Here is a 60,948-nt window from a genome sequence, read left to right as displayed (position 1 = left end):
CAGACCCAAGAAGGTGAAATTCAGCTCTTCGTTTTACCCTGGTAACATTCTCAGCCATAGTCAGTCTATTGGAGTCTACTCCCGAGCCTCGGGACTCTGCTTAACATTCACATTGTTCTTTCACAAATAGACATTGGCAAATGCAAACCATTCCGACCGTCTCTGAAGACCTCAGACTCTGCAGTGTTCTGTGCAAAGGTCACTCTCCAAGCTTTTGCCTTGATTGGCTTTTTAAGCCATCCCCTCCCACCACCTGAAGCTGCTTTGAACCCACTGAGATGAAGTAAACACCCCAGGGTCCCCCAGAGGAAAGTGTAGAAGTGAGGAAGGGGTGCAGTGTCTGGAAGCAGAGGAAAGGAAATCCAGTGTGTCTCAGTGGTGAGTACCTAAGTCGCAGCCTCCCTGTTCTGTCCCCTGGAGTGACCCTGGCACTTCCCCCAGGGTTATTCAGTGTTGGACACAGCATCAGACCATCTTGAGCTGATTGCTCCAGCTGAGCGGGCATGTGGGCTCTTGAATTCAGTGAATGGAAGGATCTAAACAGTGTAAGGCCAAGCTCTGAAATGCTTGTGTAGGATGAGAAGGGGCAGCTGGATCCTCTTCAGCTCTGTTCCCTGAGTGTGTTGGCAAGACCCAGGATATGAGCCACAGCAGGTGGCATAACATGCCCATTTTGAATTTCGCCCAAATCCCGGAGAACATAATTCACACAAGGGCATTTGAGCGTAGGCTGAAGTTTTGCCTCCCTGCCACCCAGCTTTCTGCAAATCCTGTCCCTTGATCCTGACCACTCCCCTCAGAGGCAGGACAGCACAGAGTTTCTGTTTTGCTTCTAAAGAAACCAAGGCACAGGGACTTACAGGCGACTTAAGAGAGCAGGTGTGGATAAGCTGACCCTGCTATCAAGAGCTTCTATACCTCATCATGGCATTTTATGAGTATTGTTCATAAATATCTCAAATAATAGGGAATGTCATCTGGTCTCAGAAGAATGCAGACCAGAGACCCCGCAAAAGTCAAAGTCATGCCTGGGGTGTAAGTCATGCACATGGGCAGTGTCTGGGTGGCACATAGCTGTGGTCGTGGCTGCATTGCTAGCTTCTCACTCAGCCATGCCTCACAGCAGTCATTCTTTGGGAAATGGGAGTTGGATCATTGCCTGTTCTGAAACCCAAAATGTCACAAATGATGCTCTTCTTTATACAGTCCATTCTCATGGCTTCTGAGTTCTTACCAGAGTCCTAGATGACACTGAAACTGGAAATCACAGGCGCTTTCTCGTGAAACACAGACAAGACAATATGCAGTACTCATGTTCTTTCTGATTCTGAGCCTGAGTAAGTATGAAACATATTACTTGAGTTCTTTTAAGAACTTGGCAGTGAAATGGCTGAGCTGAGCGGGGAGACCCAAGCAGTACTTCGGTCTTGGCCCTTGCAATCTCTTGATCTTGGCTTCATGAATGAAGCAGCTCATTATCTGAATTCTTAAGAGTGTTCTATGATAGCAGGTAATAACAAGTAAAATGTGAGTTTCCTTAAAATAAGATACTATTTGATAATGGTGGCTTTCACTTTATCTGTGGATTTTCACTTTACCGTCTCAAGAATGCCACCATGAATCATTTCACTCATGAAGAAATGGATGTGTTCTAGAGTCAGCAGTGACACCCAGCACCATCCTGCTGTCTGGAAAAGTGAACTTGAGCCTAGATCCCTGATCTGCAAATGGCTATTGGAGAACCTATTGCATGGTGATCTCATTGAGGACTTTGTGGTGTTTGACTATGGGGGCAGGGTCTTCTAGACTCTCATGAGGACATCCTATTCCTTTCATTTTTTGTGCTCACTGGTCCTAGTCTGGAACACTGTCTAATTGCCAGTGGAGCAGTATTTCTATTATACCCTCCTGCTTTCTCTATAAAATGCATGAAGTATGTGCAGCTATTGATACTTGGTAGTGGAATATAGGGGTTACGATTATTATACTACTCCAGATGGTTACCAAAAATATGTTTCAAATGATCATGGAAAAGTTCAGGCTTTTATGTGACCATATTCTCTCCTGTAGTTGGGCTCCTCTAACTGAATTGTCTCTTAAAGAAGGCATCTCATGTTTGTGGTTGATTATAGCAGGCGTCAGAATCTTTAGTTCTGGCCTGGCTTTAGCCAATAATTTGCAGTGATCTTGGCAAATTTACTGATCTAGAGTTTCAGTTTCTTCATCTCTATTGTAAGGAATTTTTTGTTAATACATACATTAATATAGTTGCCAACTTACTACTATTATTTTGCTGAAAAGCATAATGTTAAAGAAACCACAATGACATATTGCTATACCTACAGAGCTGTGCCTCACTCAACCCACAACAGTGAAGCTTCTTCTTGCAGTAGATAGAAACGAATAGAGAAACCCACACTTGACCGTGTGCACAGCGTGAGAGATGTTGGAATACTCAGTCCTACATGGGATGTCTTCACCAAACCCTTTTCCCCAAGGCTCAGTGATCTAAATGGAAGAGGAGGTAGAAAGATTGTACGAGCCAGAGGTTGGTGGATGACTCCAAGGAAACCACAGCTTAAAGCAGGTCCCAAGCCCAGGAGTAGTTGGCTGATACAAAACAAACTCCACTGTGCGTATTTATGCCACATTTTGTTTAATTTTTTCTTGTTTGGGCATTTTTTTTTGTATTATGGGGCTTTTTGTTTTGATCTTCATTTTTTTTTTTTTTGGTTTGAAAGAGAGAGAGGAAGAACATAAAGGTGTTCAGGTAGGGAGGCAGGAAGGCTCTGGGAGGATTTGGGGAGGCAGAGAAAAATACCATCAAAATATATTGTATGAGAAAGCCGTTTAAATAATGCTTTCATTTTATTTTCTGTGTGTGGATTCTTTGCCTGCATGTGTGTCTGTTCACCATACACAGGCAGTGGTCACAAAAGCCAGAGGAGGATGTCAGATCCCTGGGACTGCAGTGACAGACAGTTGTGAGCTTGCTTCCATCTGGGTGCTGGGGCCTCTGGAAAAGCAGTTGGTGCTCTTAACCACTGAGCCATCAGTAATATTTTTATTTATTATTGGAGAATTTCATACACGTGTATAATGTATGTCAATCATATTTAACCCTTCCTAGATTCCCGTATCCTTCCATGTCCCCCCTCTCTACTTCATGTCTTCTTTTTAAAACAAAATAGTCCAGGGTCCAATTACTGTTGTCCACATTCCCATGGGTATGGGTGTTCAGCCATGCTCTGCGGCATGTTTAACAAGGGACCACACACCTAAAGAAAACTGACTCCTCTTCCCCAGCAGCCATCAATTGCCAATACCTCCTCAGCTAGAAGGAGGAGCTCATATGCCCCTCCCAATTTATGCTAAAATGTTGATTGGCTTGATCTTGTGTAGGTCTTGTGCAGAGAACCACAGTCATATGAATTCATGAGTATGATGGTCCTTTCATACACATAAAACACTATTTTGCCCCAGTCCTCCCTAAACCACTGGCTCTTACAATCCTGCTCCCTTTCAATTATAACATAAGGTTTCTTACTTTAGACCTTCTGGGTATAACACTCTTCTTCAGTCTAACTCCCTGAAAGCTACTGGGAATGCTAGAGTTCTACCTCAGGTCCAGCCTGTGCATAGAAAGACTGAGTCTTGGTGGTTCTCCAGAAGTATAGAAAAGCAGAAGGCTCATAGCTTGGGAAAAACATGAGAATAGGGGGTCCATTTACATTTTCTTGCCCACTAGGCTTGTGTCCATTGCTTCTACTTATTGTGTGACCACAATAGATGATCCATAGTCCGTAAGGTCAAGATATCTTTATTGAGATAAATACCAGCCAACCACAAGCCAGAGCTCGCTAGGGGCAGCAGAGCAGCGAGGCCAGAGAGAGAAGGCTTCCCATGTGCTCACCGTTCCTTAAGAACCTATCCTGCTAGAAGATTCAGTGTGGCTGGATTTATGCTGAGATCTTTGATCCATTTGCACTTAAGTTTTGTGCATGGTGACAGGTATGGATCTATCTAGAAGAGAAAGTGGGAATTACCCTTGAACAAATTGGCACAGGAGACTGCTTCCTGAACATTACGCCAGTAGCACAGACATTGAAGTCTGCAATTAATAAATGGGACCTCCTGAAACTGAAAAGCTTCTGCAAGGCAAAGGAAACAGTCAGTAGGACAAAACGACCACCCACAGAATGGGAAAAGATCTTCACCAATCCCACATCTTACAGAGGACTGATTTCCAAAATATATAAGGAGCTCAAGAAGCTAGCCACCAAAACAACAAACAATGAAATTAAAAAGTGGGGTGCAGAACTAAATAGAGAATTCTCAACAGAGGAATCTGAAATGGCTGAAAGACACTTAAGAAAGTGCTCAAAATCATTGGCCATCAGAGAAATGCAACTCAAAACAACTCTGAGATACCACCTCACACCTGTCAGAATGGCTAAAATCAAAAATGCCAATGACAATCTATGCTGGAGAGGATGTGGAGAAAAAGGAACACTCCTCCATTGCTGGTGGGAGTGAGAACTTGTAAGACCACTCTGGAAATCAGTATGGCGGCTGCTCAGAAAAATGGGAATCAGTCTACCTCAAGATCCAGCCATTCTTCTCTTGGGTATATACCCAAATAGTGCATGTTCATACAACAAGGACATATGTTCAACCATGTTCATAGCAGCATTGTTTGTAATAGCCAGAACCTGGAAGCAACCTAGATGCCCCTCAACTGAAGAATGGATAGAGAAAATGTGGTACATTTATACAATGGAGTACTACTCAGCAGAAAAAAGCAATGGAATCTTGAAATTCGCAGGCAAATGGATGGAACTAGAAGAAACCATCCTGAGTGAGGTAACCCAGTCACAAAAAGACAAACATGGTATGTACTCACTCATATATGAATTTTAGACATAGAGCAAAGGATTACCAGCCTATAATCCTCTTCACCAAAGAAACTAGGAAACATGAAGGACTCTAAGGGATAAATGGTCCCCAGGAATGGAAGTGGCATGAACTCCTGAACTAATTGGGAGCATGAGGGTAGGGGGGAGGGAGCTGCTACAATAAGAGCAAGAGAAGAGGAGTAGAGGAGAGGAAATGGAGGGGCAGAAATAGCGAGTTGGGGCAAGAATAGAGGAGAGAGAGCAGGATGAGAGACACCATATCAGAGGGAGCCACTATAGGTCCGAGAAGAGATCTGGAACCAGGGAGATCTCCAGAGACCTACAAGGATGACACGATCTGACAATCCAGGCAATGGTGGAGAGGATAACCTAAAAGCCCTTCCCCTAAAATGAGATTGATGACTTCTCTTTATGCCATCCTAGAGCCCTCATCCAGTGGCTGATGGAAGCAGAGACAGACATCCACAGATATACACTGAGCTGAAATCGGGAATTTAGTTGAAGAGAGGGAGGAATGAAGAGCGAAGGGGTCTGTACCAGGTTGGAGAAACCCACAGGAACAATTGGCCTGAACAAGGGAGAGCACATCCACCCCAGATGCTGTCCGGGAGGCCAGTACAAGACTGATCCAGACCCCTGAACATGGATGTCAATAAGGAGGCCTCTGCACTCCAGGGAGCCTCTGGTGGTGGATTAGTATTTTTCCCTGGTGCAAGAAGGGACTTTGAGAGCCCATGTGAAGGGTTACACTCTGGCCCTGGACACATGGGGAAGGGCCCAGGACCAGCACAGGAAGATTTGGTGGACTTTGCAGAGCCCCCGTTGAGGGCCCTACCCTGCCTGGGGAGTGGTGGGTGGATGGGGTGGGGGTAGGCTGGGGGTGGGGGAGGAGGGATGGGGGTGAGGGGAGGAGAGGGAGAAGGGACTTACATGTGAAACAAGCTTGTTCCCTAACTAGAACTAATAAATAAATTAAAAAAAAAAAAAAAAACCTATCCTGCGACATTCTGACCTCACCTTGACCATGCCTTAACAGTTGTGGTCAGGCACACCTGTAGCCAGCCTCTAACAGTGTGGCTTACTGTCTCCTACATCTACCTTCTGTTTCTTCAGTGCTACTTGAGAGAGGGAGAGAGGGTGCAGAACCTTTTGCAATCAGAGCAGAGCATGGTAAGTAGGAGGTGGCTACAGGCAGACCATGGGGCTCCCCTATAATTGTCTCATCTTATGGGTATTGCCATTAGTTAGTGAGCCTCAGAGAGGGTGGATCTTGTTAGGCAACTGTTCGTCTTCCACAAATGTTGGTAGTAGACTCACTAGGACCTGGAGTCTAGTCAGTGTGTTTTCAGAGCCTTAGCCCTAGGCATTGAAAAACTACCTTCTGACTGTGTGGCATTCTGAATGAGTGAGCATTACTGAAGAGTCAGTTAATAAAAACCAGAGAGGAGGAAACTATTTTCCCTCAGTGTAGTTCCCAAGTCTGGGCCATGGACTGGCAATAGGTCTCCTCTCAATGTCTCATTCCTTGTTTATCTTCTGTTGGTGCCAGCTTCCTCCTCTGAAGAAGGGTCATTGAGGGCAGTTCCTGTTTTCTTAGAAATGTATTCGTTCAACTTTTTTGTTAAGATAAAGTCATAATAAAATTCACCATCTTAACCACTTTTAAGTATATAAACTAATTAATATTGACTATAATCATTATGGTTTCTAGAGATGACGTTCAGGTCCTCATGCTTGTAAAGCTTTACTGACTAGGTAGCTTCTTGACCATTTCTGTTTAAGATAATTCCTGACACCTGAAAAAATACATGAATTTTCAGCAATTAAATTTTATGTAAGAAACAACTGTAGGGCTGGAGAGATAGCTCAGTGGTTAAGAGCACTAGCCGCTCTTCAGAAGGTTCTGAGTTCAATTCCCAGCATCCACATGGTGACTCACAACCATGTGTAATGAAATCTGGTGCCCTCTTCTGGCTTGCAGGCATACATGCGGCCAGAACACTGTATACATAATAAATAAATAAATCTTTAAAAAAAGAAACAAATAACTGTAGACCTGCTCTGAAAAAAAAAAACATTTTTTCTAAAAACATTACTAAGTAATTGGAGCTATTTGCTTATGCTTAATAAAATATTCAATATTTCTAGTAGAAAAAAGAAGTCAGTACAAAGGCCATGTATTGCCTGAAATTTTCTGTTTGGGACTTTTATGACATGAAATATTTACAGAGTATACTCATGTTTATTGAAATTCTGTTCGGAGCCAATAAAGTTTGGTTGCAGGACCACATGATGCCATTAGTTGCTGCTGTTCAATATGATAGAAGAATATTTTCCTCCCTTCACTGTCATTTTGTGTCCTCTGGATGGCAAGCCTTGCTAGGCTCTGCAGATACAACAATAAATAATAAAACAACATCTCAGAGTGAGATAAGTCACTGCAATTGGAGGTGGCCATGTCTTCAGAAAAGACCACCAGTTCACAAACCTTGTGATCAGATAGGCGAGGCATCAGGTGATCCAAAGTAGGACACAAGCCATGGAGTGGAGAGAAAAGGGGGCAGGACTTTGTGAATGAACTGATGGGTTTTGTTTCCAGGTTTGTTGTGGGTCCAGGTGGTCTTGTCTCCATTTGTCACTGGTGTCATAGTATTCCTCGGAGTTAATAAAATGGTCTCCTGCAAACTTATTTGATCTGGCCTACATGACATTTTTGCACATGGGTTATTTGCTAAATTGAAGTGCAGACTTTTTAGCTTCTCATGGGAGAACTACAAGCTCTTCTCAGTGGCAGGCAGGAGTTGAGTCATGTCTGCCTCCTCATTTCTGTTCTTGCCTGGTCGTTTTGGGCAGGGCTGGTAATGTACTGGCACCAGTGTGTAAGCTGTGAGGCTGGTGAACTGTTTCTGCTCTGGTTGGTAAATAGCTTTCAGAGCTCCTAGGGTGTCTCACATACCCCAGGCCATTCTTCAAAGGCACCCCTCTACCTATTTCTCCACAATCTGGGTGTAATAAGGATCCATCTGGACATACAGGGGCCCCAGGTCCCGGCTGCAGTGCGAAGTCCAACATCCAGTTTATGATTTCCTCACACCTCCCCCTGACCACCCTCACTTTTCTAGCCAGGGTGTACTCATTATGTAGTCCGGTCTGGTTTCAAATCTGTGACAAATTTCCTGACTGCTCTGGTGACAGCCACAAGCCACCATACCTTGATTAGTCTTGGCCCTGCTTCATAATGGTTGTTAAATATTTGGAATATCACCTTTACCTTTAGGGTATAGATCTGTGTGTGACCCCAGGGATTAGACCATTCCTGGCTCATGGAGCAGTGATGTAGAGGGGACCATGAGCAAGGGTTGGGTTCAACCTCAGCTTTGGGTTCAGGTTGATTTTTTTCACCCCAATATTTAGCTTATAAAAACTTTTATTTTCAAAGTCTTGCCTTTTCAATAGCATGGTTCTGAATATGGTCAATGTAGAGAGGATTATGTAAAAACTTATAGCCTAAGGGAGACAGGAAATTATTTTTTATTTTTACAGCTCCAACCCATTAAAATAATGAGATTCCCCCCCCTATGGAATGCCACAAGGGACATATTCAAATACTTTGTAGTCAGAGTTAGGTAGTAGCCATACAGCTAAAATAATAATGGTAGCAATTCATAATAATTCCATGAAATCTACTTGGCCTTTCAAATCCCAGCCCCTTTGCCTTTTTTTTCACAGACATCATCAGTGTGGTTCATCAGTGTGTGTGTGTGACCCAAGGGTCAACCTGAGAGGCACCTGCTGTTTCTCCTCCAAGAAATTCTGTGTGCAGGGTAAGTCTTGTTCTGCTCTCAGGAGAAGCTAGCGGGTGCTGGGTTGGCAGCTAGCCATAAACTGGGAGGCCTGAGCGGAGGCCAGGGAGACTGAGCATGTCTTCAGGGTGAGATATTTGATTACACAAGGGAGGGGGGCTGAGAGCCAGTCCTCCCATCTGAAGAAAAATTTCTAGGTGGCAGGAGCTAAGGATAGGGTGAAAGAAAGTGATACACTGAGGAGAGTGGGGTGAGGTGAGGAGAAGAGGCCGGGCCTGGCCAGACTCCACAGGCTGTGGGAAGCCAGCTCTGCTGCTCCTGTGTTTATCTAAAGTGGAACTAAATGTGACTAAGTCACAGTGGAGCTCAGTGGGGCCTCTTTCCATGGCTTCACCATGCTCCCCTCCCACTCAGCAGGATGAACCCATGTCTTACCCATGGGGCGGGGGGAGGGTTAACTTTTTGTCTTCCTCATCTGTGGAACTGAGGAGAAGTCACACTCTACTGGAAGATTCCTGGCTCCTTGAAGCAGAGGCAGTGTTCCTTCCTTATTTTTCCCCTACAGGTGAGGCTTTCCTCGTGAATAGCTCTTGTTATGAAGAATCCCAGCTGAGGCTTGTAGGGTTCCAGCAACAATGTGAAATACAACACATGATGGTGATGACCAAGGTGTCTTCCATACTTATGGGGCCAGTTTCTAAAGCCTTATTGGTACAACAGCACTGATATCATTGCCATGTTACACAGTCTGCACAGTTTTTAAGCATCCAAAATGTAGCAAGATGTTGGAGGGCCTGAAGAATCACAAAGAATAAATCCTATAGGGAGATAAGAGTGAAACAAACACATCCAGTACAATTCCACTCTTGAATTTGCTCATTGAAGAACTTGGAAATTGTCTGTTGTTCAATGTTAAATGGTAGTTCAATCACGAGTGACCCTCCTAATACCAGTCTCTCCCATTCTGAAAACATTAGAATATGCTACTTACACAAGCCCCTGGGTTTCCCATGCAGTCTGTTGCACTGACCATGTGTTAGGTCCCTGCTTCAAATCAAGCCCTGTGTCAAGGTGCTGCGGTGCTCGGAGAGACAGTGTCCTGGGGCTGGTGGAGAACCCGAGGACTCACTGGCTGTAAAGAAACATAAAGCTGTGAAAAAGTCTGGCTCCTGCTGGGAGAGATTCAGTTTCAATATCTGGCATCAGATTTGGGGGTGGAGAGAGCTAAGCCATCATTTTAGTTACTAAAATCAGAACATTTGGAAAGAAATTGATATTTATCCTGCCCAAATCAGTGAACCAGAGGAGCCATGGGCATGTGGGTGTCTTCCTGCATACCAGATGAACACATATTTATTTCCATGAACTCTTTGCTCTCTTTCTTTGAGAGATGGGGAGAGAAATCTGTAGGTCAGCTGTACTTTTAATCATACTAGTTTGTCTGGTCTTACAAAGGCGTGGTTCAATGAATTGAGCGGGTTGGGCGCCCACCACCCAGATAAAAGACTGATAACCTATTCAGCAAAAAGCCCCACTGCAAGTGCCTCATTGAGCTTGTTACCCGTTATCTTCCAAATATCAATTTGGGTTAAAAGGATTGCCTGGCCCCCTGACAAGTATTCCCTGGCCTCTGTACAGCATGTTATTGTACGGCACTTCCTCAGGAACTATAATTAGGTGATCATGTAAGGAGTTCACAGTGCACGTTTGAATAGCGACTCTATTTGGCTCATGATGTCACTCGCTCTCTCTGGTGCCTTCTCATTATATGGCTTTTGCCATGGTGTGCTGGCATTTAAAACATGTGAAGTCAGGCCATGGGTTTTCTGTGAGGTAATGACAGCCTTCGGATGAGTCACTTGGTATGTACCTGAAATAATGACGGCTTAAGTATCAGAAGGGTTGGGAACCTCACATTTTAACTACTTGGTCACTTAGCTTTCCAAAGGTTTGTTTGTCTGGAAATTGGAGGTTCTGGTACTAGTAGCCTCAGCTGGATTAGTGTGTATTCAGTTGCCATAACAGAATTTCTCAAACTTGGTAAGTTTTTAAGAAAAGAAATCCATTCCCTATAGTCATGGAAGCCTGGAAGTCCCATATTAAAATGTTGGCAACTGGCAAGGGCATTTCTACTATATCTTTCTATGACACAGAGCGAGCATGTGAGACAGGCCAGTGGCAGGGGGAGCCCACTCTGTGATCTTCAGCTCACTTTGGCAATAATTCATGCATCCATTTGTGAGTACAAAACTCACATGACCCCACAACTTCCAGCACCATTGCTCTGGGAATTAATGTTCTAACTTGTAACTTTGGGGGACACAGCTAGATATCACAGTTAAGACTCGGTGTATTGATTTCCTCCTCTCATGTCCATTCATTATCACATTGACATTGCCTTTCTTGAGCATCACTAAGCTCTTCCCACAGTCACCACTTTAGGCTGAGCCTTAGATGACTACTAGTGACCTAGTCCTTGAACCAGTCTCACAAAAGCCACTCTACATTTCTGAAAAACCAGACAATTCCATGGAGACATTCAGGGATAACCGAAACATTCTATTGATGTCTCTGCACCTTTACATGTCAGATTCTTGTGATCCGGAAATATAGCTTGATTTGCACTAGGTTCTATCTCAGCCTTGTTAAGCCACTTCTCTCCTCACTGCCTACTCTCCAGCCATATAGTCATCTCTTTGGCAACTCAAGAGCACCCAGAGCATCAAAGAGCATCAAGAGCATCAAAGAGCATCAAAGAGCATCAAGAACATTAGAGAACACCAAAGAACATAAAAGAGCATCAAAGAGTATCAAGAGCATCAAGAACATCAGAGAACATCAAAACATCAAAGAGCAGCAAGAACATCAAAGAGTATCAAGAGCATCAAAAGCATCAAAGAGTAGAGTATCAAAAGCACCAAAGAGTATCAAGAGCATCAAAGAACATCAAAGAGCATCAAAAGCACCAAAGAGTATCAAGAGCATCAAAGAGCATCAAAGAGTATCAAGAGCATCAAAGAATATCAAAAACATCAAAGAGTACCAAGAACATCAGAGAACATCAAAACATCAAAGAGCAGCAAGAACATCAAAGAGTATCAAGAGCATCAAGAATCCTCCTCCAGCCAAACCCTGTTAATTGGATCATACCTTCATAACTTCCTTGGGAAACCCTCATTTCCTAGTCACTCCTCAAGCAATACTTCTTCCCAAGTGCATTACAGCTGCGCTGAGGCAATTACCCAGGTGGAAAATTCTTCAAAACTTGTCTCCTCTCTAGCATTGTTTCCTTTTTTCCTCCCCTGAAACAAGGTTTGACTTTAAACTTGCAGTAACTTCCTGCCTCGGCTTCCTGAGTGTTGGGATTACAGGGCTGGTCAACCATCCCTGGCTTGGGACTCTTTTTGATTTTTAGAAGCATTGCTATGGTGGTGACTCTGTTTCCTAGGGACTTGATAGTCTTATGCTCATCTTTCTCATCATGTCTAGTGGGCCTTTAAAATGTACCTCATCCAGCAGAGAATGCAAGAAAAAGCAATATGACCTGCTGTGCCCACAGGAGGCAGTCATTCCATCCATTCCTTCATCTCAGGCTGATCCCAGGTCATAAGATTTTCACAAGCATTAGTGCTTCTGCTTGTTGACTCATCTCTCTGTTCCTGAGAGACTGTGGGCTTCATCCACAGCTAATGGCATATACTCACATAGTATTCAAGACTTAATTCAGGGTCCTCTTCTATTATTTTTTTAAACTCTTTGCTCTTTAGGGGCCTAGCTCCCAAATAATCACATGGAGACTTACTCTTACTTATGAATGCTCAGCCTTAGCTTGACTTGTTTTAGCCAGCTTGTCTTAAATTATCCTGTCTACCTTGTGCCTCCAGACTTTTATCTTTTTCTATTCTATATATCTTTCTTTATTTCTTACTCCATAGCTGGCTGTGTGGCTGGGTGACTGGCCCCTGGTATCCTTCTCTCCTTCTCCTTTTTTCACTCCTCTTCTCTTTTCGCCTTCTATTTATTTGCTCTGCCTGGCAGCCCTACTATCCTTCTCTTGCCCAGCTATTGGCTGTTAATCTCTTTAATAGACCTATTAGGTATTTTAGGCAGGCAAAGTAACACAGCTTCACAGAGTTAAACAAATGAAACATGAAAGAATGCAACACATCTTTACATGATTAAACAAATATTCTACAGCATAAACAATTGTAACACATCTTAAACTAAATTCCACAACACACCCCTAAACAGAGATGTCCTACACATCTTCTGCCTTTACCTCTACTCTTCTACCTGCACACAGACTTCATTTCCTGCCAGGATGATTCTGGACAAGTTACTGTGATGTGAGGTTTTCTTCTTTGAAGTGAGGACAATGATGACATCAATTTCATAATGTTGATTTGAAACATAGTGCTTGGCCTATTGTAAATATCACCTGATGTAATCATAACATTGATGGAAATATTGGAGAGTTGAGTGCTAAAATTGCTGTGGGAAAAGTCAAGAGCTCCCATACAACCACCCAGCAATTCTATTCCAAGGAATAGACTCAAGAGAAAAGAAAGCATATGTCCAAACAGAAGCTTGCATGGAAATGTTTTCAACAGGATCATTCATTATAATGAAGAGTAGACACAGCCCAACTGTCCATCAATGGATTTACAGTTAAGCAAAGGAATGTCACTCAGCCCCACCCCCCCCAAGTCCTGATGCATACTGCAACATGGATGAACCTCCAAAATATGCCCTGTGAAAGAAGCACTCTTTATCTATTGAAATATCCAGGATAGGCAAATCAATAGGATAAGAAAACAGATTCATGGTTAAGCAGGGGTGGACAGAAGAGCTAAAGAGGGACTGGGGAATAATTCCTTAATGGATAAGACTGTTTGTTGAGGTAATAAAAATATTTTGAAACTATAGAGTAATGTTAATTATACAACTAAATAATACCGTATTACATACTTTAATGGTTATTTTTATATTGTGGTATGTTTTACATCAACTAAAAAGAAAAAAATGATGAGAGGAAAAATTTAGGGAGGTGACAAGAGCCCAGGTTTCACCTACTTACAACTTGGTTGGATTCTGCTATTGTCCTGTTTTTCCAAGAGTGTGATATTGAATTGACTCAAAAGATAATGATTCATTTATTTAGCCTAAAATATGTATAATATGTATGTGGTGAGCCTGTGGTGGGCACTGGAAGCACAGAGTTTCTGCTATTAAAGAGTCATCTAGGTCCTGCTCCCAAACAAAGAATTACTGAAGCCAGGACCATAGGGTTTGGTCTCCTATGGGCTCCTGTATGTTTGCACTCAGCCTCAGTTTTATGCTGTATTGTGAACAATCAGTCTTTGTACTTTCCCAGGATACTGAGTGATCTTGAGGGTAGAGGTCATGTCTTAGTTACCACATGCTACAGGAAGCAGGATTTCACTGGCTTTAGTCCTTCGAGGGATATCTTCTGATATGACACAGGGATAGCACTGGCCTTCCAGATACTGACAGGAAATGCAAACACTTCTCAATGGATGGCTAGAAGTGGGAGAAATGGGGAGCAGAACTCAGCTATCCCTTAGAGAAAGGGTGGCTAGCTCTAGAAGAGATGAAAGCATCAACTCTCCCTCCAAGTTCTTGCTTCTTTGCATAAATTTTGTTATTGTGAGGCTTGGTAATGGGGATGTTCAGGTCATTAGTGACAAAGAGCTGATGTGTGATGACACATTTCTGTAAGAAATTTAAGAACTCAGCTTGTCAGATCTTACAGTACAAACAGGCCAGGCCAGAGGCATTAATGCGGTGCTACCACGGTCAGGACGCCTCCCGGTGGCTGGACCTCTCTGCTGCTCCTGGGAGGATTCTGGATGTCAGACTATTGGGTTTCTGAGAGCTGAGTTTGGTGGTCCAGAGATCTGCCTTGCTGCTGCTATCAGTTGAGGACACAGCGAAGAGACACCATTCTGTTCTGTGGGCTATCAAGCAGGCCCTCACTGACAGGGCCTTGGTCTTAGACTTCCAAGTTTGTATAACTGTAGGGCATAAATTCTGTTGTTTATAAGCTACCGTAGTTTATGGTAATATTGACAGGAGAGTGCAAGGATTAAAATGTAATTTTTCATTATTGCAGAATTCAATCCAAGACATCATACTGATTTAGCTGCCACGTCCCCTTCCAACTTGGGAACAATTCTCCAGGACTGGCTAGCTATTTTGCAGACTGCTTTCCAATTTGAGTTTTTCGGATGCATTTTCCAAGTCAAGTGAGGTTTTTCATTGTTTGGAAAAACAATCCGGAAATGGTGTATCCATCTCAGGATAGTACTATATTAGGAAGAATGACGTCAACAGATCGCACTACTGTCAGCCTTAGTCATGATCCTCTGAATAAAATGATGCCAGCTGGGATGTTTTCCTCTATGTAATTAATGAAATCTTCTGGGAGATAGAGATTTTAGATTATCCCGATAAGCCATTCTGTTACAACATTTGATCACTAATTTTAACAACCAATGATAGACTTGCCTGTCAAAGTTATTACTGTAGCACACACCATGAGTATGTTCACAAATACATATGAGATGGGTAAACAGAGTTTTCTATTAATTGAAACTACTTTGAATTGTCTTTATCACTGGATCCATTAGGACAGGATTTTAATATGACAAATGGGCATAACCAAATAAGTAAATTCCTTTTCACTCATTTATCTCTTCCATCCATTCATCATTCATGAATTTCTCTTCCTCATCCTCTTCCTCCTCTTCCCTCTTCCTACCCCTTTCTCTGTCTCTTTCTCCTTATAAAAGAAACTAATTAAGGTGCCAATATTCATGTTTATCTCCGATGTGCCCTACCCAAATGCCCTACTCCCTGACGATCGGATTGAATTGTTATGTAAACTCAATCTTACAGCCAAATCAGTCAGCCAAGATGAGAACATTCATTTCTTTGAGCAGATGGTTGTCAAAACTGGTATGAATAAAGAAGAGTTAATTTGTTTTATTGGAATATGTGATCACCCAAACCCGACTCTGTTATGGACATCTGTCATTCTTTCATTCTTGGTATTTCTCAACCTTCTTCAGGTCATAGCAGCCAAATTTCCTCCACAGAGTCTCACCTCCTTTGTTTTGTGTGTATGTGTGTGTGTGTGTGTGTAGGTGTGTGTGTGTGTATACATGTGTGTACAATGTTACATGTCTTCCTCTTTCATGCCACATGACTTTTTGAGACTGGTCTTTTACTGAACTTGGAACTTCATTGAGTTGTGAAAACAAGCTGGCACTAAGCTCCAAGGATACTCCTGTCACTGCATCCCCACCAATAGGGTTGCAGGTACATACTATAACACCTGGCTTTTTACATGGATGCTGAGGATTCAAACTTGGGTGTATATGTTTGAGCAATAAGTACTTTACCAGTGGTGTGATCTAGTTCATATTAATTACTTTTCTGTCGCTATAATAAAATACCATAACAAAAAGTAACTTAGAGGAAAAAGGTTTATTTTGGCTTACAGTTTAGGGGGATAGAAGTCATCATGGCAGGAAGACATGACAACAGGTGGACATGGCAGCAGGAGCAGGAAGCTGGATGATCACACTTCATCCATATGTAATGTGCTGGTTAGTTTTTTTTTTTTTTTTTTTTTTTTTTCTACTTGACACTAGAATCATCTGGGAAGGAAGGATTTCAGTTGAGAAAATGCCTCCAGCAGACTGGCCTATAGGCAAGTCTGTTAGGGTGTTGTCTTGATTAATGATTGATATAGAATAGCCTCTGCTTCAGTTCCTGCCTTCAAGTACTTGCCTTTAGTTCCTATCTTGACTTCTCTCAATGATGGACTGTGATACAGAAGAGCAAGCCAAATAAACTCTTTCCTCCTCAAGATGCTTTTGCTCATGAAATTTATCACAGCAATAGAAAGCAGACCAGGAAAAACAGGAAGAAGGAGGAGGAGGGAGGGAGGGAGGAAGGGAGGGAGAGAGGGAGAGAGAGAGAGAGAGAGAGAGAGAGAGAGAGAGAGAGAGAGAGAGCAGGAAATTTTCTTCAGTGATATAATTCCTCCAGCAAGTCTCCACCTTCTAAAAGTTTTGTAACTTTTCCCCAAAAGACCACCAACTTGGGACCAAAGTGTTTAAATGTATGAGCCTATGGGAGACATTTCTCATCCAGACCATCACATGTTCTTAGTTCATGTGATTTAGGTAGAGTAAGCTCCACTTGCACACACAAGAATCAGCCACATGCTCTCAACCAGAATAGAAAAATCTATCCCTTACATCATAGCAATTGGTCGAGAAATTAATGCTTGGTTTTAGTTGGTCAATCATCGTCTCACCAGGATTCCTGCAGGAATTATTAAGTGGGAAATTCATTCTTTCTACTGAAGAAGTACAGAGTCTGACTTAAGCCTGTAAGCTTCTACCAACACATGTTTGCTCCCATGTGGGGAAAGACAGCTTGAGAATGAAGCTAACAGAGAAAAATACTGAGCTGGGAGAGCACAAGAGGGGCTATGCCCCACGGCATCATGTGATCACTTTTTCTGAAGCTGGATATCCCCCTGGGATTCTTCAGTTGTCTGAGCTCATCCACTCTCTTTCATTGTTTAAACATGTTGGGCTGTGTGTATGTCACTTTAACATAAGTCCTGACAAATATGGGTGAATTTTGAGCATGTGACACACATGAGGTATGTACTCAGGACCCTACAGACCTGACCCCTCCTCTAAAGGGGCCCTGGACTTATCAGAGAACACAAGACCAGTGTGCATCTTATCTATATGTGCCAAAAAACAACTGTAAGAATGTTATGGAATAATCTTCTTGTACACTGTGAAGATGCCTTTGCCAAGGCACCTTCTGATTCATTTAATAAAAATCTAAATGGCCATTAACTAGGCAGGAAGTAGAGGTGGGAGAGACAAATTGAGAAGACACTGTGAAGAGGAGGGAAGGAACTCAGGAGTCGCCAGCAAGATGTGGAAAAAACTAAGATGAACTTGCTGCGCTGGAAGAAGGTACTGCCATGTGGCAGAGGGTAGATAAAAAAAATATGGGTTAATTTAAGTTGTAAGAGCTAGTTAGTAACAAGCCTAAACTGTTGGCCAAGCATTTATAATTAACATTAAGTCTCTGTGCTGTTATTTGGGGGCTAGCCAGTGGTCCTGATGAAAAACTACACTTACATAAGGAGTCCAGTCATCAGATGGACTGGCACACACAAAGAGCTCTGAGGATGGGATCCCAGTAAAGAGTCCTAACTACCAGCTGAAGAGGTTGGAGTATGGAAATAGAGGGTCAGTTCTTCCTAGAAGAAAACATGACTTGGACAACGATGCCACAGTGACAAAGGGCCAAGAGCTAAGCATGTGTTTGTTCTGAAGTTCCATGGAGCATTCACAGTAAATAAAGGCAGAGCTCAGGTTCAAGGGGAAGAGTTGGGGGCGAAAACAACAACAGCCTCCAGCTGAAGAAAATATTCCTTTGAATATCTTGTGGGGGCTCTGATTGATGGTTTGGATAGTCTGATTGGCAGGAGAATCTGACCACTTGAGGCAATCAGTTGTCCAGCAGAACCATAGTGCTGGGCTTGGAAAAACCAAATAGAAAAATAGGTCTAGTCATGTTTGGTATCTAGCTACTGAGAATGCTCTGCAGACAGGCTTTGGCCATATTTGCTCAAGGCTCTTTCCTGTGGCAATGTTTGAAAGCCATACTTTTTATTTCATGCTAAACATTGTCAGAGGGAGCAGTGGTAGATTCATCCCAGAACCCTAGCCAACCCGCCTGGCATGCACGATTTTAATGGCATTCCAGAGCTCTGGCCTGGCAGGCTCCCTCAGATCCTTACCCCTGCACTGGCCCCTGCTCTACCTGAAGTTAGAATGCTAGAAAGAAAACATTGATCTTCTTACCTTCCCAACATGACAGGTCTGAGAAGCTAGCCCACAGCACATTAAAGCATTGATGCACTGGTGTCAGATCCACGCGGTTTAGATCACACCTTGACCCCTCTCACCCTGGCTCTCCTCACACCCGCCCTTGAGCAAGCCTGTCAGCAGCGGCATTGCTAGGCTCTAGGCCAAGCCATTATCACCACTGGCATGGATTCTCTCAGTGGCCTTTCAGCTAGCCTCCTTGCTTCTACTTTCGTCATCTCTACAATCTAACCTCAACAAAGCAGCTGCAACAATTCTCTAGTTATGTCTTACTTTCTCAAAGTCATCTTCCTACCAAACTTAAAATCAAATCCTCAGTCCCTACTGTGGCCCAGAAGACTCTACAGTCTACAGAATGTTGGCCTTGGCTACATTTTCAATGAGATTTTTCACTACTTCTCCGCCCTGTTGAGTCCCTGGACTAGCTATCTTTTCTATCTCTGCTTGAGAGATTTGCTTCTCTTTGTGGTCCTGTGGTGCCTCATTATCATATATGTGTGCACCTGCCAGCCTAAGCCAAGGTACACTGAAGTAACAAACAACCTCCAAATATCAGTGGCTTACAACAACCAGGGTTTCTTTCTCACTTACATCACCATGTTGGTTATGGATTGGCTTCCTCATAGTCACTGAAAATGGATAATAGTGCCCCCTCTTGAATGTTGCTAGCTCAGAGGGAAAAATGCCCTGGAGGGTCTCATAATGGCAATGAAATGCTTGACTTGGAAGAAGTGCATTCCACTTCTGCCCATACTTTTTTGCTCAACTATGGTTGGCTTCTGGGAAGAATCCCCACCCCCCCACACACACCCAGAAGTAACCTGCTGTCTGATGTCTGCAGTTCTTCTTCGAGAGAGGCATTCTTTTGATTCTAGAATAGTATTTCCTATATTGCAAACATCAGACCCCTTCTATTAGAAGCCAGAGACTCTCCTTGGTCAAATAGGATTGTGAAATGCTGGGGTTGAATGAGATTAAATGGATCTTTCTTCCAAAGGCCTCCTTAGAACCGTATTTAATACTCTAGTGGAGATGTTTCTCCTTGAGAGGGGACTGGCATGACAGCATTTCCCTACTGTGAGTATCAAAGAAGCCCAACCTCTGTGGAAATCTCCTACAGCTCAAGGGTCCGTCCAGCTTAGACAATGCTCATCTGGAAGGCCTGGCAGTCTCTTAACTGAAGAGACCATGTGGGTGAATGAAAATCATACAGATGAGGCCTTGGGAGGGTAAGTAAGGGAAAAGGCTGGTGTCTTAGTCACTGTTCTATTGCTGTGAAGAAACACCATGACCAGAGCAACTCTTACAAAAGAAATCATTTAACTGGGGGCTTGCTTACAGATTAAGAGATTTAGTCCGTTTTAGTATGGCAGGAAGCATGGTGACACGAACGGCACTGGGACAGTTGTTCAGAGCTACATCCTCATCTGCAGGCAGAGAGAGACACTGGGCCTGGTGTGGGTGTTTGCATCCTCAAAGCCCATCCCCCAGTAACACGTTTCCTCTAACCAGGCCATACGGTGGTAAGCTTTCTTGTCGGACTTTCTTGGACCACCAGCCCACAAATTATGACATGAAGTTTACTATTAATTATGAAATCTTGGCATTTAGCTTAGACTTTTTCCCAACCAGCTCTTACAACCTGCTTCTATTAATCTACATTCTGCATTCTGCCATGTGTTTTTCCTCTCCTTCATTCTGTAAGGATGTTGCTTACATCCCTCCCTGCCCCATAACATCCACAGTTTGATACTTATGCCCGTACCCAGCCAACACTATTTATAGAATTCATGGTTGTCCTCTGCAGTTGTTCTGGAACATCTCTATAAATCTTTTGATACTCACCTAGGCTGTCACCTCTAAGAAGCCATTCCTGATTCCCTTCACTATCCCATATGACCAGATGACTCCCACCCTTCCCTCATACTCCCATGATCCTTTGTGTGTTCCCAGTGTTTTCATGCTGCTTCTTCATCCAATCTGGCAGCTCCTGGATGGCTATGTCTTCATATCCCTTTATCTTCCCTTTGCAGGTATAGACACTCAACAATGACTTGAGTAACAGAGTCAGGAATAGAGCAGGGACTGACTGGGTTAAAATTTCTTACACATATTGCTTTAAGGAATCTCTCAAGTTCAGAGAACTTATTCTGCACATCCAAAAAATCTAATGTTATATGATTCCATGGTGATCTGATATCCTGTGAGCGTACCACCTCTCTCAGCTTTCCTCACTGCCCACATTCCTGTCCATTTTCCCTCTCACCTGCCCCTTTGCTTCTGTTCCCTTAGTGGCTGGTGTGTTCTAGAACATTTGTTCTGGCTTTCCAAAACAAAAACAAAAACAAAAAAAAAAACAAACTTATTAATGAACCCTGGTATTAATAACCTGTCCTTATATAAAAGCAAATATCTTGAGATGACAATCCCACCCTGAGGATGGGAGGAATCCTTGTCAAGGTTGAGGTTGGTTTTACAATTAGCAAGAAGTAGGAACTTGAAGGGAAGGCAGCTGGGGATGGGAGTGTATGTTGCCAGTGGCCCATTCAGGACTTCCGTGGCTCCAGGCACTTCCACCTTTGTGAGCATCTCCATAAAACAAAACAAAACAAAAACCAGAAATTTTCCTGTCTTGTCATAGATACTGATTAAATACAGGTTGCTTTATGATCATATATATTTTTATTGTGTCAAAAATAAAATAATTTAAAATATGTCCTTAAATGAAATATTTCCTGGATTTCTGAAAAGACTTGTGTTCCCTTAGCATTGTTTTAGCTATACCTAACAGCAGTCTGTCCTGAGCCCACCTTCCTACACACTGTGACTTAAATGTATACTACTCTTCTGTCCTTATGGGTCACACCATTTCTTCTGCCTGAAATGTCTGTCACCCAACCTGGCCCAGCCTCTTCCTCACTCTTTGCCCTGTCCTATCCACACACCCTAGGTCAAGTTACAATGTCACTTTGTCTTACCAGATTCAGCAAGTTAATCTACAGGACACCTAATTAAATTTGAATTTCGGGTAAATATCCCATGATTTTAGTATGAGTATGTTTTACATATCAGACACCCCAGATATTGGAGGAGACATGCTTATACTAAGAAATTACGTGCTTATCTGAATTTAACTTTAGCAGGACAGCCTGTATTTTATCTGATGGTCCTATTCTGTGGTATTCATTCTGCCCTTCGTCTTATCTGTTGCTCCTGTCAAGGCACTTTCTACAAACTTTTGTCACCATGTACTTCCCCTGGTGAGTGTCGCTGGCTGCCCCCACACCCCCAGTCTCCAGTCCCATACCCATTACAACCACCTGCTGTGGCCTGGGGATGTGGCAGGGCATGAGTAGTCATGTGTGACTAAATGCGTGTTTTCCCTTCTTTCCCCAACTCTGTTTATTTTCAGGGATGACTTGGCAGCATTTGGTTTTAATTTCATTCAGGATGTCGTGTGGCTAGGGCTGAAGATGAGTTAACTATTGCGTGGGATTACAGTAGCAATCCTGCTAACGTGTCTCAACAAGACACTCAGGATTCAATATGTCATCGCCCAGTGAAAAAAAAGCCAAAGGCCCCTAGCTGAGACCTGAGTCCCTCACTGCCTTTTGCAAGGGTGGACCATGTGGTGATGGTAGCAATGTCTCAGGTTTCCTCTTCTCCAGAATTCTGTTTCCAGAGTGAATTGGTTGCAGCTCAAACAGAAATCTGTGTAGGAGATGCTCTTCTTGTTTTAGAAGTGATGAGATTAAGGGCACATGCCACCCTGACCTACAAGAGTGGACCCATTGTTTTAAAAGTGATTTTAAACCTGCTTCACTTGGCACACACCCTAGATTGCTTGCTTAATATAGGAAAAAACCCTCCTCGGATATCATGAGTGCAAGCCATGTGAACTTGAAGAGCTGGTGCTCTTGAGAGCAGCTTCTGTCTGAGGACGCACATCTGTGAGACGCTCAGCTGCTAGACTGAGGCAGCATGAGCCTGGGGAGAGTGTTACAAGGTATGGTGAAAGTTCCCTTGTTTGTTTTCAAGGATTTCCCAGCTTTCAACACACTCACTCTTCTTGGTTGAATGAAATTTCCAAAGTTGGCCACTGGTTGTTGTATTTTTCTTGGTGAGCCAGAAACCACAATGCCCAAATATATCAAATATAGAGGTGTGTGTGTGTGTGTGTGTGTGTGTGTGTGTGTGTGTTACACTGCCATGTAGAATCAGGGCCTCTGTCTAGGCTCTTGCTTGCCTCAGGGTCTTCCATAAGTTGCTGTTTCTGCTGGGATGCTTCTGATTGGTTGATACTACTTCTTATATTTAGTCCCAAGGTCACTTCTAAGAGGGTTTTACTGTTATTATTTTTTTAATTACAGTATCCTGCTTGTATTCTTGGTAATACCCATCATATTGGCCACTACAATATTGAATACTGTGTCTTCCTCCAAACAATCTCAGTTCTCCCAGGCAAGGATTTATTTATTTATTTATTTATTTATTTATTTATCTATTTATTTATTGCTTGCTACTTTTGGGTCTCCAGTGCTCTGAATGGTGCCTAGCACAATGTGGGGACACCATAAATACTCCTTGAACTAATAAATGAGGAACAACTTTACAAGCTTTTCCCCATCTGAGTAGTGATTGGTTATGAGGAGTTGATTAGTATGGTCATTGACCAACCACTGCCCTGTTTGGTGGTGAAGGGCACAGGTCTCTATCAATAACTGATGCCTGCCTGGACCAGTCAGAGTTCACTGGCACTTGAGGAAATAAATACAAAGGTACAGGTAGCAATAGAAATGAGCTTTTATTTGTAAAAAGTTACAAAATGATATTGTACAAAAATAAAGTCTGTAGAGAACTTTGGTTGTATAACACAAACGACCGAGACAGATCAGGGAGATCAGAACTTCCAAAGAAGTGTGCTCCTTACTGTGTCAGATGGTGGATCACAACAATAAAGAAAAAAATCACGAACTTTACCCTTCTGTGGACTTGGCGGAGCAGCTTGCTCCCATTAGAACCTGCTTGCAGTGTGTAGATGATGCTGAGCAGGGGACTCCCCTGAGAGCTGGAGCCTGTGTCTGGACCAGGGAACATCAGCTACCACATCTGCCAGGATTCTCTGAATTGAATAGAGGATGCTGAACTACATCTGAGTCATGCCAGACAACTGGGGGTGTCACCATTTTGAGCAGGAGAGGCTGAGAGAGCAGCCCTTGCCTCCACTTGTCCTGAAGAGGGCGTGAAGCCATACACAACTTGGGTCTTTAGGGCCATGGGAGGGGGAGGAGATGCCCAGCAACTTTTACCTCTTGGTTACTTTGAAATTTTGACATGATTGTTTGAGATAAGCCAATTGGTCCTACTTTGGGGGATAGCAGCCATGAAGGAAGTGATACATTAATTTCTGCATCAAATTCCATTTATGAAATGTGTAACAAGATCTAACATAGGACTCAAGGCATGACTTGTATGCCAGCTGCTAGACAGGTACACTATGGGGACAGTGAGAGGTACCATTCCCACCATCTACTTCCTCCCATCTAAACAATGGGAGTGGGCTGCATTTGTCCTGTGGCCAGTCGGATACCTCTTCTTCCTGTCAATCTTTCTTCCTAGAACCCATTGGGTTAGAAGGGATAGCAAATGTTGAACCCAGATGACAACTGAGCCCCAGCAAAGGACAAGGCAGATTGCTGTTCCCTACAAGGTTCCTTATGTGCTCCTGCCTATGTGCCCTCAGGGAAGAGGTAGGTGGGCAAGAATGGAGGCAGAGGTGCCACCAGGCAGAGCTAAACCTTGGCTACCTGGCAGGTCCTTCATTTCACTTTTAGGTGACAGTAAGTCCATGACTACCAAGGGGAATTTAGCCTTCTGTATATGTGGTCATGATGTCACACACGTGGAAGGGAAGTAGAGCTTGACACAATAGACAGTGGAGCTTGGGGCCTCTCTGCTCAGTGATGGAGCAAGGATGAGATGGCTATGGGTGTGGCATCAGCACTGGGACTGCTGCCATTGAGGGGGCGGGGCTGAGATGCTCCTTCTGACATTTCCCTTTAACGGATAAAAAGTGGAGGCTGGGGTGCAGCTCAGTTGGTGAGGTCGCCTAGCTTGGATGAGGCCCTGAATTCCATCCCTAGCATGGAGATAGGGTGTGATGTCTGAGATCCACAGGAAGTGGGAGGCTCAGAAAGCCAATGTCATCCTTGACCAAGCAGTAAGTTCAAGGTCAGCCTAGGCCGCAGGAGACCCTGTACACAAAAAAGAGGGGGAAATCTGGGGCAGTTAGCGAAGGTTTGTCATATAAAGGTAAAGTAAGTGATTTTTGCCTAGTGGGAAACCCTTTCAGTACTTTGAAGAGCATGGAGCATGGACCCTTGTTCCCAATTAATATTTCCTTTTGTCACCTTTTTTTTTTTTGTATTTTGTGAGCACATATACTTTGGCACCTTTGAAAAGAGACTTTAATAAATAAGGGAAGAAGAGAGAAATTCATTAGTGAATGGTAATAAATAATAATAACTTAAATCTCAATAAATATCTTCTCTATATCTCTGTATTTGAAACAGATGCATTGCATCGAGTAGCTTCTCTGGTCACTGGTGACCACGCATAAATGGAGCTGTGTATGTAACGTCAGTCTCTGTAAACCAACAGGCCCCGGGGCTCTCCCTGGCCAGGGGCAGCTGGGGGCCTTTGCCACCCGCTCTCCTACAAGAATGCTGCTTGCTTCCTGTTTCCAAGGGCATCAAGGAAATGTTTTTAAGCAGGAGGACAGCCTTTGGGTTCCTAGCCAACTTCTCCCTCCCCATACACTGTGTTCAAAATCAACCACAAAGGGTTCCCCCAAAATGCTGGATGTAGTAAACCTCAGGCCTCAGGTCTCAAATTCAAAGGTTATGATCTCTTTGCTCCTCTGCTTTTGTCCCCCCACCCCTCTCCTTTTCATGGTGTGAATCCATTGAGTGACAGGAAAATACAGCTTTCTTACTTTCATCAGTAAATGAAGTGACAAGAGGTGACACCAGAGTCATCACATTTCCCTGGTGTCTTCAGACACGTGACAATGAGCCACAGGAGATACACTGGCTTGGTGCTTTGCATGCATCCGCGACTCGGACTGCGATCGGTGACCATGGACTGTATCAGATAAATGCTGGCAACAGCTAAGCAGGGACACCAGCCCTGAGCTTCTGGTGATATCCCCTGCCATCCTGGAGTGCTCAGACGGCTGTTCTCACTCCTATCCAGTTTTCTGTAGCTGGGCCTTCTTCTACCAGGCTCCCACGATGGATGCCTTCCTCTTTCTCTTCCTCCTCTCCCTCTTCTTCCTTCTCTGCCTCCGCCTCCTTGGTCCTCATCTTCCATTCTGGGCAAACATTTCCTGGGAACCTTGGTCCCTTTCTTCGCACTGTAGCAGGAATGCAATACACAGCAGTCTCTGGAACCGGAGTCAGATGCATCCACACCGTTTAGCGGAATGCTTTCTTAGAATATGGTAAACCAGGTTATCATCTAAAAACGACAGGTCGTCGTCAAACGCAACTGGTCGGCAACATGCCTGTCCTACTTTGTCACTCACTAGTCTTCTACTTCGAGATAAGTTTTTTAGTATTTTGTCATACATTGTCTCAGCCGCATCACAGGAGCCGCTGCAATACCGAAAGATCAGTTCCTCCTTGGTTTCGTAGCCTAAACCCAAGTCAGTGACATTTAAGTGTATTGCAGTTAAGACACACCCCCGATTTTTGCCCCTCTGGCCTCTGCGACCCTTCCCTCTGGAATTCTCTGGGCTGGCAGCTGCCCCCGGCCGATTCCGATCTCCTCTTCGAGGAAGCACTGCCACTTGTTTATCTGGTGACCTCTTCAGTCTTTTAATGGTGGCTTGAATAAAATCCATGACATCATCAAACTGGTCAGGATAATCTTCAGGCATATTGGCTGTTTAACGAAACAGAAAGCGTCACATGAGACAACAACCAGGATCATTTCAGGCAGTCTTCTAAATCAAAGCATCGCTAGAATTGGCTATAATTGTACCCACACCAAAATGATCATCCTTTCAGGCTAAGCATTCATGGTGGCCCCTTGGAAGCAAAGGCTAAAATGTGCCCTTTAACACTTTGCAAAATATTGGTGTCAAAAGAGAAGAGTCATATGGTAATGACACAGTTCCTTGTAGGAAACATGTCTCTAAGGGTGAGTTGTTCATGTTGAATGACATCTACCAGGTTTCTCAAGGAGACAGGTGGCTGTGACCAGGGTGACATCTAAGTCACCCTGTTTTATAGCCTTGAATATAGCTCTCACTCACTGAAACACTCTTACACACTCCCTGAAATGCAGTTTCTGGGGCCTCGAACCGAGACACCTTGGTGTCCTGCTTTTTTGGGGGGAATGGATGCCTTTACATTTTATCAAGCTGCTGCAGAATTGTGGTGTATGTGGGTAGCAGAGCAAACTGAGAAACTAGGTCTCAAAGGCTGAGGAAATGTGACATCTTCTGGCTTTTGCCACTTTGCTGTAAGTTTGCCCTGACTCTACCTGAGTAGGAGCAGATGCAAACAGAACAAAGATCTCTAAAATTCAACTCTGTTTTAAGACCCATCCCTTAAAGCTAAAGAAACAGAAAGGCATATTATATTTTACTGACAAACAGATGGCAAATGGTATGACTCTAACCACCCCCAATAATAATAGAATGATTTAAATATAAAGGACAGATGCAGCCTTGGGTCCAGGGGTGAAGTCAATCTATGCTGCAGCTGCCACAGGCTCCCACTGTGTGGTTACAAACAGGAGAAGAGATGTGAGCTCCAGGGAGACCCCATGGAGGAGAGACACACCAGGAAGTCTGAGACCTCTGGGGAAGCCATGGATTTAAATCAACTGAGATTCTGAGTGTTTCAGCATTTTGCCTTGGATAACTAAGGGGGAAATAGCCATTGGAACCATCTGATACAGACCAAGAAGAGGAAAAACCTAGGCCCCCTTTATAATCAGGTATTAAGGTTTTATGGTAATCTCATCCCCTTTCAGGCAATTAAGTAGGCTTTGGGTTAAATGCAGCTTGGAAAAATATACTTCAAAAGAGTTGTTAGAAAGAGCCAGTGGGTTTTATATTTTGTCATGTCTATTCTACCTCAAATTACTGTATCATAAACAAGACTTATCTAATTGTTGAAATGCGTGAGGCAAGAATCCTGTTGTGTAAAATGAAATCTAGCTAATGTGTCTTGATTGTGTGTGTGTGTGTGTGTGTGTGTGTGTGTGTGTGTGTGTGTGTAGTGTGCATGAGGGTGTGTGTGTGAGTTGCTAGGTAAATGCCTACTTCAGCTCTAGATTTCATGCATGAATGCGCATGTGCACACACACATGCACACACCCCCTCACTATGATATATATAATAATAAAAAGACTGGGAACTGGAATCAAGAGTACACTTTTGTTTGTTCTGTAACTGTTAGCATTGGATTGCTTGGTTGCTCTAAGAGACAAGTTTGTCTCTTTGGCACTGCTTTAAAGCCCTTTCTCTCTTGCCTAAAAACTAACCCTGCCCCTGAATTGTGTCCCTTATCCATCTCCACCTCTCTTTTTTTTGTGTATATATGTGTACATATTTGTGTGCACATGTGTGCAATTAGGGGTGTGTTTGTGGGCATCCAGAAGTTAACTAGCATGTCCCCTTCAGCAGCTCTCCATCTTATTTTTGAGATATGATTCACTGAACCTGGAACTCACTGGGCTATACTAGCTGGCCAGCAGGACACCGGGACCCTCCCATCTCCACCTCCCTCCAGCTAGGGTTGCAGGCCTGTCTCTGGTCCTGGGTTTTTATATGGTTGCTGGGGGTTGAACTCAGACGCATGCTCTCATAGCATGCCCTCCACCAGCTGAGCTATCTCCCCAGCTCCTCCCATCTCTCTTCAATCTGTTTTCCACTCACTGGTCAACTCTTAAACTCAGATCACTTCCCCTATCTGCCCAGAATGCTCCAAAGTTTGCTGTTGCCCTCGTCAAAGAGCCAGAGCCCAAACTGGCAGAAAAACTATACCCTGACCTGGCCTCTGCCATGCCCAGCCTTGGTTATCTCTGACCTCATCAACTTCTCTTCACTCTCTCCTTCTGGTATGTTGCTGCATTTGGGGTTGGATCATTCCTTGCTTTAGGAAGCTGTCTTGTACACAGGACATAAAACTGAGTCCCTTGCCTCTACCCAGGGCATGCCAGTAGTACCACCCTGGGGGGGGGTGGCGAGGGGGGAACTGGTGAAGCACTGAGCAGCATTGATACTTCAGATCTGAGAGGAGATAAATCATTCCCCTCCCTTCCACTCCCCACAACTTTGAAGCTCAGTCCAATGGCCTCTCAGGCACAGCTTCTTTAAGGGAGGACCAGACACATTTCCAGGGCCTGACCGGAAGAGTGTGTCTGGTTCCCATCTCCTCAGAAGATGGGAACACTTCCTTTAGGGAGTTTTCTTAAAAAGACTATGGATCCTTATATTATTCTGGTTTAATATGGGAAACTACTTGTTTTAAAATGATCTGAGTGTGCTTTATCTTACTTTTTTTCACAAATAGTGAAATTAGTGAGGAGAAAATAAACCAGAGTGTGTCTGTGTTTAATTATAAACACTATATTTTTTCTTCTATTGGTAAAAAAAAATGCCTATATAGAAACCCAAACTTCTAAAATAAATATATTTGAAGTGATTAATTAAAATACAATGGTGCTCTTAATTTTTTTAAAAAAGGCTTTTGTTTAACAAAGGACTCACACTATGGGGTCTCCGACTCTATTTAAAATATCCTAAGTAGATCATTAACTTAGGAACCTGGGAGGATGGAAGTTAAGGCTGATTACTAATCAACTGAAGATTAATCAAAAGGGGAGGACAAAACACAGAAATTCAACAAAGTCAACAGGAAAACGTCGGCATTACAAAAAGTCTAGTTTTCTGGTTTCAGAAACTCACGGATTTACATGTGACACAATCTCATATTCCCAGAGTCCCATGATGATCTGAACTAATACTCCAGTGACATAATTTGGCTCTAAAACCTTCAGCCTTCTTAAGAAAAATGTCCCCATTTTCTAGACCTTGTGGCCCCACAGCTTTGTCATAGGCTGTGTTTAGCAGATACAACATGGGATGCTGAGTTAGGTTGGCATCTGGGATAAATACTGAATAAGAATTATTAATAGCTCCAAATCAAGGATGGGATAAATATTGTAATACTTGGGACACAGTTACATGTCAATATGCTTTTTCTCTTATTTTAAATTCCTCTTGGCCGTTCCATAGAACCAGAAAAGAGACTTGGCTAAAAAACTTCTTGTTCATTATGAATCTATACTCTAAGAACTTGTTTCAAAGCCATGCATGCACAGCACCAAGAATGAACTCCAGTGTAACCTATGGACTGCGGGTGGTTGTAGCAAATACTGTTCAAGTGAGAGGTATTGATACTGGTAACAGAGGATGTGTGAAGACAGAAGGCATGTGGGAAATTTCTGTACCTTTCTTTCAATTTTGCTGTTATCTTACTTAAAAGTATAACAAACAACAACAATAATGAAATCGAGCCAGGCATGGTGGCACATGCTTTTAATCCCAGTACTCTGGAAGCAGGGGCAGGTGGAGTTCTATGAGTTTGATGTCAGCCTGGTTTACATGGTAAGCTCCAGGCCAGTCAGAGATACATTCCCTGTCTCAAAACAACAACAAAACAAAACAACAAAAGGTTTTACTGTCCCTGGGACACACTGGTTCAGTGTGCTGCACTGAAGGTCTAGCTTAGGACCCCTTTTTGATGGGAGTTTCTCTTTCACATGGAAGCAGAGATGGAATGTCATTTAAGCCCCAAAGCAAGGCTTTACGTGATACTTTATTGAGCTGGAAGGTAATTTTTTCTTTCATATTCTTAAAAAATATGAAGAAACAACAGATATTGATGTGGAAAGCTTTACATATTTAAATTGTGGACTTATAAATTTATAAGCAGAAATGAGGATAAAACAACATATTTTTCAAACCATGGGGTGACTCAATTTCTCATTCCAGGCCTCTTGGTGCCACTGAGTTTTCCTTAAAGGGATAGCCTCACTTTATCATGCTTAATGTTTAGAGGATATTTTTTTTTGTTTGTTTTTTGGCTTTTTCAAGACAGGGTTTCTCTGTATTGCTTTGGAGGTTGTCCTGGAACTTATTCTGTAGACAAGGCTGGCCTTGAACTCACAGAGATCCGCCTGCCTCTGCCTCCCGAGTGTTGGGATTAAAGGTGTGCACCACCACTACTGGGAGCGTTTAGAGGATATTAGTAGCCAAACGGTTCTGTAGAAGGCTGCTGGGCAAACCTCACTAGCCTGATCTTAAGAATTCTACAGAAACTGTTAGCCTCGTCCAGGCAAGTGGACAGTTGCTTTAACCTTCTCAGAATTCACTGAGCTGAGGGGAGAGGTAAGAAGCTTGGGTTTAGATCATCTCCTATACTATGACCTAATGGCATAGCAGGCTCTCACCCTATGAAAAGTTACAGAATGAGGCTATGCGAGCATCCCTACCAATGCTAATGTTACTGTTATGCAAGCAAAACACCTGCAAACCACACAAGAAGAAGACCACAAGTTTAACAACCAAAAGGCAAAATAAAATAAAAATAATGTAAATAAATAAAAAAAATGAAAGCAGGTAGATGGAATACTTGCTTATTTCCCAGAGATAGTTTGGGAAATATGTCTGACAGAAAGCTGATGTTTTGAGATATCAAAATTCTCAGTTGCTTGAAGTCATCCTTCAGAGCGTAACCAAATATTTTGGCATTGTTCTGTTTCAAATATTTGAACTCTGATGTGTCCTTTGTATAAACAGTGTTGTTTAAACAAATGGAACCTGTACCAGGGCATGACTCTGGGGACAAAAGGCTCACTGCATAGGCATTCTCTCCCTTGATTAGGGGAAAGTGGTAAAGGCACCTAAGAACTAAGGACTGTGACAGCTACTATTTTGTAAAGCCAATCAAATTTTACAGGAATAATAGTGAGGGATCTGAGCATACCTTTTAACAGCTAAGCTAAAAAATATTACAAAATTCAAAGTGTTATCTTGGTTAAGATGGCGAAAATATCAATTTTTTCTTAAAAACTGTAGGTTAGCCATATGTTAACCCAGAGGTCACTTTTGTATTGGTGGTCGTGTGTCCTCTTCATGCTGGCCAGACCAACATCTCAGCCAGCCAGCCATTAGCCTATCTCCTGCCTGTGTCTAAGAGGGAGGTAACCAAGGTTGTCCACAAAACATGGGGATGAGACTCTTCCCCAATTGGGAAGTGGACTCAGAGAATGGTGGAGGGTTTCTGCAGCCTTGAATGTTCCAGGAAAGGGGGAGGGGCTGACCCTAGCACTGCAGTGTCTCTATGAAAGAAGAGATTTTCCAGGCCAACCTGAGACCTGCCAAGTTGCTACAGAAGGCACAGGCGCTGCTGATTGTGTGTGGGGGATCTGCCTCTCTACCACATTGTAAGCTTATACAGCTCACACTCTGGAACAGTAAGGACAAACGTGCTGAGCTCACAGGAGGAGCCATGACCTAGCTGGCCATACAGTTAGAAATCAGTGCTTGGAGGACCCTGCCTGGAGCAGTGCCTGCTTCTGAGACGGTGCTAGGCCTGAGGGGTGAGACACTGTGGAATGCTACACTGGGCTCCTGAGACACTGATGGTTAGCTGTAACACGCAAAGTCTCCCATGAGAGTCTGAGCAGAGGATAGGGGCACGAAAACCCCTCTGAGAAGGAGGATTCAACCTGAAGTTCCTACCTCTACTGCAGGCAAAAGACACATGGTCAGGTAGGCTAAGTGTCTGAGAAATAGAAATTGTCTCTTGTGCCTATGAATAAGCATGTGCTTCTGTGTGTCTACACACCAACACACACACACACACACACGAGTGCTTATATCTATGAAGACATTAGCCTAGGATCAGTGTAGTTTCTCAAGAATGACTAGTGTCATTTTGTAGGAATTACTCATTTGTACCTTCCAGAAAGGTACATACACAATTTCCTTTCACTCATTTTGAAAAGTAATGACAAGAAATATGCAGTTGTTGTTACATTAAAATTCCTCACATTACAATATTTTCTTAAGTGAGGTCTTGAATTAAAGCTTCCTTGAAGCACTTAACATAGTACCAAGGTGGAGTGGTTGCTTAGTCTCAACAAGAGTGAAGGGGAACCCTGACAACAGTCCTGCTAATCTGAATAGAACTGAACATCTCCGTATACCTCCTTACAGACTGGGAAGGCTCAGGGGAGACATGTTTGCTCATGACCATGTAGTTAGTACGAAGTTCGACTGGTTTGGTTTCAAAGATCAGTGTAGATCTTGCCCTGCATGTTGCCTTTTGGTTTCTAAGTAAAAAGTCTTCTGCCATTAGCAATTTTAAAGTCTGGTGGCAGAGGGAAAATATTGCAGAAACAAGGGCAAGATATGCCAGTTTTAAGAGGAAGTGGGAAATACACCTGCTATGGGAAAAGTTCAGTATGAACTCAAGTACATTAAGTGGGCCTCAAAGCTAGGTTGCCATGAGCCACGGAACAAAGAGTCTCTAAGAGGGGAAAAGCCATGCCTTTTGGGGGCACCTCTCTCCTGTCTTGTTCTTGTATATCACTCTGAAGCAGATCTGCCAATTTCCCAGTCACAACCGGAACTCCAGCAGCCAGCAGTGGGGGCAGATACAGACAGACAGGCCCCACGTCCGGAAGCTTCTCATGCTCAGGCTGGCACCAATGACCAAGCTCTTGCTGCAGAGTTGGAGAAGACAGAGCCTGAGATTCCAGGCCTGGGTCAGTCCCTGACCAGCATGTGACCTTGGGCTAGTGGCTTAGCCAACCTGAGGTCAGAGAGTCAGAGTCCCTAACTCTGACTCTCTGAGATGTGGTCAGTCTAAGCTTCAGCCAGAAAGTGCTAGCAGGTATTGGCTTCCAGCCACCTGTGCAGGGAGCAGCATTCAGTTCAGCTACCTCTGTTAGCCTCCATCTCCCTACACTGTGAAGTCCCACAGGAGGTACTCTGGGATCTAGAAGGCCTCTTCACTTTCCCTTCCAGCTCAGCTGAACCTGTATGTGAAACTTAAAATAGTAATTGTCAGTCTTCTATTAAACCAATTCATGTCCCACTCCTTACTGGAAAGTGCCAGGAAGATACGTAGAAAGGACCCTGTATTTATATCAGCAAATGCCCTGGTTCAAGGCATTGTCAAACCAGAGTTTCTACCTGGAGAGGTAGAGTTGGCCCCAGGAGCCTCTGAGAGGATGTACTGTAACAACCTGTTCTAATCAGCCAGCCTCTCTGTCACTCAAAAGTCAGGCACAACTTTCTTAAGGTTCTCAACTTTACCCATTTGTTTTTGCTGTATCAAATCTGTTTGAGTTATTTCCAGCTCACTGCTTCAATGCTACAATCATTCATGGCAGCTGCCACAAAATGGATGGGGGGTTGGGGGTGCTCCGAAGCTTGTCCTAGACCTAGAAGGTCATCTGTCAACCCTTGTTCTTGCTTGCTGGTCAGGGACCTCTGAAATGTGTGGCGAGAGCATAGAGAAAAACGTTCAATGCCCTGAAGCCTTCTGCATAGCTTTCTCATTGTGTACTGTTTAAAAGTCATCGCTTTATGATGTACTTGAACTTAAAAAGAAAGAAAGAAAGAAAGAAAGAAAGAAAGAAAGAAAGAAAAAAAAAAAGAAAAAGACAGACCAGAGATCACTAAGTTCTGAATGCCGGTGCATCTTCCTTTAACTAAGGACCATTTTGCTCTCCTATTTTGGGTACAGAATAGACTAGCCAATAAGAGGCTATACCCTTGGTTAAAGCAGAAGGGGCTCAGTAGCATCTATTTTTCTGAAACCATCAGCAGCTGCCGAGGCCATTCTGACCCTTTCCAGAGTGACCATGCTCTTTTCTCTTGACGAACAGTAACACTGGTTTATTTATGGAGTTTCTGCATTGTGAAGACACTAGCGTTTTGTTGTTGTTCTTTTAAAGCATTTCTGGCAGAAGACCAGTCAGAGTGTACAGCACTTTGGAGTATAGAAAAAAAGCCACATGGCCAACCGATATGCCATTTTATTCAGCATCTGCATCTACTTTGGCCAGCATAGCACATACTTATTAGTTATACATATTTTGAGCTGGTAGCCCATAACTCAACTAAGAAAACTTAATAGTAACGACACATGAGTACAAATAATCAATAAAAAATCCACTTGGGGCACAGTGTATTAATTTCATTATTCATATTCCAATTGCTTTGATTTCTATGTATGTGGTCCATACTTTTATTATAGTTGTGATAATGATTTTCCAGCAACACACCATGGTTCCCTGTGGGAGAATGACCACTCTTCTGCTTTTAAGTCACGAAAGTACCCAGCAGGGTGCTCATTTGTCAGCTAATCCATGAACACCTGGTGTGATCTAAAAGCTCTCCATAGCTAGCACTAAATACCCAACGCTAATGAGCACACTCCATGAGCTCTGGAAAAAAAGAAAAAAACAAACAAAAGAAAGCAAAAGGAAGAAAGAAGAAAGAAAAGACTTAACAGGGGAGGGCGAGAAATTACCCAGTAAAATTAGTTGTGCAAAAAAGCCACTAGAGAAAACAGTCCTGTGTGGCAGGTGGCTTCAGCGGGACCTGGTGGGAAGTCTCTACTTTCTCCTTCCTACAAGGCACTGTTCTAATCTCAAGGGGCCACAGGACCCTGAAGCATTTCCCGAGTCACTGGATCTTCCTGAGGAAGAGGCGCGGCATGAATAAAATTCTCTTTAAGGGCCTTAGGGACTCAGATGAGAACAAGAGGGATTAGGAGAAGATGGCAGAAAAGTAAAGAAAGTAAAAGAATGTTCTTAATCATCTGAACTTGTTTGGTAGAGTCATAGAATTCAATGGTTCTCAACCTGTGGGTTGTGACCCCTTTGGGGGTCAAAGGGCCCTTTCACATGAGGTCACCTAAGATCATCCTGCATATCAGATATTTACATTACAATTCACAACAGTAGCAAAATTACAGTTAGGAAGTAGCAATGGAAATAGTTTTATGTTTGGGGTCACCACAACATGAGGAACTCTGTTAAAGGGTCTCAGCATTTGGAAGGTTGAGAACCGCTGCTCTAGTTGGATATGATGAAGGAGTTTCTATCCTGTTAATGCATTGACAGAAACCTCTCAGAGTTCAGAAAGACTTCAGAGAACTAGGCACAAACATCATTTGGAGATAATTACATTTGCAAAACCTCAATGCTGGGTTCCTTCCTTCCTTCTTTCCTTCCTTCCTTCCTTCCTTCCTTCCTTCCTTCCTTCCTTCCTCCCTCCCTCCCTCCCTCCCTCCCCCTCCCTCCCTTCCCTCTCTCTCTCTTTCTTTCTTTCTTTCTTTCTTTCTTTCTTTTTCTTTCTTCTTTATGCCACTGGGAGAGTCACATGTGAGTGTCCTGGGGTAGCAGGTTGTAGTATTGTGGTCTGGGGACAAATGTGAATATGATGAGCTCAGGCTGCCCCGTCTCAGAGCCTGCTTATGTGATACCCCTAGAAGCTCTTCTCTCCACTATGTCCTAAGACAGTAACAGTCAACTCTACCTTTAGGTCAAGATTAACATAAGCAAAGATTGGCACTTGGAACGAATGGAAAGAATGATGCTATGAAGCCAACACGTTGTGTCTGTGATCATTCTTCACTGATATTTATATCAGAGGCAGGGGAATAAAACCCCACTGTGTATCTTCAGACAAAGCACAGAAGATCCAGGAATGGATCTCATCATAGTTTAGACTCTAGAGCATATTCTACAGAGGACAGACCTCTGTCCAGGCCCTGGCTCAGTGATTTGTAGACAGAGGGAACCATCAGTCTCAAGGGTGTATGCTGCCTTCTCTGTGTTCCTAGAAATGCCTGACAATGAACTTTCTGAGCAGCAACAGACTCAACAGATTGCCATGAATGGGATCTTTCCTGTCTTCATCTGGAGGCGCATGCCCTCTGGGAGTGTTATGAGAAAGCTTTTTTTGCTGCACGAGGGGGTAGCTTCTATTCCTCAACTTTCACTTCTGCTGTGTCTCTCTGGCCTGTGGATGACACTGCTGATGACCCCGCCTGCTTTTTTTTTTTCCCTTTCTGTTCCTGACTGTGTATGGAGTACTTCACACTCATTTTTTTCTGACTTCATTGTGAGGATCGTCTCCTGTGCCATTCAAGAACAATGCAGACATAGCCAATTTAGGGTCATGTGATATTAGGTGCTTCTGATTTAAGATTACAGCACACACAAACAGAACCATTCAAAGACATTAGCTTGAATCTAATCATATAGAAATGATCAAGTAAGTTCAAACTGTGCAGTGGTCAGGGGAAGGATAGGCAAAGGATCCTCTCCCTGAATATCAGCATCATTGGTTGCAGGGGGGGATTAAGCAAGAATAAAGGAACCAGACAATCAAATGTACCGTGTGATTCCAGGCTTAAAAAGTAATATAGAGAACATTATCACCAGGATTGGTAAAACTGGGATATCTGTTGGATAAGTAAATGCCTTACACTGATGCCAAATTTCCTGACCTTGTAGCTGAATTGTACTTGTGTTTTTTTAGAAGACACATCTAACATACTTAACGTGGCTTTTGTAGTGCCTTCTCAATTGGCTTCAAGGGGAAAATAAAGAGATAAAGCTTACTGAGAGGTGGATGGGTGATCACTGGTCTATGGATGCTATGAAGGGAGGGTTTGCACAAACAAGCCAAGAGATACTGAAGCAGGTGGGTCCATACCTATTCCTAGCCAGGCACTACTGGCAAGGCAGGGGTTTTATTTCCTTGTCTATTTATTTAGTCCTATTATAATTCAGATCCAGAAGTGACATTTCCCTTGTGGAGTACATATTAGCATGTATATTTGAGTTATGCAGTCAAATTTCTGATCAAAAAGCTGGTTTGTCTGGTCTCATTAGTTTTTAGAGTTTTATAGGGATTAAAAGGAAATTGGCAGGCCCGAGCTTTGTTTTGTTTTGTTTTTTTCAAAAATGTGTGTGTGTGTGTATGTGTGTGTAGTTCCCAAATGGTCAACCAATGACATGTAACTACTTAAATTCACAATAGAAGAATTATATATATATATATATATATATATATATATAATATATAATAACAAAAAAGAATTTAAATGTCCACCTCAAAGTGTACAAGAAATAATTTTTAATGCTAATAATCTTTCTGCCCGTGCCTACTGACTATAGCAGTTGGAGTTACAGGCCTGTGCCATCAGGCTCCCATAAGATCATGGACTGTTGAAGCCATCCATGTCTTTCCAGCTCTAGTATTTTGTTAAAGCCTCACAAATGTGGCCTTTGATTCTACCATGCTAGCTACAGTAGTAGTCTTGTCCCAGTGGTGACCCATACTTGGCTTCTGAGAGTCGACTCCTGTCCCTCCTGGCACTTTTGTAGTCATGTGTTGCCTGTCACCTGGCAGCATGGGAGTGATCTGAGAAAAAGTGTGTTTCCCAGAAGTTCTGCCAGTTTTGTTGGAATCCTTAGCAAAACCCATGTGTTTCTGTCTGATGTGTTCTGAGCTAGTCAATAATGTTGGCTTAGACATCCTAAGGCCAGAAAGAGTCAGAAAAGGGACCAAGAGTGAATGTGGTTTTCCTGGAAATCTATGTTCTAGGGTTAGTTGCTAGATTTTTGGCTTACATGCTTGTATTATTTTAATCTATACTAACCCAGGATCACAGTATGTTGAGAAATAAACAAAGAAAGACTGGCTTTGAGATTAGATGCCTACCTGAAGTTTGAAATAGGCCTTCTCTACTTACTAGACTTGTGGCCTGGAACAGCTCTGTAGATAGATCTTACTCCTTTACCCATAAAATGGGGACAACCTTGTTCAATAGAGCCCAAACTAACTTGATTTTAGGATATTAAGTTATTTGCTCCAAGCCAGGTTACTCATGTGGATACTAACTTTCGGAGTAGGCTTGTATTTACATGTCCGGAGGGTGAGCAGGTTGATTTGATTGTGCCCATGCCTTGAAGCTTTGTAAAAATAAGAGCATAAAAGTACAGGTGAAAAATTTGCCTATGCTGAAAGCCCCACTCATGAATAGTAGACTAATGTTTTGTCACACATCAGCTGTGTAGCAGAGGCTGCCTGTTGTCACTGCCTGCCATAGAAAATGGGGAAAACTCATTTCCATTTCTATCTATGGAGATAGAGCTCTCCATAATCACCGAGGGAGACTTCTCCCAGTTCCCACTTCAGTTCCTCTTCCAGCTCATGTCCACTGCTGCCTCCCTTATATATCCAACTACACAGCCCCTATAGCATGGCTACAAACCCCTCATGCTGTTCTCTAGTCTCAAAGGTGCCCCTCCTTTTTCTTCCAAATACCCACCGTTCAAAGACCTCTTAAACCCCCCTTCCTGGACTTTTTGCTGTCCTACTCTCTAAGCCCCATGAGTACATTGCTAGGAATTCTTGATGACATGACTTTAGCCAAAGGACAGGTGTATCTATCTGTCTTGCTGGCGACCTGTCTGATAACCTTTCCACCTGCCTACCTGTCTACTTATAATTTACAACTAGATTGATTTTAGCTGTTTGGATGCTGCCCATAACTGGCATTTGAGGGGCATTTAATATAAAATGGCTTCTGATGGCACTCAAATGATTAATTATACAGTAAGTATTTTCATTAAGTGAAGGCCATGAATACTGGATTAAAAAAAAGGGGGGGTCAGTCACACATATAACAGGAATGGAAAATACCAGAAATGTTCACTTTTGTGTCAGCTAACATTGACCCTTTCTGAGCATAATGCTTAGGTTGATTGACCTGTGCAATGTCCTATGGCTGGCCAATTATAAGTGGAGCCTTGAAAGCATTTCTCTGAACAGCAATTATTAGGACTTGAGAAGAAGATGCTGGTCTCAAATCTCAAATAAGGGATCATGTCCCTAAAAGAGTCTTCCTCACAGATTTTAATTTCAGGAGTCCCTAGCCAAGAACCAGATTCCCTTTCCTGCTGATATAGTGACTTGCCTTTCCTATTGTTTCCTCTATACAGGCCGAAGCAATGGGTGCGGCTTACTTATTTAGAGTTCCAAATCTCAGAATTTTGGATTTCAAGTTTAACACCATCTATTGTACAGTACTGGGGTGGCTTCACTCATGTTTTAAATTTTAAATTCAGTGTCTATTCTAATGATCTCTCTACATACAGGTAGCCTCCAATTCATACTTCCTTGTCTCTTACACCAGAAATTATGGGATATGGCACCCAGGGCAGAGACTCATACCTAGTAACTTTGTGAGTTACAGCTCAGTTTCATCATGGTTAATATGGGTTTTTTTTAATGAGTTATTGTCTGAGAACTTGATAGCTTGATCTAAAAGATTATTTCTATAGCAAATTTCATGACCTTCTACCAAACTGGCAGTCTGCTATCCCATTGTATTATAACAAATTAGGAACTACCTGAACTAAAATAAAAAAAAATTAAAACAATCCGTTTTAGTTATTGGTTGAAGACCATACAACCCCTATAGTTTCTCCCTTCCATGCAAAATGTATTTTAGTGGGTTGTGTAAACATTGGCCCCTGCATCTGCAGATCTGTTTGCAGCCCTCATGGATGTCTGGCACTTTAGATTTCACCTTTTTAGCTCTCAGAACCATAAAATTTTCCTTATAGTCTTAAAATGCTATAGCACCTGTATATTCCACACTACAGACCCCCCATCCTATCTCTAATCCTCTTTTGGACTAGACAATGGCAGGAAGAGAAACAAATGAAATGAACTGGGCAGGGGTCATCTAGAGACAAAGTCTTGGATGCCTTCAAAGGCAAACTACAAGCAAGTTTCTGAGTAAGTTTAAAATGGTCACAGGGCCATTTATTTCACAGCCAACCTTGAGACAAGCCAGTCAGTTATTAACTGTACTTGCTTGGTTCATGCTATGTATGAAAAGAATTTGGGATGTTTAATTTGCATTGGACCCAGTGGAATGGATGCAGTCTCAAGAGTGAATGTGTGGAGTGGATGGACACAGTTCCAGTGCCCCATGGAAATTGCACAATGACTGTTAAAGTGACAGAAGTTCTTTGCCTTAATCACTAAATCCCAGGCACCCGAAGGAAACCATAGGGACCAAAATTTATAGCACTTTTTATTTTCAAATGAAGTGAAATGACTTAATGTTTTTCTACACCAGACTTAGCCTGGTTGCTCCCTGTGCAGTGCGGGATATAAATGTCAGCACCGTGGCAGGGCTGTGCTGACACTAGTTGAATATTTAAAGTCTGCACACTGTCATTATTTTGCCTTCCCTGCACTGACAGCTTGCTACCGAATTGAACATACCTGGAAAGAAGTCAGTTGGCTTAGAACACGGATTAGTCTCTCTTGAGGTAATTTCTCTGTCTAGGCTCTACTGGGTCTTTCCATTGACAAAGCAGAATTGGGTGTATTCTGCTGTCTTGAACAAAACCAATAGTCAGGTTGTCCACAGATGATTAAGTATCATTTGAGAAACAGGAAGCAATCCCCTCTCACATCACCATGGGCTCCATGCAGCCAATGGGACTCAAAGCTATTTTTCTTGTGTAGTGACTGATTAACCCACAGACACTATAGGTTTTCCTAGGGTGCTTTCAAGCTATGGCCATACAACCTTGGGTGGACACTAAGTCTCCCTTGGAAAACCTCTAAAAGTCCACACACCCAGGATACACTTCAAACCAATTATATCAGAATCTCCTGGCATGAAATCCAGTATCAGTGGACTTTAGCATCCCTAGAGGACTCCAGTCTCTGTCCATGAGTCTCTTCTCAAAGAATAGGTAGGACAGGAACACGGAGGCCAAGGAGCAGACCTGGACGCTACTGGCACATGGGGGAAGAAAGGCTTCCATTTCTTGGACACTGGCAAACTGTTCATTGAATTCTAAAGCCACTAACTTGTCAGAATTAATGGACAGCTCAACTTAGCAAGCCCAGGTAGACAAGATACTTATATAGCAATTAAACCTCCAAGAATTAATCAGTTTGCAATCAAACCATCATTGTTCTGTCCACTGACAGAATAGTATTAGAGAACTATTATTATCTGCCACTGTGTCCCTGTCCCTCTTGGGGGGGGGCTGTAGGAATGGACAGATGAAGACAGTAACAGAGAGGGCATTTAGAATTTCTGCTGGAGAAATGTTTGTACAATCACCCTTAACTTGTAATTGATGTGAAAATCTTTGAAGATGAATTTCTTCAGTTAGTTGATGGAAAGTTTTGAGATTTATGATTGAATTTCAAGGGACTAACTAAGTTTCCTTTTTAACCCTAATCACTCTAGAAACCCTTATAGAATTTCACTTTCATGGTACTTGTGCAAGAAGCACATCATAGTTCATGGATGATTCCTAGGTCAAGGCCATGGAGTTTGGATGATGTCAGTCTTGGGACTGACTTGGGCTTATACTGCTTCCCCAATGCTCATGACCACAGTACAGTGTGCAAAATATCCAAGTCAATAATTCTAAGGGGAGTTGGTGGGTAGGAATGAGTATTTTGAGAGTATCTCTATTTTTCTGTTGCTATCTTTGTTGCCTAGATATCTTCCCACCCATCTCGGTCACTTGATATATGTCAACCTCACTTTACCCAGATGGACTTCTGAGGGGTGGAGGATAGGTTGTATAAAGTTGTAAATGCAGTTGCTTGCCTCTAGAACATGTTGAGTAGTAAATGGCAGACTTGTTCTTAAGAGCACCCTGTTTTTGTTTTATTCCCCTTGAGTTAGCATTCCCAGGTGTGTCCTGAACACTTTTCCCTTTCAGCTCACCTTACTCTAGTCTCCCTGAAGTCTCTACCACAGAACCCTTCTGAACAGACTTGACACTAGACAGATGCTAGCCCTGGAAATGGAGGCCCTTCTGTGTTTTCTTTCTCGATGGGTTTTCACAACCCCCTTTGCAAGCGCAGGTGGGGGTAAAAGTGCAAGACGTTTTTAGAATTAAGCACAGAGAGGCCCAGTGAGATAGCCATAGAACAAAGAACCCCGGGTGTGTTCTTAGAAGGGGAGAAAAAAAGGGGGCAGGCAATGTGTGTGTGCTCTGGTGGTGTTTGGTTTGTTGTTGTGGTGGTAGTGGGATATTTGTTGATGGGGATGATAAAGGGACACTATTCATAGCCTCTGCACTGGACAAAGGATTCTGTGTCACTCACAAGCAAGACACCTGGGGACCCTTGGGCAGCATCGGGCAGAGGAGTACCCTTAAGGACCTCAGAGCCCTTCCCACTTAACCCGAGAGTGGGGAGGCTCAGAGCCTTCGTGTCTGGCCACGGGTGGCTGCGTGCGTGCTGCGGTGGGGTGCCCTGGGGTCCGCCGATGATGGCCCAGCGGGGAGGGAACGGTTCTTACAGTCACTGGTCAGCGAGAAGGGCGCGCGGCGGCGGCCAAGGGAGCTGTCTTCGGCGGGCACCTCGGGAAGCCTCTTACCGGCGGGCAGCGGGAAGGCGGACGCGGTGTGGAGCAACACCAGGCAGACAGCCACGACATCCCATAACTTCATCTTAGAATCCCGTCCAGCGGCGGCACCTGTGCGGGCGGGCCGCGGGGGAGAGAACCGCACCATGCAAGTTAGGCTCAGACGCCCAGGACCCCGGTGCTGCCTGCAGAGCCGCCTCTCCGCCGCTCCCCAGTCCCTGCTCCCAACTCCTCTCCTCTCTTCCCGCCCCATTGCAGGCCCGCGCTTCCCTGAGCACCCGCCCTTGTCCCTGGTGCCCCACTGAAAGCTCCTTCATCCCGGTGCTCCCACCTCAGGTGCAGCCCTGACTTCTTCCCAGCCCTCCTATCCCCAGGTCCCAGATTTAGGAAGTTGCAGCCTATAGCTTGCTGTTTCTACCGGCGCGGGCCACCCCACATTCCCTGGGGGCAAACAGGGTAGCCTCCATCCAGCTGTCTTTGCCAAGCCCTGGAGAGAAACCTTTTCCCCGTCTAGCAGCTTCCATGACTGTGCCCAGGGAACCAGCCTTCCACCCAAGCAAGCAACAACAACGACTAAAATCAAGTTCACCCCTCTGTTCCAGACTGGACCCTCCCTCCAGCTAGGTGGGATGCAGGCTGGTTGGAAACACTTGCCCTGCCAGCCGCCCACCCCTCAAATATCGCAACTAAGTAAGAATTTTGTCACCACACAGGTTAATGTGGAATTGCCGACTTTGGCCTGCATAAAAGCGTCTGGGTTAAGTTACCAAACTTTGGAAGCATTGGCTTGGCTTAAAATGCCAGCTCCACTTCTTCGGATCATTAACATTAACTCATGAAAAAGTTCAGCAAGTGCCCAATAAATGTTTAACCATTGCTAGTAGGCAGGGATTGCATACATCTTGAATTTTAAAAATCTCCGTGCTATATCCGAAAATTCTCTTGATTTTATTTTTACAGCTTTGTGAAATTTGGCTCCAATCACCTCCATCGCAACAGAGATGCTGGCTTTCCGTGCCTCTAGCTACACCAGGACCATAGTAAGAATCCTGAATACTGTCAGAGGCCTCAGGCACCAGAAGGACTAGGAGAAGGCAAGAGGGTGAGGGACAGGTCTTTTCAGAGAGTCTTTTGGACTTTTAGGCCTCACATCCCTAGAAAGGAGAGCCTTGGAATCTGGTGTGAGCGAGGTAAAAAAGGAAGTCCTGTAAACTTGGCGATAGGTTCCATCCAAAGGGATTGGGGGGGACTGAGTTACCTAAGGGTATGGTGTTACTCTGTCCCTTACGAGCCCCAGTGTTCCAGAGTCTGGGAACCACTGCCTGGAGAGCATTCTCAAATCAGAAAATTCATGCATTTCATAAAACAGCCTGGACATTTTCCATGGGGAGGGCAAAACAGTTTCCAGGTAAACACAAAAAAAAAAAAAAAAAAAAAAAAACCTCTCCACACCATCCCTTTTACATCCCAGGCATTCGCCCTCCCTCCTTTCCGGGGTACATCCCTCCCGCCCCTCACAATCTCCACCCAGAATTCCAATCTAGGCCCCTTGATAAGGCCACCAGGAAAGCGTTTAATTCGGCCACCACCTCCCACCGCTGCGGAGACGAATTCATTTTCCATCCCTTGGGCGTCTGTTGTCTCCGCAGCTGTTAGGCTCGGAGATGGGGAAGAGACAGAACCACACAGCCCCGAGGTTCCGGCTGCGCGGGCTGGCTTGTACACCCCAGAGGAGGGAAAAAAAGACGCCTCTGGGTCCCTCCCCGCGCGCAGGCCCAGGAAAACTCCCAGGCAGTGCAAAGGCAATGCAGAGAGGCGCTTCGCGAACGGAGAGCGGGGGAAGGAGAAGCCTCCCGCCTCCGGGGTGCCAGCTCTGCCAGCTCTAGGGTGCGTGCGAAATGGCTGGCGATCTCGAGCAGCAGGGAGGCGCGGGGTTAAGGCGCCGTCCGGGATCGCCGTGCCCGCCAGCAGGAAGCTGAGGAGGCACCAGATTTCCCTTCCGCATTAAGAGGGTTTTGCCCCCTTTTCCAGTTTGGCTTACGGAGAGCTTTTAAAATTGGACGTGAAGAGCCTCTATCAGAACTGTGGCGACGCTGGCAAAGGAGGAAAACAGTGGAACATTCACTCTCCGCCTTGCTAGAGGAGGCTCTCCATCTCATCCTAGGGCGCCCCGAAAGCGTTCCCTCCCATCCCGAGGCGGAGCGGGTGGCCGCGCTCTTCGCTGGGAGTCGGGGGGCCCACTCCTCTCCATGTCGCCCTTTAGTTGGGCAAAAGATGGGGTGTGCGTCTTCTAGGGGGTTCTTCCCAGGAATCCATCTGGGCCCAGCTTCGAGGCATCCCTGCTTATCTCTTTGCTGCTCTCTACCCCAAAGCACTGTCTGGACCTGTCCCCACCACGCCTGGCCTTTGCCTCGCGTGCGAATAGCTTAAGGGCACTGCTGGTGCTAGGACCGAGCTTTCACTCCGAGGTTGGCTTTGCCAAATGACCCCTCGTTCTCTCTCGGGTTTAGAAAGCTGGTTCTCCTCTCCATCCGGGATCAACTCATCCCAGCAAGGCAAAAGGCCTGTGCTGCGCACATGGGCACGCGGTGGGTCCCAGGACTGGGGGTTAAAGGATGCGCGGAAAGACGCGGTAGTGACTGCCAAACTGCCGCTCACCGATTCTGAGTTCCCGGCACCAGGGGGCACCAGAAACCGCTCGGGCCTTGTAGTGCTTGCGCGGCGGGTAGGCTGAATTGTCATTTTAATATAAAACCCTAGAAGAACCACTGTGTCTACCGTCTATCCCCCAAGCTAGCCCAAGGACCTGTAGGTGTCCTTATGCGAAGTCCCACTTTTCAGGTTTCTAAACTCCGGTTCCTTTCCCCCATCCCCTTTCTCCGCACTTGACCTGAGGTGGTTTCTTGGCAACCTGCTTTTAGAAACCCTGATCCTCTGTCACCGAGACAGCTTTGTAGTGGGTGATTGCTCGCGTCGCCAGTGAGTGGCCCCCGCACCTTTTGGGGAGGGCAGGGTGGGAAGTTGGTTTGGGATTTGCTTTCAAGACCTGGTGGCGTGGGAGGAGAGTGCACTCTGAACTCGGGTGTTTTCTCTAGGGTCCAGGCAGACATTACTAAAAGATCTGTTGCTTTTGTCTACTGTGCTCAGCGTCCTTGATTAAGGACGCATTCTCTTACCACTCCCCCATAACTGACCAGCCCAAGATGGAGAAGAGGGTAAATTTTTAGGATGCTTTTGGAGAAAGGGAGAAGCATATGGGATGCTCTCAAAGGCAAGCCGAAGGGGGCTCCGTTTGTTGGAGGACCCAAGGTTGAGTTCTAGGCCCCGGAGCACTCCAATTTCTTGCAGCACCAAGCTAGAGATGCTGAGGGCTTTTTTGACTCTAGACACTTGTTACTTGTTTAAAAGACACCTCCCCCACCAAAGCGCAGAGAAACGGAGTGGGTATGGTCAGGGCAAGAAGCCTTTTTGAAGGCTTGGTGGGAGGAGGTGCACGCTTATAGGGGTTGGTTGCATTTCCCTAAACAAACACAGATTCACAATAAGGAGGAAGAGTGAGTCTTCTGCCCTCTAATGCAGTCTCTGAAGGGACTGGCAGAGTTGCCTTTATCCCGGTCAAACAGCAAAAAAACTTGACCAGCCTGCACTCTTAGCGCCCTCATGTCTTCAAGGGACTGCCAGCGCCGTTTGACGTGGTGTCAAACCTTCCCAGGGCGCGCTTATCCGCACTGAAGGCAGGTTCTGCCACAGGAGAGGCTCCAGGCAGGGAACCCTGATTCGTGGGTTCCTTTTCCCTGGGTGGGGCTGCAAATCAACCCATTCAGGAGTCTACGCTTAGAAGTGGTACAAAGTTGTGTGTGTGTGTGTGTGTGTGTGTGTGTGTGTGTGTGTGTGTGTGTGTGTGTTGGGGCGGGGGCGGAGTGTCTTGGGGAAGAGACACCGAGTTGCTGGAGAGAAGAGGCAACTAAAGCAATCACCTTGAAGGCCTAGCGGAGACCTGGAGGGTTCCCGAGAGTCTTTCGAGACAGAACCCTGGGGCCGAGGTGCTGCAAGAAGCCTTTCTAATCTCGACCCGCATAAGGGTATTAACAAAGTGCTAGAAAAAGGACCTAGGGCGGTAGGAATGCAGCTTTGCAAGATTTTGCTAGAGGAGGTGAGCCCTCTATTTTTAGGTTCACAGCACCTTTGCAGCCCTCCTTCCCCGGGCTTAGCTTTCTTCCAGAACAGACCAGAACAAGCTCAACAGTAAGTTATACTCTGAGCTACGATAACGCTGCAGTTGCACTCTGGAAAAGACACTGGCTGCAGTGGGTTAGTAGATAGCCAAGTCTCGCATGGTTCCAGGACCGCACGGAGCAGTGTCCTACTGAGTGGGGCAGGGGAATTGTCCCCCACCCCTGCCGCCCCGGGCTTTTCAGGATTCCAGGGCACCAGGAGTTCAATAGAATTTTTTTTTTCCACGCGGAAAAGGCAACCTACCCTCGGCAAGGCTAGTGTCCCTCCGGTTCAGCTTGTCTCTTGAGCTCCCGCTAGCATTCCTACTTTACACTAAGTTGCCCGCTTGGGCTTCAGCCTCGCCCTTCTGCCCTCAGACGACACCGCCGCTACCCGCCCGGTCCAGCACGCTTCCCCCTCTTACCTCGGATCCGGTCTCCGTAGACCCCCAGTTGGACATTAACTCCAAGTGATCCGAATCCCAGCCAGGAGACCCATCCAGACCTCGGGCAGGAGCGCGGGGCCCCGCCCAGAAGGTCGGGAGCAAGAGTACGCAATCCAGGGGTCGCGCGGGACAGAGAGGACACGCAGGAGGCGGCGGCCACCGTGCCAGCCGCCGCCGCCGCCGCCACCGCCACGAGGAGAGCGAAGGCTGCCGACACCTCCCACACCGGCCTCCTGGACCCCAAGAAGACCAAGTCTGAGCAGCCGCCCCTGCTTTGGCTGAGGGGTGACACGGCTGGGCGCACGGCGCTCTCGGCTGGAGCTGCACGGGGCTGGGGCGCTGCGGGTGGCTCAAGGGCAGTCGCCTCACTCTGCACCTCCTCGGGGCGCGGTGGCTGAGAGTATGAGGCGGGCCTGTCTGATGATGCCGAGGTCTTGCCTGGAGATCCGAACGAGACACCACGTCAAACGGCGCTGGCAGTCCCTTGAAGACATGAGGGCGCCAGGAGTGCAGGCTGGTCGTGGAGATCCCGGGCCGGGGGGCCGGGGTTGGGGAGTGGGGGGCGCGCGGAACCCGGAGGGGGGAGGGGAAAAGTCCGGAGACAGAGAGGGCCTGAGCGTGGGGGAGGGACGGAGATCGGGGAAGAGGCGCCGGAGCTGCGGGGGCACGGGCTCAGAGTGCGAGCGGGTGACGCGGAGCGCCCCTCCCAGGGGTGCAGGAACCGCCGCGGGGCTCGCTCCTTTTAGCAGGGTAGATCCACAGAACCGCGGGGAGTTCAGCACACAGCAGCCCCAGGGGACAATCGCAACTTGGTGGCGAGGTCCGGAGCTCCGAAGGAGGGCGCTCTGCCTGTTGGAGGCTACCCTGGGGCTTCCTTCCCTCGCGCCCGTCGAAGGCTGTCCTTCCTCCTGGACTGTCGCGCCCGCCCGCTTTTCTGCAGGGCAGGAGGCAGTAGCGACAGAGAAGACGAACTGCCTGCCTGCTGAAGTTCTCCCAGCACCGAGAAGAAGCGCGCAACAGCCGGGAGAAGAGAGCAGCGTGTTTGCCAGCCGACGCTGCGAGTGGGGATGCATTTATAGAGCTCTCACCGCGTGACGTGCCCTCCAGTGGCTTTTCTGATTCGCTTTCTGACCTAAACACACATTAGTTTAGTCCCCATGGTAGGGCCAACACGGTCTCCAAATATCTGCTGGCTGAAGTCAGAGGCTTTGCATATCATGTATTACATGGCAGGCAATGAAGAAGGCTTCTGAGGCTGGCCGGCTGCTCCATTTCCATGCTGTTGTAATTTAATACCAAACTTGGGGTAGGCACATACATTCAAAATCCCAGCTCCAGAGGCATAAGATCACTTTATCGGGAAGAGGTCAAGGGAGGTAGAGCAAAACCTGCCTTTGTCCAGAGTTTTGAAAAAGTATTTGGGGGAACCTAAGCAAGCACAGGGATGGGTGAAATTTCCAGTGAGAGGGACTCGGCCTTCATTCCAGAGCTCCGAGATTGGGAGAAATGAGACCTTTTCATTATTCCTTCTGTTGGTTAGCTGAACACCAGAAGCAGCCAGGATCCTTCTTTGTAGAGGACAAGAGGACAAGCCCTTTCACACTCCGCACATGGTTGAACTGTACTTCTTTGTAGAGGACAAGAGGAGGACAAGCCCTTTCACACTCTGCACATGGCTGAACTGTAAATAGGTTATATTCGCACAGGTGTGGAATTCGCTCTACCTTTGAGGTAGGCTAAATAAGGTACGTCTCGGCTAAGGGAAGCCTGTTTGCCAGAAACCACTGGACCTGAATTTAGTAGGACCTCTTTAATTTTATTAGTCGGAGACAGAGAAAGCACAAACAGGCTCAATTTACATCTATGCACCTCTTATTTTATGACTCATCCGGTTGTTGGGGAGTATGTGTTCCTGAAGAAGCTGAGACAATAGATAGGGGAAATGTGTGTGGCAATGTGGGGGGAAGATCACATATTATTACAAGTACTCAGAGTCAAAGATCAGCTACTTTGGAGGCTTGTCAGTGAAGTTAGTGTGGGCGGAAGATTGTTCTTACTAACATTGCTGTGATTGAGAGATTAAACCAAGTGCAAAGCAAGTCTTCCAAACATACCTCACCTGAAGCAGGATGCTCTTCGCTGCTGTCTGCACAGTGCAATGCTTCCTTCTTTGATAGCCACATGATAGCAATGTACCTTAGAAACGGGCTGAAGGAAAAGCTCAGTGTATTCATTTCCAGTTTAGCATTATTTGGGAATATGAGGTTGACTTGAGTCAGTGTTTTGCTTTTTTTTTTTTTAACCATAAATGATTACATTTTAAGGTTTTCCCCTGGACAAGGGCAGGCCCTCCAAACACCTGCAGTTATTTTAGCACTTGCTGTGTGCTAGGGAAAGTGTTGGGCCTTGAGTGTTGTGATGGCCAGATGAGGGGCTGCAAGGGACAGATGCCACTGGGTTAACAGTGAAAGGAAGGCTGACCGGAATCTCCACCACTCAGCCACGTGTCTCCCAAAAGCCTTCCGGAAAGGCCGCTCAGCCAGGTCTCATGAAAACTGGATTGAAGTCCAGGAACTGGAAGGTCATTCAGGATGCAGCTCTGGGCTGGGGTTATCTTGCGGCCCCCTCAGCAGCAGGCATCTGCCTGTTCCTACTAACCGGGCTTAGCCGCCAAGGCAATTCAGCTCCTTGCTCCCTGATTTCCTCCTGTGTCCTTTGGCTTCTACTCCTGCTATCAACTGCTCAGCCCTCTGGTGATCTCACATCTTTAGTGAGAGCAGCTGCTGCTAGACACTCAGAAAGCAAGTGAGCTGGACTGAATGTTTTAGCCAGGCCTTCCTCATAGATGGCGGGTCACCCTGGAGATGGGCAGATCCCAGATCAGGTACCAATTGTTTGAGTCCAAGGTGTTCACATCTCAAAGTGTACATACAACCTTGGCCCTTTTGCTTAGGATCCCTTCTGGGGTCCCTTTCCACCTTCTCTTCACTGTAGCTGGTCACACAGCAAGAGTTGTGCTAATGGTAGGCACTTGGAGTTTTTTTTAACTGCCCTGTGCCTGTTGTAGGAGTCTGTTAAATGAGGTACAACTTCATTCCTTTATAAGTGTACCCATCCATATTAGTTATTTTCTTCTCACTGTGGCCAATGCCTGACAAGAAGTCCCTTAAGGAACTAAGGATTTATTTTGGTTTCATGGTGCGGAAGGCATGATGGCCAGGGTTCCAGCTATGGTGATGGGAGCTTCAGGCATAACATATCAGTGGGTCAGGAAGCAGATATAGCCCATAAGCCCACCTCCTGTGACACTAGGGCAGTATTTCTGCCAGGTAGGCATTAATGCCCAATTGGTTCTATAGCCTCTCAAAATAGAGCAACAGGGCTTGGGTGGGACTTTTACACTTGTACCATAGCATCATTTATAGAAAAAGTCATATGAAATCATGGTGTAAAATAAAATGAGAACTAGTTTGATGGATATGTACATGATGAGCTCATGAGTCTGCTCTGCATGCCCCTGGTGAAACCCTGGAGAAAGTACAAAACATACCCAGACCACCCTAGGCTTTGTAGGGGACAATTGACATCTCCCTTGTCCCTGCTTAAAGATTGGTTTTATTTATGTGTGTGCAGACACCCATGGAGGCCAGAAGAGAGTCCCATGCTCTGGAGCTGGAGTTACAGGTGCTGGGAAGGAGGAAGCAAGAAGAGCCTCCTACCCATCCCCCAAGCCAGCATCTCTTGAGGAGTAGATCCCCCAGGCTTTAAAACCTTGTCCATGTTTATTGTGGCAATCATTTTACAATTCCCCCCTTTTTTTGTTAAAAGCAAATTCAGGAAATGTATTTTGGGGTCTTCTAGGACAAGACATTACTTGATATGAAAGTTATCTTCAGTTGTGATATAAAGGAAACTGAAAACATTTTTTAACAAAGATTCATTTACGTTTTTGTATGGTGTCTTGTCTGCATGTACATCTACACACCAGAAGAGGGCATCAGATTCCACGGGACTATATTGTGAGCTGTGATGTGGGTGCTGGGACTTGAACTCAGGTCCTTTGGAAGAGCAGCCGGTACACTCAATCACTGAGCCATCTCTCAAGCTCCAAATTAAAGACTTTTTTTTTTTTTGGGGTAGTGTTTCTTTATGTAGCCCTGGCTCTTCTAGAACTTACTATGAGATCAGACCAGGCTTGTCTTGAACTCACAGAGCTCCACAGGCTTCTGTCTCACAAGCATTGGGATTAAAAGCATATGCCACAATGCCTGACCAAACTGAAAATATTTAACTGAGAATTGAAATAAATATTTCTAGTTTTGGAATGATGTTTATGCCCAGGATTACCCCAATGCATCCAGAAACAGAACAGTTTCTTTTGAAATGAACACTGCAGACACAGATAAGCAAGAAGCAGGCATTTGGCATGTTGAGAATAAATATATAGCTTGATGTTATAACTTCTATACCACAACAAACCAAGGGGGGAGACCCCATAGCTCTGAGGTTCCATCATCTTGAGGATACAAGGGTATGCTGGACTTGAACCTGTTCTTGTGCAGTGTCTGGAAGCCAAAGATTTGCAGGACTGCTCTGGCTCCCATAGCAGTGTTCTCTGATAATGACAGCAGCCGTGAATTCTTACCTTGTCCCCAGACCTCTGCTTTTCATCTAGAAAACCCTGCCTGAGGATCACAGGGAACAAACGTTCACATCTCTTCTTCTAGAGCAAATATTCGAATCCCTGACTAACTTACCATTTCACTCACATCTTCATGGGAATTTCTTGGATCTCTGAGCTAAAGATGTCTAGACAGATGGTACCATGTGTGTTCCAGGGTCTGAGGTCGCTGGGAAGAGAAACTAAAAGGTGAAATGTTGACTAATAATTCAGGGCAGCAAGAGCTATGGAAAGTCTATGGCAAAGTAAACCCTCGTGGAGTAGGTACACAGAGGAAGGTGGGGAGACTCATGCAGAGTGTGCCTACATTCTTGCTCAAGGCTTTAGGAGTACAGGGGTGGGTGAGCCTGTGGTCATGCACAGGGAGTTCCAGGAGACTTCTCAATGGGGCTTTTCATCTGCTGTGCCTGTGAATATGGGAGCTAAGTACCTGATGCCCTTGTAACTTGGGTCAGGATGGATGATATAGAACCCATCCTTTTCAAAGTCACTACTTCATGGGACAGGGATTTGTTCCATGTTGTTTACTCCTTGTCAGGCATTTTCACTGAAGATACTATTACTCATGAAGAAAACACAAATTTATTTTAGACCAGTTAAAAAAGAGAAATAAAGAAAAGGGGAAAAGACACTTATTTTTTTTCTGAAACACTGAAAGGCTACATTCTCTTAGGAGCAAATTGATTTTCATAATTAATCAGTCCTAACATTGGGAAGGAGTTACCAATAAGTTCCAGTAGTTTCTCTGACAAGGATCAGCACTTGTTCTGGGTTCCTGGGTTTATGTTATGAGATTCCCATTTTCCAGAAAGAAGACTCTGCTCAGGAAGTGTGATGATTCACACTGTTCCTGTGATGATGGACAATGTAGCCATGAGGTGCAGATGTTGAAGGGGCTGAGTCCTCTGGTCCAGTCACCATATTTCACCAGGAGAGAAAAGGCAGATAGATAGAAAAGTGACTGATTCACTGCACTTAGTATATGACCCATGTCTCCCGTCTGAGTAAGCAAGGGATGGATTGCTTCAGTGGTGTATGTATATGGTAGGGGCATTCAGAGGCATGCTGTGTCTTTCTTTGAATTTTTGACTTAGTATGATTTGTTGAAGCAAGAAATGAGTCAAAATTCAGAGGACTCACTGGCATTTTACTTGTAGGGGCACTTGATGACAAGCGAACGGGGGGGGGCAAACTTTTGACAAGAGATAGATTGCTTTGTTTAAAAAAAAATTGAATTGAGGTTGTGGTGATGTTTTGTTTGTGCTCTAACAAATAATGTTTGCCTGAAGATCAGAGGGTAGAGCTAGCCACTAGTTAACCACAGAGGCTAGGCAATGGTGGCACATGCCTTTGATCCCAGCACTTGGGAGTTGGAAGCACGAAGATCCAGAGTTCAAGTCCACACTAGGCTTTATATGAGATTTAACGAGTCTAAAAGAGAAACAGAGCTCATACCTTTGGTCCCAGCATTAGAGATCTCACACCTTTGATCCCAGCACTAGGGAAGTGGAGAAAGGAAGTGATATGGCTGGGTGTAGAGAGGAATATAAGGTGGGAGGAAACAGGAGCTCAGCCATTTTCTGTCTGAGGATTTCGTGGAGGTAAGAACTCTAGTGGCCGCCTCCTTTAATTCTCTGATATTTCAGCAGTTACTCCTGATATCTGACGCTGGGTTTTTATTATTAGAACCAATTAGAATTTGCACTACAGAGTTTTTCTCTCTCTTTTGTATATAAGTATTGTACTTATATACTTTCCACCTCTCTTTCTCCCCACTCCACCTCTTCCTATGCCTTCCTGACTTCTTTAATTATTCTTTTACACACACACACACACACACACACACACACACACACACACACACACACGATGGAGAAAGTGCTTCTGTGTATGTGTTTGTCTTACTGGATGATAAATAAAATGCTGTTTGGCCAATGAGGCAGCAAATTAGGCAGAACTAGGAGTCAAATAGGATTCTGGGAAATGTAGTAGAGAAGTGGTGATCCAGGCAGGAAGTGACATAGGAAGGAGACTCATATTTAAGCAAGGAGAAACAGGAAGTGTCCCCTTTTCCCCTCTGCTCTTCCTCCAGTGGCGTGATGTGATCCACTGGCAAGGGGCAACGTCAATGGAAGGCATTTGATAAGATAAGTCTCATAAGATATATAGATTTATGTTAATTAAGACTGAGCTAGCAGATGAGAGATCCTAGTCATTGGCCAAGCAGCATTTGTACCTAATATAAGTCTGTGTATTATTTTGTTCATCCACGTGGTGGGCAGAACTTGGGCGGCTGGCAGAGACCATCCACGTGGTGGTAGAACTCGGGTGGCTTTTGGCAGAAATATTTACTGTAACACACACGTATACCTGAATATAATATGCTGAACACATTTAGTGATGCTTCTATATATGTGTGTGTCTAGAGCTGACTGCTAAGAAATGGATAACCTAACAGGGGTCATCCCTAGAGAAAACTGAATTCTCTCTCTCTCTCTTAGCAGCCATTAGTTCCCTGTAGCTCTTCATCTAGGAGAGGGGCTTTGTGAAATTTTCCCCATTCACATTGTCATGTCAACTGGTGCCATTGGGCAGATCTTGTTTAGGTGACTATAATTTTGAAATTTCATTGGGTGCAACTTTCCTGCCACTTATAGAAGACACCACCTCAAAGCAGGTATCCTACCCCCTGAGTCTTACAAAGTATCAATTAGGGTAGGTACCTCAGGGCCAATTATTTGACTGCTGCCTTTTGGAGAGTAGCAGAGCTTCCAAATAGAATACAGAGAGTGTTGAATCTCTGTCCCCCTGATCCCCCCCCCTCCGTGTGTGTGTGTGTGTGTGTGTGTGTGTGTGTGTGTGTGTGTGTGTGTTGGGGGCAGGGGAGATTGAATAGAGTAAGTAGAGGTTGGCAGTAGAGAACCAAGGTGCCTGTGTACTTGTTCCTTTTTTTTTTGTTTGATTTTGAGACAGAGGCTCACTATGTAGCTCGGGCTAGTCTCAAACTTGTGACAGGCTTCCTGATGCAGCCTCTGGACTGTTTCTTTATTCTTTTGCAGAGCATCAAATTTGTGCCTAATTCATGTTGCAAAGCTGTTGAGACCTCCCTTAGAAGCTTGAATTTACAAGGTAGATAGAGAAATGCTGCCACTGTGGAAAACTGACTGTGAGCTAAGGAGTCAGTACATGGATCTTCAAGCTACAACTAATTGCATAGTGAGTAGACTTCAATCTAGACTGTTTTCTCCCTCTGTAAAATGGATGACTTATGGCCATTTCCAACTTAGGCAAGGAACACTAGGGCAGTCTATCTATATACTTACACTCCTTCCCCCAAGACCTTCTCTGCTTTTCTTCAATGTGGAAAAACTGAATTAATCAACTAATGAGTCCTTGTAAACATTGATGGGTTTAACAGAAACAAATGGAAGTGTGGAATTTTGGGCTCCTATGAGCAGCAAGGTTGGGAGTGGGGCTCCTCATTTTACATCTTAGGAGTTCACTCACTTCACTCAATCCCTGCTGAAACTTCAATTCAATGAGCAGCAGGGTTGGGGGTCCTTATTTTACATTTTAGGGTGCCACCCACTTTACTCAATCCCAGCCGTATCTAGCTGTAACTTCAATTCAAAGGTCTCAAACCTAAATTGGGAAGAAGTCTTGCGGGTGTTCAGCTCATCCCAGTGGCTGCCCTGCCCCTAGCAAGTTGTGAGGACTTAGGTAACTGCTGGCCTCCCAGCCTCTATCTACTTCTCTGCTCATTTCCAACTTTATCTACTTGTCTCACTCTGTTTGAGATACAGTGTGAATAGATAAGGTAATAAACCAGATTTTCAGAGTTTGTAAATTTCTCTCTGGGAATAATTTGTATCATTCTTGTTCTTCTCAGCCAGAGGGGTAAGATTGAGTAAATTACTGCCCCTGCCAGCACTGCACTGTGTGGAAGCATACTGATCTGAAAGCGTTCATGCCTCTCTGTAGGCCACGAGCCCACTGGTGGGGCATCATTTGCACTGACATGCCATATGCGCAGTGCTGGGAGCTTCTTGAGAGTCTGCTCCAGAAGCATAAAGAATTAATAGTACACAAAGCACCTTAGCAGGCTGATGTTCAAAGAGCCCACCATGTAAAGAGGTCTCTGAGTGATTCTGTGAGGTACAGCACCAATCCTGGCATTGAGAAGGTTATCTATGACTTCTTTGACAAGGATCAATCAGATCACCTAACCATCTACTAATTTTCATGAGGTTCCTGGGATCACTTTATGAGACTCATTTTCCCCAGGAGTGAAACTTCAATTCAATTATTTCATCCCTTCCAGTCATCCTCTCTTCACTGAAGTGATGTGGCTTACTTCGACCCTCTTTTTGTTTGTTTTGTTTTGTTCTTTTTTTTTTTTTTTTTTTTTTTTTTTTTTTTTTTTTGCGCGGCCGTGCTTTTTCTCCCATGGCTACATTTCGTCTTCCTAAAAGTGGTGGTTTTTGTTTCTCCATCCCCAGTGAAATTTAGACCATCATTTCTCCAGTATGAGCTTAGCACTTAGTGTGTTGGCAGAATGACTTTGCTATGTGAAAATTAATGGCAGAATAATGGGAAGGGGATTTCAGAAATTGGGAAGGGAAAGCTTAAGAAGTAGGGTGAATATGAGTCTCTGTTCTGCAATGTTGGGTAGGGAGAGTAGCAGTTAAATATGAATATTTAATTTAATTGGAATAATTAATAAAGTGCAACTAATTTAAATAACAATCAATCAATAAATTAATTTAATCTGACTAAATAATGTGATATTGTTTATTTAAAAATATAGACTCAGGAGTGGGCTGGAGACATGGTTCAGTTATTTAAAAGCTGGATGGAGAAACTATTAAAGAAGACATCCAAAACTGACCTTTGGTGTACACACACACACACACACACACACACACACACACACACACACACTCAGGAACACTGTATATTGAAGTTATCCATGTCAAAGTGGTCACCTAAGAGATCAATTCCATCTAACTATGCAGCTGTCACTCAAAACACTTTTCTGATATGTATCTGATATGTATACATAGCAGTTTAGTCATCCAACAAATGCCCCCAGGCATACTTCTTTTTATAAGATTCTGAGTTGGCAGTTTACAGGACTCATAAAAGTATGAGCCAGTATCTACATATCAATTGGGAATGCTACCTTGCTGTTGAGGATGGGTTTAATTTCTGACTTGAACCAAATCCTCTGAAATCAACTCTAGAGGAAGAGGATTTTACAGACTGCTCTTGTGGCATGGTTTGGTGGTAAATTGCAGTAATGCAGCTTTATGTTTCTTCTTTTTTCTTTTCTTTAAAAAATTTGTTTTTTGCAACTATGTTCTTTGTCCTGTGACTACAGTTCCTTGCACTAAAACTGGTGGTATTTGCTTCTCCATACCATAATTTGAACTGGAATGAGGACTTACTGTGGACAGTAGAATGCAAAAGTATCGAGGGTGTACCCATTTGAGTCAAGCACCATGAGGTTGACATGTCTCTGCTTGTCTTTTAAAACTTCTGTTGTTGCCTTGAGAGCACTCCTGGGCTAGCCTGCTGGAAGCTGTGAGATATGTGAAGCAGAATGGTGGTCTGTTACGATAAATCTCTCCGCCAAAAACCGCCTGAGCCCTACCGCCACATGGGTGGTCTCCGCCAGCCGCCTGAGTTCTGCCTGCCACGTGGATGGACAAAATAATACAGAGACTTATATTAGGTACAAATGCTGCTTGGCCAATGACTAGGATTCTCATCTGCTAGCTCAGTCTTAATTATCATAAATCTATATATTTTATAAGACTTATCTTATTGGACACCTTTTATTGGCATCCTCCCTTGCCAGTGGATCACATCACAAATCTGGAGGAAGAGAGTAGGGGAAAAAGGGACCACTTCTTGCTTGTCCTTCCTTAAATATCTCCCTGCTATGTCACTTCCTGCCTGCATCACCACTTCTTTACTACATTTCCCAGAATCCTATTTGACTCCTAGTCCCACCTAACATGCTACCTCATTGGCCAAACAGTACTTTATTCAACAATCAATAAGATGAACATACACACAAGTACATTCCCATCAGTGGTCCATGTTTTTTTAGCCAAGGTCAGTTTAAGGTAAGCTGAGAGTCATTTGACCTTTCTCCTTTACCCCAATATATGTGTGGTGAAGATCAGCAGGGACCAATCAGTCCCTGGCCTCTCTGGGTAGATGAATAGTAAACACTTGTATGCCACTAGGGTTTTGTGGTTGCTACACAGCATTGCCATGAGAGTAGCTAACTGATACAGCTTATATGCTGATTACAGAACTAGAACTCTCAGTGTTGAACTACCATACTATTCCTGTAACAAGTGAATGATGCCTCCAGGTGACTATTTTCTAGAAACACATTTGGGTGTTTTTGGGCATCCTTCCTGTGTCCTGTGTCCTGTACTTTCATGTTCACTCAACTGAACTATGGCTCTGTTAGACAAAATGTTTTGTGAGGGCAGGGACCACATCTTGCTCTTTTGCCTCCTTGATGTCTTATCACATAGACAGCAACTCCTAGCACGTAAAAGAATGAAGGAGCAGCTTAGAAGGCAGATCTTGAATCAGGTGTTTTATTAATTCTAGTTTAAGATCATATCTAATGTGTAACATGCAATCTTAAAACATAATTAGCAGTTAATTAGTGCAATCACTGGATGAGGGTACACACAAACACAGGTCACCTTTCATTTTCAGTTAAAAAAGAGTCCATCCCTCACGTCATCATCAAACCTTTGTCCCCCAGGTAACACAGTGCCTGGCTTCCTATTTTTTTTCCCAGAGAATATACTATCGTTAAAATGAGGTGTTTATGTAGGAGAGAAAATAACATTTTCAGACATTACTTAAAAGAAATGTCTGCACATTTTACAGTTCCTTTTCTGTTGGGCAGTAGGGGCCGGTTGGATGCAGCCTGATACTTTGCTTGTGTGTCTCAATGGCTTTCCCACTGAGCTTGTTCCCTTTTGATCCAGCAACTTCTTCCTCAGCCTGTGAAAAGGTCAAAACTGCTGGAATCAATGCAGCTGTTTGTGTTTATTCTGTTGCTGTATACTTCTATCACATGAGATGGCAGTCCAGCTCCAGGGGCCTGGCAGTCATCACAGAGCCAGACAGTGATAAGGCTAAAAACACAAAGTTCTCTAGGTAAGGGAGCAGGAGTTCTGAAACACTAAAACTTTGCACTTGGAGAATCCATGACCTCATTATGATGGCAGGTAGTGATGCGGTGAATATAATCTTAATTAAAAAATCTTAGGCAACTCTTTAGTGACCAGGAAATTGTTTCTGCTTTATAACACCAAAAAGAGTTACAATTGGTAAAACTGTTGACATGCTCTGGAATTAAGCTGCCATTGTTCAAGGACTCTTTAGATGAGGCTTGAATCTGACAACTTGTAGAGGCTCAGTGAAGTAGTTTAATCCAGAGCCATAATAATGTGAAAAACATTTTCAGATAAATCTTAGAAGATTGTAGACTCTGAGCATGTATGGGCTAAAGATATATATGTAAGTATAAATATATACGACATATGTCATTTAAATATACTTTTCCTCATAGTTCATGAACTTTCAGTTTCATTTAATTTGTTCTTTTTTTCCTTTTTCTCTTTCTTCCTTCCTTCCTTCCTTCCTTCCTTCCTTCCTTCCTTCCTTCCTTCCTTTCTTTCTTTCTTTCTTTTTTTGGTGAGGATAAAACCCAAAGCTTCATATATGCTACACAAGCAATTGAGTGAATTCCATCCTTCAACTAATTTGAGTGTGTGTGCATGCTTGTGTGTGTACATACGTGTGTGCTCAGGGGTATGTCCATGTATGTATGCACTTCTGTGGTAGTCAGAATGTCAACACTGGGTGTCTTTCTCTGTCACTCTCCTCTTTGTTCTTTTGAGACAGAGTTTCTCACTGAAATTTGAACTCACCTATTAGCCAGACAGGCTGGCCAGTGAGCCCCCAGAATCCACTGATTCCTGCCTCCCCAGGTCTAGGATTACCAGCGTGTGCCATAACGCTTGGCTTCTTGTGTGGGTGTTGGGGATCTGAACTTGAGTCCTCATGCTTGTGCACTAAGCACTTAGAGACAGAGCCATCATCCCAGCTCCATCTACTTTTTTTTTTAACCTTTTACTCTCATCTGTATTTACCTTTTAAAGCAGAATGTGATTGGGCACTATATTTCCATTCACAGGCCTTGCTGAGTTACAAGACCTAGGGAAGCTCAGTTTTGTTCTCAGTACTTTGAAAACAAGCTACATGGGGAATTCCTCAGTTGTTTTAGCTTGTGTATTTACTTCTAAGACTAGTACATGTAGAATTGACTATAGGGGATGAAAATTTTAAGATGAAACTTAGGCCATCTT

The 60,948-nt window shown here is 44.4% G+C and overlaps 1 protein-coding gene and 1 long non-coding RNA gene across 4 annotated transcripts; one reads left to right on the top strand and one right to left on the bottom strand.

Annotated features, from left to right (window-relative positions):
- Nucleotides 1–904: 904 nt before the first annotated feature.
- On the top strand, nt 905–12,567 carry LOC103164015. Of its 3 annotated transcripts, XR_004768558.1 has the most exons (4): nt 905–1,035; nt 1,207–1,337; nt 8,646–8,740; nt 11,400–12,567. It is a non-coding gene; the product is annotated as an uncharacterized LOC103164015 (long non-coding RNA). The 3 variants fall into 3 exon arrangements; XR_003482449.2 differs by lacking the exon at nt 905–1,035 and having other exon boundaries at nt 1,049–1,337; nt 9,285–12,567; XR_004768557.1 differs by lacking the exon at nt 905–1,035 and having other exon boundaries at nt 1,052–1,337.
- A 10,905-nt stretch (nt 12,568–23,472) lies between these two features.
- Gdnf (glial cell derived neurotrophic factor) lies at nt 23,473–43,315 on the bottom strand. The gene is made up of 2 exons (XM_035440597.1): nt 43,134–43,315; nt 23,473–26,613 (listed from the first exon to the last, which is right to left on the bottom strand). The coding sequence occupies exons 1-2, from the start codon at nt 43,282–43,284 to the stop codon at nt 26,126–26,128; spliced, it is 639 nt and encodes a 212-aa protein (XP_035296488.1). The 5' UTR covers nt 43,285–43,315; the 3' UTR covers nt 23,473–26,125.
- Between the last annotated feature and the right edge of the window lie 17,633 nt (nt 43,316–60,948).

This window comes from Cricetulus griseus, chromosome 2 (genome assembly GCF_003668045.3).
Source record: "Cricetulus griseus strain 17A/GY chromosome 2, alternate assembly CriGri-PICRH-1.0, whole genome shotgun sequence".
Lineage (NCBI taxonomy): Eukaryota > Metazoa > Chordata > Mammalia > Rodentia > Cricetidae > Cricetulus > Cricetulus griseus.
The sequence above is the reverse complement of the archived record's forward strand: the minus strand, read 5'-3'. Positions and strand labels throughout refer to the sequence as shown.

Coding starts and splice junctions, on each gene's coding strand:
- Gdnf (XM_035440597.1), bottom strand. CDS start 43,284: ATGAAGTTATGGGATGTCGTGGCTGTCTGCCTGGTGTTGCTCCACACC. Junction 26,614..43,133: donor CTTCTCGCTGACCAGTGACT/GTAAGAACCGTT, acceptor TTCGTTAAACAG/CCAATATGCCTGAAGATTAT.